This window comes from Tetrao urogallus, assembly GCF_951394365.1.
Source record: "Tetrao urogallus genome assembly, chromosome: 34".
NCBI lineage: Eukaryota > Metazoa > Chordata > Aves > Galliformes > Phasianidae > Tetrao > Tetrao urogallus.
This window is the reverse complement of record NC_136847.1, coordinates 532,956-604,297: the sequence shown is the minus strand read 5'-3', so window position 1 is coordinate 604,297 and position 71,342 is coordinate 532,956. Positions and strand designations below refer to the sequence as shown.

The 71,342-nt window shown below is 49.6% G+C and overlaps 2 protein-coding genes and 1 pseudogene across 3 annotated transcripts; all 3 read left to right on the top strand.

Annotated features, from left to right (window-relative positions):
- Positions 1-37,640: 37,640 nt before the first annotated feature.
- On the top strand, positions 37,641-38,600 carry LOC306956626 (olfactory receptor 14I1-like; the record flags this gene model as incomplete). The annotated part of the gene is made up of 2 exons (XM_079547894.1): positions 37,641-37,934; positions 38,295-38,600. The coding sequence occupies 2 exons, from the start codon at positions 37,641-37,643 to the stop codon at positions 38,598-38,600; spliced, it is 600 nt and encodes a 199-aa protein (XP_079404020.1).
- Positions 38,601-61,625: 23,025 nt separating this feature from the next.
- On the top strand, positions 61,626-63,757 carry LOC306956625 (myelin-oligodendrocyte glycoprotein-like; the record flags this gene model as incomplete). The annotated part of the gene is made up of 4 exons (XM_079547893.1): positions 61,626-61,725; positions 62,062-62,403; positions 62,755-62,948; positions 63,599-63,757. 4 exons carry the CDS (start codon positions 61,626-61,628, stop codon positions 63,755-63,757), a joined length of 795 nt encoding a protein of 264 aa, XP_079404019.1.
- A 662-nt stretch (positions 63,758-64,419) lies between these two features.
- On the top strand, positions 64,420-65,149 carry LOC306956624 (olfactory receptor 14J1-like; annotated as a pseudogene). Its single transcript has 2 exons — positions 64,420-64,680; positions 64,898-65,149. The product of its transcript is annotated as an olfactory receptor 14J1-like (transcript).
- Positions 65,150-71,342: the final 6,193 nt, after the last annotated feature.

The following is a 71,342-nucleotide window of genomic DNA, read 5'->3' as shown; positions in this document are numbered from 1 at the left end:
AAGGTTCTGACCAAAGAATGCTCCTGAATTGGAACAAAGGACTCTGGGAAAGTGCTTACAGCTGACTTAGCTTGTTTTGCAAGAAGCTGACCTTGCAGGTTTACACTGTTTTGCAAGAAGCTGAACTTGTTTTGCAGGAAGTTGCTCTGCTGTGCCTCTGTATCCTATGCTGGCCACGCAGCTGCAGTGTGCGAGTAAAAAAACCCTGCAGACACTGGGAGAGAATAAAAAGAGGAGGGAGGTTGCGGTGGATCCCAGGAGGACAAGTGCACCTTGAAACGGGGGATGCACCATGGGCAATACCTAGTGAAACCACCGCAGGCATGTTCCATCTTATCCTCCTGCTCAGCACTGCGTCCATCTATAGGTCGGTAAGTCATTTTTACCTGCTTGGGGAACTTCTGCTTGCTGCATACAGAGTTATCTAAGTGTATGAATGTGTGCGTGTGTCAAATAAAACTTATGATTCTCAGAGCTGCCATGAGTGCATACTTGTTCGTCTTCACTCCTGAGACATCTTCTTGAATCCAAACCAACCCAGAAATAAATTAGCATCATCATCCAGCCTGGGTGGCATATGATAGACTCCCACAGTGATAACTACTTTATTTCCTTGTCCCTTAATCTGCACCCACCACATTATTGCTAAATGTAAGCTCCATTCCATCCAGCCCACCAGTACATACGGCCTGTAACCTGCCCTGCATCTCTGGCGTGGAGAGCCCAGAGCCATCCATCACACACAGCACACCCGTCACAGGACCGTTCCCACCACCTCTCACTCATGCTGATGATGCTGCAGCACACAGGGCCTCCAACTTCGAATGCCAATGTGAAAAACCAACAACACCTAACAGCCTTGCACATGGGCACCTGGGGGGCTGGTTGTTCCCTTGGGAGCTCTGTCAGTGGCTGCACTATTGCAGTGAGTGCAGAGGTGGCATGAGACTCAAAGGGCATAGCTTTCTGCTGGGTGGATGCAACTACTGGTTAAACTGGCCAGGACAAAGCCTGTTCATTCCCTTCCACGTGAACATCCCCCCTGAGAATGGAGATCCCTCTTCCCTCATGCCCACCATCCCACCACCATAAGGGAAACAAAGCATTTTGGCATCTGAACTGCTCCTGTTCCTGCAGCTGGGCACTGCAGTCACAACTCTGCAGGGACTCATGTCTGCAACAGAAGGGTTTTCCCCAGAGCAGAGGGAAAGCAGGGAAGTTCAGGGGGAAGAGGAAAAAAATTGAGTTTTCCTACTCTTCAAGCAACTAAACATGACATGCACAAAAAGATGGGGTGAAACCAGCAATGAAATTTTCTCGGGGGGAAAATATAGAGAGGGATATCTTGCAAAGCAAACGTGCATTCTGGAGCCTGTTGCAATCTGAAAACTTAGTACTGAAGAGATGAGCTGAACGTGCACTCTACATATCGCACTGTGTTTTGCTCCCGCCACCTGCTGAAATCGGGATATTGCATTTAGGAAGAAAAAGCTAAGCTTTCATGTTTATGAGAGCAAATCAAGGCTTGGTATCTGATAGCAAATCTGAGCTGCAGATAAAAACCTTTGGGAAGTAAAGGATAGCAAGTGTGTTCTTCGGAAGGGAGACAGGGCTGTGTGCCAAACATGCCTTCACCCAGAACCAAGCAGTGGGCTGTAATCAGCACCAAAAACAAACCCTTTTTCCACCTTTTCCTCCCCTTTTTCCACACACACATTTTAAGAACATGGAGCCAGATGACAGGGTAAACAAAAGCTCCAGGACAACTCAGCTATGTTCTCCCCCTCCTTACCCTGCAGGTAATTTCCAGTTAATCTCCAAGAGCTGCGTTACTGCTTTCGTCACCCTTTAGTTGACTCATCAGTGCACTCAGAAATTACTGGGTATAACATATGCACACAGACACACAGAACATTTCTACACAGCTGCCTTTCCTTAGGAAACAACATCAAAAAGCTGCAAGCAGGAAGAGTGGAAGAGAAAGCTGGGCATGGTGACTTTCTTCTGCTAGCAAGGAAAGGCCATCTGAAGCTCCTAGGTCTCATGGTTTTACGGTTTTTCTTCATGCATCAGAACACTGCATTCATAGCAGCATGCCATGATGGGAGTCGGAGTGAAGAGATAATGCTCCATTTTCTGAAACGAATGAGCTAGAGCTCCCAAGGGCCAGGAGAAGACACTACACTTCCAGAAGATGTCATTTTGTAATTTTCTGTCTTGCAGGGGGAGAGAAAAAATAAAACAGCAGAGGTCACGGGATCTCTCTCTTTTGCTGCTGGCTGCTAACTGCTACAGCAAAAGATGCAGTTTCAGAAAACACTGTCTTTAGCATTTATTTAATTTCTTAGCTTAAATCCCAATTAAATTATATTTCACCATTATAATTAGTCAACTAAGGTTTCTTCTCCTCAGATCATTTCCAGCATCCTCAAGGTCTGGTCCCTCAAGGGACGGTTTTCCCAGGAGAAACAAGGTGCCAGCTCTGAGTGAAACTCTTCCTGCACCAGAGACACTTGCAGGGCCTCTACCACATGCATGGGGCAATGTTTAATGACGACTGAGCTCTAGATGAAGCTCTTCCTGCAGTGCAGGCATTTCCATGGTCTCTGCCCTGAGTGGATCCCCTGGCAAAAGCTCTTCCCACACATGGGACATTTGTAGCACTTCTTCCATGAGTGCCATCTCCTGTGAGTGAGGAGCTCTGCACTCTGCACAAAGCCCTTCTCACACTCGAGGCATTTCTAACACTTCCAGCCACATGAACTCACTGGTGCAGGCACGGACTGGACTCCACCCAAGTGCAGACACTCTGGTACCTCAGCAGGTTCGAGCTGTGCCCAAAGCTCTTCTTGCAGGCTGCACATCTGTAGGGTTCCTCACGTGGATCCACCGGTGTGTGATGAGCTGCCAGCTGTAGACAGACCTCTTCCTGCAGTCAAGGCGCTCACTGGGACTCTCCTCTTGGGTTGGTTCTCTGGCGTCTACTGAGAGTTGAGCTCCAGATGAAGGTCTTCCCACACTGCCTGCAGACAGGATTTCTTCCTTCCTGGTGACATATTGGCCTAGCTGAGGTTTCCTTTGGGGCCTCACCTGCTGCCCCACAGCAGATGGGTTTCTCCAGGGGAGTTCAGAGGTAACTTCCCAGGCATCATCCTGCACACGGCCCTGGCAGAAACGGGCCACCTGGCAGAGGGTTTCCAGTGGCTGTGACACATCCCACTTTGGACTCTCATTTGCATGTCCACACAATAGCCTGTCTGCAGCTGAAAGAGGGCAATAAGGGTAATTTACATGCAGGTAAGAGGGAATAGATTTAGTTTTGCCCCACAGCTCTTCCTCTACTCAAGGGATTTGTGAGGTTCATCACCACATAAAGCCAGAGGTGGTGACCAGGCTGCTGCTCTGGCTGAAGCACTTCCCACATCTTGGGCACTGCAGGCTGTGTCTGCTGTGAGGATATGCCGGTAGGTAATGAGGGTGGAAGTGGAGCTTCAATGAGACAAACAGGGGAGATGAAAGCACTTCCATTTTTCTACACAGTGCCCGTTCAACAACTCTATGTCCCTCCCCAGGGAGAAACTGCAATTTGGTCCTGAATGACACTGGGCCCACAGCTTCCTTTGGAGCAAAGAGTGCTTTTACAAAACCCTGAAAATTATGAAGGGATATTTTCATTCAAAATAAACTTGAGAACAGCTTATTTATTTTCAAAACATATATCAATGATGAAAGCATCAAAATGTTTACGGGAATTGAATGGAAAATCCAAAATTGTAAAGAAGTAACCAGGGAGTCATCTATTAGCCCAAACTGGTGGCACCATGCAGTGCACCAACACAGGAACTGGTTTTCTTCCTCCTGGCTGATGCCTGCTTGCCAGCACTGAATCTGGGGCGTTTATGAGTCTGCTGTGCATACAAATCCCACCTGAAATTCACGCTTCTCAGTATTTCCTTTGATGCTGTTATAGTTATCAATATGGAACTGCATGGTGATTATTCACTTTGACCCTTGTGACACAACTGGAAGCTCTCCTGTAGGTGTGTGTGTGTAACCCTATCCTCTATGCAGGAAATAACCAAGTGTATCCAGCCATTGCCAGTCTTGTTTCATCACTGCTAAATCACTACAGCATATCAGAATTACATCAATAAATACAGACCTGCTTCTGCCTTAGGAGTGTATATTACAGGGAGGATTATCTGTGACAAAGGGGCAAAGCCATTGGGGGCCATACAAGGATGAGAGTGGAGAGGTGTTATCTGCAAAGTTCCAGGTTTGGAAGTTGCATATGAAGCAAAGGAGAACAGAAGTAAACAGCAGCGGAGAACAGGAACTAAAGCAGAGGAGAATAAAGCTAAAGAATCGCAAACAAATCTCCCAAGGAGGAGAAATCAATTTCGGGGGGAAAAAAAAAAAAAAAAAGCCTTACATCTGGGTATTCATAAAGACACTGTTCATCAACAGCTTCCTGATATGATCTCCAGTTTAATTGTAGCAATCCAGAAATGAGGTAACAGGGAAGGAAAGTATTTCAGCTCCTGTACTGTTAGGGTCAGCATGGAAAAGAAAACAGCTTCCCAGATCCCCCATGTACCTCCAGAGAAATGGCAAGGCCTGAACTCAGAACAAAGAGCCCAGAAGGCATCGGCCACACCTGTCCCAGGAAAATGCAGATCCGTGAATAAGTTCTGACAGCACAAATGCTTACATTCATCCCAATTGGTCTTTAAGGATATCTGGCAAAGTCCTTTCCATAAATAATAAAGCACAAACGTCAGGGCCAGCTCTACTCCCTTCTGGGAAGCTGAGCATGCAGTTCAGGCAGCAAAGAGTTAAGACTACCAGAGGGAACGGAGGAAAATACTGTGTGCCAAAGTGCCGCAGCCTATGTCTGGTTCCCGAGTGAGAAACCCATGCCACACAGTCACTGTGCAACGATAAACTGTCCTGGAAAATGCTCATGTCTGAAATGGATGACCCTGGGGACGTTCCTTCAGCTCAAACGCTGATCCAACCCCCGGAAAACAGGGAGGCTGCAGTGCGTGTACAAACACAGCGAGCCTCAGCGCAGATGGCAGCTGCCAGCAGAGCAGCGTGCTGGAGAACCACCTCTGCTGATGTTCTGTACAGCGCGAATGGCGCACAGCCCGCGGGTAAGGCAGCACGGAAGGGAAGGGGAGAGGAGGGGAGGGGCTAAGGATGGTAGGTGGGATATGGAGCAAAACAAGTTTCAACCATTGATTCTCTTCCCCTTCTCCCCCCAGCCGAGAAACAGGGAGGCAGCTGCGCCCCTGCTTCGTGCAGCTGCTATCTACTGTGAGTTAAAAGAGCAGCTGCCCATCTGAAGTGCCTCTACACCAACGCGTGCAGTTTGGAAAACAAACAGGAGGAGGTGGAAGCTACTGAGCAGCTTGAAAAGCATGACGTGGTTGCCACCGAAACCTGGTGGGATGATTCCCACAGTCATAGTGCGGCTATTGATGGCTACAAGCCATTCAGAAGGGACAGGCTGTGAAAGCGGGGTGGAGGTGTTGCTGTGTACACCTGGAATGGAAGAGAATGTGAAGAGCTGGCCCTAAAGAACAATCCTGAACTAGTCAGGATTAGCCTATGGCTAACCGTAGTTAGAGACCAAGGCAGCAAAGGAAGCCTTGTGATTGGTGTCTACTATAAGCCACCAGATCAATCAGAGCCTGTTAATGAGGCTTTCTAGCTCCAGCTACAGGAGGCGTTGTGATCACAATTGCTTGTCCTGCTAGGGGACTTCAACCACTCAGACTGGAAAAGTAGCACAGCAAGCCGTAGGTAATCTGGGAGGCTCCTGGAATGCACTGAGGATGACTTCCTGAGTCAAGTATCCACCATGGGGAATGCAATAGTCGACCCGTTGCTCACCAAAGTACATGAACTGACTGGTGACATCAAGATTGGAGGCTGCCTGGGCTGTAGCAACCATGCTATGGTTGAGTTCATGCTTCGGATGGCCACGAGACAGGTGAAGAGTAAAACTAGGAAGCTAAACTTTAGGAAAGCTAGCTTCCAGCTCTTCAGGGAGTTAATCCAAAACACCCTGGGAAACTGTCCTCACGGGCAAGAGTGCAGGGCAGATCTGTCCGGTCTTTAAGGAGGCTTTCTTCAGGGCTCAAGAGCTCTCCATCCCCCAATTTTGGCAAGTCAGGAGAGGAAGGCAAGAGACCAGTGTGGCTGAAATGGGACCTGCTGGTCAAACTGAAGAGCAAGAAGAAAATGCACAGGCAGTGGAAACACTGACACGTACTGTGGGAAGAGTATAAGGAAGCTGCCATCCTGTATAGGCATGGGGTCAGGAAAGCCGAGGCCCGGTTTGAACTGAACGTGGCTGGGGATGCCAACAAGAACAAGAAAGGCTTCCACAGGTGCCTCAGCCAGAAAAAGGAAGTCCAGGAGGACATACCAACCTAGTGAGAGACACAGGCAGGCTGGTAACAACAGACAAGAAGAAGGCTGAGGTACTCAACAACCTTTTTCCTCAGACTTCTCTGGTAACTGTCCACTGCACAGCCCTCGGACATTTGGTTGGGTAGGAGGGGATCCGGGAAGCAACGTCCCTCCCACTGTAAGCAAAGATCAGGTTCGTGACCACCTGAGGAGCCTGAACATGCAGAAGTCTATGGGTCCTGATGAGATGCACCGCAAAGTCCTGAGGGAACTGGCTGATGTGGTTGCCACGCCACTCTCTATGAAATTACAAAAGTTGCAGCAATCAGCTGTAAGTCCCTGGTGACTGGAAAAAAGGAAACGTCACACCTATTTCTAAAAAGGGTAACAGAGATTACCTTGGGAACTACGGACCCATCAGTCTCACCTCTGTGCCGGGGAAGATCATGAAGCAGATCCTCCTGGAAGCAGTGCTAAGGCACAAGGAAAGCAGGGAGGCGGTAGGGGAGAACCAGCACGGCTTCACTAAGGGCAAATCCTGTTTGGCCAAAATAGCAGCCTTCGACAGTGGTGTCACTGCAGCAATGGGCCAGGGAAGAGCTACCGATGTCACTTATCTGGACTTCAGCAAGGCCTCTGACACAGTACCCCACAACTTCCTTCTCTCCAAATTGAAGAGAGAGGGATTTCACGGGCAGACAGTTGTGTGGATGAAGAACTGGTTGCAGGATCGAATCCAGAGCTGTGGTCACTGGCTCAATGTCTGGACACAGACCAGTGATGAGTTGTGCCCCACTGGGGTCGGACCTGGGGCTGATATTCCTCAGTATATATCTTCCTCAGTGACATCAACAGTGGGGTCGAGTGTCCCCTCAGCAAGTTTGCAGGTAGCACCATGCTGTGGTGTGCAGTGACACATCAGAGGAACAGGATGGCTTCCAGAGGGACCAAGGCAGACTTGAGCAGTGGGCCCAGGTGAACCTCACGAGGTTCAGCAACTCCAGTGCAAGGCTCTGCACCTGGGTCAAGGCAGCCCCCATTACCTATACAAGCAGGGGGATTCAAGGATTGAGAGCAGCCCTTCCAAAAAGGACCTGGCGGTACTGGTGGAGCCCAAAAAGCCAACTGTGTCCTGGGCTGCATCAAAAGAAGTGTGGCCAGCAGGGTGAGGGAAGTGATCCTGCACCTCCACTCTGCGGTGATGAGGACACACCTGGAGTACTGCGCCCAGATGTGGAACCCTCTGTACAGGAGGGAGATGGAACTGTTGGAGTGTGTCCACAGAAGGGCCACAAAAATGATTCACAGAGTGGAACACCTCTCCTTGGAGGACAGGCTGAGAGAGCTGGGGCTGTGCAGCCTGGAGAAGAGACGGCTGTGAGATGGCCTGAGAGTGGCCTTTCAATACCTCAAGGGGAGCTACAGGAAAGAAGGGACAGGCTCTCCAGCAGGGTCTGTATTAATAGAACAAGGGGAAATGGCTTCAAGCTCAGGGAAGGTAGGTTCAGGTTAGGAATAATGATGTCCGATTTAGCTGCAGTTAAAGAAACTGAACAGTGATAGACGAGAAATGGGAAAGGGAGTTTTATTGGAGGTCTGAGTGGAGAATCAAGTTGAGGAAATACAACAAGAACAGCCTGTGCCAACTGGGGGATCTTTTGATTGACTGGAAGCACGCCTAAAGAGGACTGCTACCCAGGAAAGAGCTGCAGAAAAACTGTTAGGAAATGGTACGGCCATCCAACAGGAGGTGCAGAGAAATACCTGGTTCACTGAAGAACAGTGAATGCAGCCCCAGCACACAAACACAGCGAGCCTCAGCGCAGATGGCAGCTGCCAGCAGAGCAGCGTGCTGGAGAACCACCTCTGCTGATGTTCTGTACAGCGGGAATGGCGCACAGCCCACAGGTAAGGCAGCACCGAGACGATCCTCTGCTCTTCCTCTGCAGCACCGCACGGGACGGCAAATGGAAATGCCGTGCCCACACTGCCACAGGGCGAAGCAAGAAAGGGTGACATGCTCTGCACCGCTCGTCCTCACCTGCTCTGCTGGGAAGTCAGCCGTTCTCCTCTTTTCCATTGGTAAGAAAACAAATTCACCACCTTCCTTAAGCACTACTTGGTGTCTATTTTTATATATAAATAAATATGTATGGGCTACTATTGCTCACGTGCCGACCGGTGCCTTCTCGGCCAGGCAGCCCTGTTCATTCTGGGCACTGCTCTTTGTTCTCCAGACTGGGGGATGTTTGCTGGATCTGAGGGTGGAGTACTTGAGGTACCCGCTTTCCTTCACTGTTCTGTCCCTTTCTAGGCTAACACCACGCAAGCAATACCCTTCCCTTTTTACAACAAAATCCATTTTCTTTTGCCAGATCCCTTATCCACCCTGCAACAGCTGTGGGAGACTGCAAAGCTCCCCAGCACGGGTCTATCCTTTCCAAGTCAGGCACGTGTTACAGCTCCCTTACCTGGGAAAGGGGAAGGGGGGTGAAGGGAAAAAGGCAGACAGATGGGCTTAGATGAAAAGAAATACAATTACAAGGAGCTAAGGGAAAGAAACTAATTTATTATATATGATAGCGGGACACAAGATAATACAGTATAGCTGGAATTGAAGCAAATAAATAAAATTATTTTCCGAAACCAAAGTCCGTACTCTAATGCAGTAGGCGAGATGGACAGCAGCACAGAAAGCAAAGAGGCAGTCTTGTGACTCACAGTTTTATCTTTCCCACCGACCAGAAAATGAAAACCAAATAATGAAGGCTTCTGCGAGTTGTAGTTCATCCTTCCCTTCAGAGACCAGGTACCCAGATCTATTGACAATTCACACAGCTTGAGAGTTAGCACTTAGCTTCCAGTACACTGAACGATGTTATAGTGTGGAATACCGATCAGAAAAATCATAAAAGCATTACACACTCCTGTGTGGGTCTGTTGGTGGCGGTTGAGGTGGGAACTGTTTTTGAAGCACTTGCCGCACTGAGGACACTTATAAGGTCTCTCTCCTGTATGGCTGCGCTCATGATATTTCAGATCACCATTGCTTTTGTAACTTTTCCCACACTCAGCACACTTGTAGGGTCTCTCTCCAGTGTGGATGCGCTGGTGGACAATGAGGTCAGAACTGCTTTTGAAGCTTTTCCCACAGTCAGAGCACTTGTAGGGTCTCTCTCCTGTGTGGATACGTTGGTGGCGGATAAGGTGGGAACGTATTTTGAAGCTCTTCTCGCACTCAGTACAATTATAGGGTCTCTCTTCTGTATGCATACGCTGGTGACGAAAGAGGTTGGAACTGCTTTGGAAGCTCTTTCCGCACTCAGAGCACTTAAAGGATCTTTCTTTTGTGTGGATGCGCAGGTGGTACTTCAATCCAGTTCTGCTCATGAAGCTTTTCTCACACTCAGGACACTTATAGGGTCTTTCTCCTGTGTGCACGCGCTGGTGCTTGATAAGTTCAGATCTCCATTTGTAGCTTTTTCCACAATCTGAGCACTTCAACCGGCACTTCCCAGAGTGTATGCGCTGGTGATTAACAAGGTTGGAATACCTTTTGAAGCTTTTCCCACACTCAGTGCATGGATTCTGCTTTTTCTTCTGGCACACAGTCTTGCTCCCGTGGTCTTCAGGCTGCTTTTGACCTGTGCTGAAGTGCAGCAGGTTCCTTGTCTCTTCCGTATGCTTTCCCAGTGGCTCCTTGTAGTGCTCTGCTTGCTCAAAGCCCACCTGGACACCTCCTTCGATATCTTCCACAGAGGTGCTACCCCACTGCCTTTTGCCCATACCACTTTCCTGCAGATCTTCCATTATATATGTGATCCCATCCTCTCCTGGATGACAAAGGAAATCCATAAATAGCACACGGTGTCCCAAACATTTCCCCATCATAGACGGCGTTTATAGCCCCAACCTCCTCCTTCCCTCCACCACCTCACCTGGGCTGAGGTCTCCTGGCACAGCCTCAGGGCTACGCACATCTGGGATCCAGGGATCTTCCCCTCCTTCAAGCTGAGAGATCAGCATGGGTTTGGGGACTGGAAGTGGAGCTTCAATGAGAGAAACAGGGGAGATGAGAGCATTTCATTGATTCTGGCAGAGCTGTGTGTCCAACAACTCCACTCTGTGTACCTCCCCACAAGGAAACCACAATTATGGCCTAAAGGACACTGGGCCAACACATACCAGCTTCCTTTGGAGCCTACCATGCTTGTACAACACAAAAAAAATTGTGCAGTAGTACTTCCTTTATGTTTTCTTTTAGAACGGTGTGTTTCTTTTCAAGTTGCTTCAAGTTGCTCAATGCCCAAGACATCGGAAAGTTTCATGGGAACTGAACAGAAAATCATAAGTTCTAAAGGAGAAACAAGGGACTCGTTTGGATTCCGGAGCTGGTGCCATCATGTAACACAGAAACATGAGCTGTTTGCAGGTTCTCCCCCTCCTGGCTGATGCCAGTTTGCCAGCACTGACTCAGGGTTTTTATCAGATTGCACAGCACACTAAACTCTCCTGAAACTCATGCCTGTGTCTTTTTGTTTTATTGCTCTTATTTTGATGTTAGTCAATATATAACTGCATGGTGATTATTCTAAGCCCGGCCTGCAGAGGCTCATTCTGTACCAGCCAAAGGTGCCCTAACGAAGAGGAATCATAGAATCACAAGGTCGGAAATGACCTAGAAGACCATCTAGTCCAACCGTCTACTCACCACCATTGCCATCACAAGAACTAAAAAAGGAAAGGCAGCAAAGCCCTCACCCAGCGAGGCCACGCACTGGTACGTCTCCAGCATCACGTCCCGGTACAGCGCTCGCTGCGCAGGGTCCAGCAGCGCCCACTCCTCCCTGCTGAAATACACGGCCACCTCCGCAAAGCTCACGGGCTCCTGCAAGCAAAGAGGCTCCTTGCTGGGAACAGCCAAGGCCCAGGGAAGCAGCTCACACAGGACACAAACTCCCGTCCCAGCCGCTTCTCTGGCCCCAGCACACACACGCTGGCTGAGGCCACCTCCCTCTCCCCCTGCATTCACATCCCTCGCCCCTCAGCCTCTCCTGCCTGCTTCCCCCAGCCCCTACCTGAGATGCATGTGCTGTGGCCATCTGCTGCTCTCCTGCAGCCGAGATGATCATGGCTGGAAGGCAGAGTTGAACTGGAGCCTGCAGGGACAAGAGAAGTGGCAGGGGAGCTGTGAGGGAACGCAGCAGTCCCTGTCCCAGCCCAGCCCTCCACAGCCCATCTGCAGGGCACTGCCTGGGGGATGGCACGGCAGGCCTTGCACAGGAACACAAGCAGCAACAGCACTGGTAACGCTCTGGCTAAAAGATGAACCATCTCAAAGCTGTCTCAAACTGTGGGGCAGAAAGAACTGTCGGCTGACGCTCAGTTCAACTGCTGAGGGCACACGGACTGTGTGCCTAAGACAAAGCATGGCAAGGACTCTGTCATCTTACCCCTAAACAGGGAGCAGCCCAAGTGCCCTTCAAGCTCTCCTGCACAGCAATGGGCTGCACAGTGGGATCTCCCCTCAAATAGGGGTGTCTCTCAAGGTCACGCCTACACACCTGCACCTTGATGCCAAGACTCCTTCCTGACAGAGATATTCTGGAAGAGACTCATGGTTACTTTGGAGCTATCAGAGCTCCTCTGAGGTTATGTCTTAGAGAGACATGATTCCTTCCACAAAAACCCTTGACCAAGCCTGGGATGAGGACTGGATCCAGCCACTTGCTGGCTCCTCACATCTGTGATTTGAACAGTTGAGATAGGAGGAGAACTACTCTGAGCCTCATGACTCAACAGGAAGTTCTCCTGTAGGTGTGTGTGTGTAACCCTATCCTCTATGCAGGAAATAACCAAGTGTATCCAGCCATTGCCAGTCTTGTTTCATCACTGCTAAATCACTACAGCATATCAGAATTACATCAATAAATACAGACCTGCTTCTGCCTTAGGAGTGTATATTATAGAGAGTGACAAAGGGGCAAAGCCGTTGGGGGCCATACAAGGATGAGAGTGGAGAGGTGTTATCTGCAAAGTTCCAGGTTTGGAAGTTGCATATGAAGCAAAGGAGAACAGAAGTAAACAGCAGCGGAGAACAGGAACTAAAGCAAAGGAGAATAAAGCTAAAGAATCGCAAACAAATCTCCCAAGGAGGAGAAATCAATTTCGGGGAAAAAAAAAAAAAAAAAAAAAGCCTTACATCTGGGTATTCATAAAGACACTGTTCATCAACAGCCTCCTGATATGATCTCCAGTTTAATTGTAGCAATCCAGAAATGAGGTAACAGGGAAGGAAAGTATTTCAGCTCCTGTACTGTCAGGGTCAGCATGGAAAAGAAAACAGCTTCCCAGATCCCCCATGTACCTCCAGAGAAATGGCAAGGCCTGAACTCAGAACAAAGAGCCCAGAAGGCATTGGCCACACCTGTCCCAGGAAAATGGAGATCCGCGAATAAGTTCTGACAGCACAAATGCTTACAGTCATCCCAATTGGTCTTTAATGATATCTGGCAAAATTCTTTCCATAAATAATAAAGCACAAACGTCAGGGCCAGCTCTACTCCCTTCTGGGAAGCTGAGCATGCAGTTCAGGCAGCAAAGAGTTAAGACTACCAGAGGGAACGGAGGAAAATACTGTGTGCCAAAGTGCCGCAGCCTATGCCTGGTTCCCGAGTGAGAAACCCATGCCACACAGTCACTGTGCAACGATAAACTGTCCTGGAAAATGCTCATGTCTGAAATGGATGACCCTGGGGACGTTCCTTCAGCTCAAACGCTGATCCAACCCCCGGGAAACAGGGAGGCTGCAGTGCGTGTACAAACACAGCGAGCCTCAGCGCAGATGGCAGCTGCCAGCAGAGCAGCGTGCTGGAGAACCACCTCTGCTGATGTTCCGTACAGCGCAAATGGCGCACTGCGCCGAGACGATCCTCTGCTCTTCCTCCACAGCACCGCGCGGGACGGCAAATGGAAACGCCGCGCCCACGCTGCCACGGGGCGAGGCAGGAAAGGGTGACGCGCTCCTCCCGCTCGGGCTCACCTGCTCTGCTGGGAAGAGTCGGCCGTTCTCCTGCCGGCGGCTCCGACGGCTCCGTCTGTGCCCAGAGCTGCCCGCAGGGCTGAGCGCCGTCCCGGGATGTGCCGGGAGCAGCAGCCCGGGAGGTGACACAGCGCCAACGTCGCCGCTCGGAGAGACCAACAGCGCCGGAGAGGACAGGAGGGGAGGGGAAGGGAGGGAAAGGGAGGTGAGGGAAGGAGGACACAGAGCAGCGGAGCCCAGCGAAGGCCGAGTCCCGTCCCGCCGGAACGCAGCCGTCCGTGGCCGTGAGGGAAGAGGAGTTCCGGACTCAGCCGGGCTGCAACGACTGCCTGCGCCGGGCCGCTGGGCGGAGCCGCCGCCGTGACGGCGCGGGGCAGGGGGCGGCCGCAGGACGGGCTGGGCTGGGCTGGGCTGCGTGCGTGCCGCGCTGTGCGGGGCGGGCGCTGCTGCCGTCTGGGTCAGCGAGCCCGAGGGTGGCAGCGGGAGGCTTTCTGTCGCGAAGGCAGGATTCCCTTTGCCGACTTATATATCGGTTCTTAAACGAACGTACGAATCGCTGTTGCTGAGGAAGCCGACCCGTATCACCAGCACAGCGAGTTTGCTGGGCCAGACGGGCCGCAGCCAGGGGAGCAGCGGTTCCCAGGCGTGTTGCAGCCCGGGTTGTATATCGAGGGGCACAGGAAGGGGTTGGAGCTGGGACAGCGAGGAAGTGAGCAGAGGAGCTCAGCGTGCTGTGCTGCCCGGCTGGCTCTCTGTAACACAGCCCTGCTGAGACTGCGCTTCTCCCCCTGGGCCACGGAAGACAGGAGATGACCTCACTCTGCAGCTCTGCACGCATGGATTTATGTAAGCTTTCAACTCCCCGATGCTTCCTTTTGAGTGTCTGAATGTGAAGCCTCCAAGGGCGGAATTTCCGCTCCTCTCCGTTCCCCGTCAGCCCGCAGTTTCCCTTCGTGGACCCGGCAGGCAACATCTGCCTCTAGCGGCCCTTGCAGCGTTACGTTTTCTACGCTTAGCGCTGGGCTGATGGCTCACCTGGGGTTGTGCAAACCCGTCCCAAGGCTTTTGTTCAGGCTGTCCGGGCAGCTGCCTTTAGCGCACAGCTGCAGGCCCTGAGCACAGCAAGCATCTGCTCCAACCCCGGCACTGGGCTGTGTAATAGACGCTGAAAAGTTGACAGCCTGTGGGCTGACTGTAGCACAAGCTGAGAACGCGCCCGAGCAGCACGTCAGTAAAGTGCAGCCCAGGCTGCCTCGTGCAAAGGGCGCACGGTGCTGAGAACGTCCCCTGGAAGCGAGCGCGGTGTGCGTGCGGAGCTGAATGGGAAGCGTCGCCCCCTGGTGGGGGAGGAGGGAGATGCAGCCGCGAGCCTTCAGGCCCTGTGCTGTCAGGCGGGCAGAGGCTGAAATGGTGGCAGCAGAAAGTTCAGCTCTGCCCAGCAGGGAGAAGAGCTGCAAGGCGAGGGGAGGAACTTTTGCAAGGTGTTTCTGCCTCTGTCTGGCTGGCAGCTGGGGCTGGCAACAGCTATGCTGTGCATTTCAGTTCTAAGAGAGAAGGAGGAATGTATTTATTGATATAATGTTGTTATCATGTAGTGATCAAATAGTGCCTTTACAAGCCTGTTGTAAGCTCGTGGTTGTTTATTGCACAGAGGGCAGGGTTAAACACACACATAGAGGAGGCCCTCCCGCTGAGTCCCGAGGCTCAGAACATGCTCAGTTTTGCCCCAGCTGTTGAAGCAGGGCTCTGCTATCAGTTCTTTCAGTCCCCTTTTTGAGACAGATCTATGGTGGTTAATCTGTTTTAACCAGAGCAACCTGTTGTGTTGTGCATTGCCTTCCTGTGCAGGGCGTTGTGAGCGAGGCCAGGCTGAAGAAGGGAGCTGAGGGAAGAAGCTGGAGGTGGGGGGAAGAGGGAGGAGGGGTGAGCAGGATGTGTCTCTCCTCATCCACCCTGCAGTCACTCATGTTTGCATCAGCCATAGCAGGTGTGAAAGGCAGTTACACTGGTACAATCCCAGTGACATTCACTTCCATTTGTATATTTATGTGTGCTTCATTTCTGTGCATGACCATGGATGAGAGATCTGAGTTTTTGTTGTTAGAATTCGTAGTCATACTCACTACATACTGAACACAGGCAACGAGTGCGTATGGTGAGATTTCCTGTCCTGACGTTAACAAAAGTGGTGTTATTCCAGTATCTATCCAAGTAGCATCATGAGTACAGCATTTCCAGTTGCCATCCCAGGGCTGCTGGGAAAAGTAGGAAATCGTCTTGGTTGGGAATACTAAACAGGTCATGCCATTACTGGGAAGGATGATGCTTAATTGTTCTGTTCAGCATTGCTACTATTCAAGAAGTTGTCTACATGGTTCAGTTAAAATTACCAGCACAGCGTTGGTAGGTGGTGGTCTGACTGTCACAGGCTGGCTTGGCTGCAATGGTGTCACATTCTCTTCTCAGGAGGTGAAAAAATCATCTCCGTTTGGTTGGATGTTTTGTTGATTTATTTCTGTGTTTGTTTTAAGTAGCCATACTATCCTCCTTCCACTTTTGCATTTCCTTTCCCGAGGAATGTGAGCCATTATCACTTTCAGGTAACATCAGCAGTAGATGGATTCAAGAACTAAATCAGTCATCTTCAGTGTACCTTTCCCATCCCCTTTCTGAGGGCTTAGTCGATTTAATCAAGGCCATGGGTACTTCCACTCCTGAGAAGATGTACGGACATCTCCCAGAGGATTGAATCCCTTTGCCAGCAGGTGTTCCCCTCACTGTCTGTAGAGGTGATTCTCCAGCACGCTGCTCTGCTGGCAGCTACAGTCTGCGCTGAGGCTTGCTGTGTTTGTGTGCTGGGGCTGCATTCACTGTTCTTCAGTGATCCAGGTATTTCTCTGCACCTCCTGTTGGATGGCCGTACCATTTTCTAACAGTTTTCTGCAGCTCTTTCCTGGGTAGCAGTCCTCTTTAGGCGTGCTTCCAGTCAACCGAAAGATCCCCCGGTGTCATGAAGTTGACTAGATCAATCTATGTCCGTGACAGGGGCGACAGGCCTCTGCCCTCCCCCTCCACGCCAGTCCCACAAAAAATGGGAAGGAAGGAAGGGAGGAAAAGAACAGCAACAATCTATGGAGGAAAACTTATTTTACTATAATATTGGAATACAAGATAACACAATATAATACAATTTAATTGAAATTGAAATTAATAAATCAGACAAGATGAGAGAGAGAGTTCCTGGGACCGAGTCAAACCTGAAAAGCTTGGAACGGCTAGGAAAGCACCCTCCAGCACCCACTGCAAGGCAGCAAGAGAGCGCCACCCCCACCCAGAAGGGCCAGATCCTGTGACTTCTGTAATGTACGGGCATAGGTACCTGGAATTGGGGCAGTGACACTTAAATGCCCTGTACACTACATGATGTTTTGATGTGGAATACTGAAACCCAAAAACAAAAAACTTAGAACCATGACATTCCACCCCTTATTCTACATCGTTACATTATGCTTAAAATATATATACATATATACAAACAAACAAAAAATGATTAAGATGCATTACACACACATGACACATAAAATTAGTAACTGCACTCCCCCGGCATCAAGTTTCCCCGTGGTACACATTGGACATCCCCATTCTTCTGCATTACCCACCAAGTGGATCCTGGTCCCTGGGCAAAAAAACTGTACCATGGAGAGGTTTGCCCTTTCCAGAAGCTGGAAGAACACAAACTGCCTTTCCTAACATGTTCTTTACATGTACAACGGGGACTTTATATCCTTCTACTGTATGTGGGAAACTGGATTGGTTAGGACCATCACGATTGATAGATCCTCTGGTATTGACTAACCAGGTGGCTTCTGCCAAATGCTTCTCCCAGTGCTTAAATGTTCCGCCACCCAGTGCTTTTAGCATCATTTTTAACAATCCATTGTATCGTTCAATTTTACCAGAGGCTGGTGCATGATAGGGAATATGGTAAATCCACTCAATGCCATGATCTTTGGCCCAAGTATTTACAAGAGAATTTTTGAAATGAGTCCCATTATCTGACTCAATTCTTTCTGGGGTGCCATGTCGCCACAGGACTTGTTTCTCGAGACCCAGTATGGTGTTTCGGGCGGTAGCATGGGGTACTGCATATGTTTCCAGCCACCCAGTGGTTGCCTCCACCATAGTAAGCACATAATGCTTACCATTGCGAGATCATGGCAAGGTGATATAATCAACCTGCCATGCCTCCCCATATTTGTACTTTTGCCATCGCCCTTCCTCCCAGAGAGGTTTCATCCTCTTGGCTTGTTTGATGATAGCACATGTTTCACAGTTATGAATAACCTGTGCAATAGCATCCGTAGTTAAGTCCACCCCTCGGTCTCTAGCCCATTTGTATGTTGCATCTCTCCTTTGATGACCTGAGGTCTCATGGGCCCACCGAGCCAGAAATAATTCACCCTTGTTCTGCCAGTCCAGGTCTATTTGAGCCACTTCAATTCTGGCAGCTCGGTCTACCTGATGGTTATTTTGCTGTTCTTCAGTAGCCCGACTCTTGGGCACATGAGCATCTACATGGCGCACCTTCACAACAACATTCTTTGTTCGGGCAGCAATGTCTTTCCTCAGCTCAGCAGCCCAACTAGGTTTACCCCTTCTTTGCCAGTTATTTTGCTCCCACTGCTGTAACCACCCCCATAAGGCATTTGCTACCATCCATGAGTCAGTGTAAAGATAGAGCATTGGCCACCTCTCCCGTTCAGCAACACCTAAGGCCAGTTGGACAGCCTTTACCTCTGCAAATTGGCTTGATTCGCCTTTCCCTTCAGTGGCCTCTGCAACTTGTCGTGTGGGGCTCCACACAGCAGATTTCCATCTGCGATGCTTCCCCACAGTACGACACGATCCATCTGTGAACAGGGCATATTTCTTTTCGTTCTCTGGTAGTTCATTGTATGGTGGGGCCTCTTTAGCACGTGACACTTCTTCTCCTGGTGGTGTTCCAAACTTTTTACCTTCAGGCCAGTCCATGATGACCTCTAGGATTCCTGGACGGCTGAGGTTCCCCATCCGTGCTCGTTGTGTAATCAGCGCAATCCACTTGCTCCAAGTGGCATCAGTAGCATGATGGGTGGAGGGAACCTTTCCTTTAAACATCCAGTTCAGCACTGGCAGTCGAGGTGCCAGATGGAGCTGTGTTTCAGTACCGACTACTTTGGAAGCAGCCCGAACCCCCTCATAAGCGGCTAAGATCTCCTTCTCAGTTGGAGTGTAGCCCTCTTCCGATCCCCTGTAGGCTCGACTCCAGAATCCCAGGGGTCGGCTCGGGTCTCTCCCGAGGCTCTTTGCCACAAACTCCAAGTGGGATCGTTCTCTCCAGCAACACTATAGAGGATGTTCTTTATACCCTGTCCCATCTGTACTGGCCCTAGGGCCACGGCATGGGTTATCTCCTGTTTAATCTGTTCAAAAGCCTGCTGCTGCTCAGGGCCCCATGTAAACTCATTTCTCATTCGCGTCACATAATAAAGTGGACTTACAATGAGGCTGTAGTTTGGAACATGCATTCTCCAAAAGCCCACTGCACCCAGAAAAGATTGTGTCTCTCTTTTGCTAGTGGGTGGAGATATAGCAGTGATTTTGTCCATCACATCTGTCGAGATGTGACAACAGCCATCTTGCCACTTTATACCTAGGAACTGAATCTCCTGGGCAGGTCCTTTCACTTTGCTTCGCTTAATAGCGAAACCAGCACTCAGAAGAATTTGGATTATTTGCTCTCCTTTCGTGAAGACTTCTTCTGCTGTATCGCCCCACACAATGATGTCATCAATGTACTGCAGGTGCTCAGGAGCACTGCCCTGTTCCAATACAGTTTGGATCAACCCATGGCAAATGGTCGGGCTGTGTTTCCACCCCTGGGGCAAACGGTTCCAGGTATACTGAATGCCCCTCCAGGTGAAAGCAAACTGTGGCTTGCATTCTTTGGCCAAAGGAATGGAAAAGAAGGCATTAGCAATGTCAATGGTGGCATACCATTTGGCCGCTTTTGACTCCAGTTCATACTGGAGTTCTAACATGTCCGGCACAGCAGCACTCAGTGGGGGTGTGACTTCATTCAGGCCACGGTAGTCCACCGTCAGCCTCCATTCTCCACTGGCTTTACGCACTGGCCATATGGGGCTGTTAAAAGGCGAGTGAGTTTTGCTGATCACTCCCTGGCTCTCTAGTTGACGAATCAACTTATGAATGGGGAGCAAAGAATCCCTGTTGGTGCGGTACTGCCACCTGTGCACCGTTTTTGTAGCAATCTGTACCTGTTGCTCTTTTACTCGCAGCAGCCCCACAACAGACGGATCTTCTGACAGGCCAGGCAAAACAGACAGCTGCTTAATGTTGTCTGTGTCCACAGCAGCTATTCCAAAGGCCCATCGATACCCCTTAGGATCCTTGAAATGCCCCCTTCTGAGATAATCAATACCTAGTATACATGGAGCCCCTGGGCCCGTCACAATAGGATGTTTTTGCCAGTCCTTACCAGTGAGGCTTATCTCAGCCTCCAACACAGTCAATTCTTGAGAGCCCCCGGTCACTCCAGAAATATGGATTGATTCTGTCCCTTCATGACTCGAGGGCATCAGAGTGCACTGTGCACCAGTGTCCACCAGTGCCTTACATTTCAGTGGTTCTGATGTGCCAGGCCATCGAATCCACACAGTCCAATGTACTCTATTATCCCTTTCCCCCCCCTTACTGAGGGCAGGGCCCCTTTATTCATTACCTGTGGTAACTGGAGCAACTGCACTGGTGGTTGATCTGCCTTGTAATTCTCTCACCCGTGCTCGTAGTACAGCAGTAGGTTCACGGTGCCACTTCCTCATGTCTTCTCCATGGTCACGTAAGTAATACCGTAAGAGAATTCGCGGTGTATTATCCCTTACTTGAGCTGGAGAGCGTCTGCCTATAACAGCTGAGATTTTTGATGGTGCACGTGAGAAAGAAGGTTCATCGTCTTTAGTTAGGTGGGCTCACATAAATTTCATCATCTCCTTCATCTCCTTCATTAGACTCTTTTGATTATCCTGATCTTCATCAAGCGTCTCTGATACTGCTACAGGTTTGTCATGACTGATCAGTTGAGACACTTGCTCTTGCACTTCATTCAGTTATCACAGAATCACAGAATCACAGAATTGTAGGGGTTGGAAGGGACCTCCAGAGATCATTGAGTCCAACCCCCCTGCCAAAGCAGGTTCCCTACACCAGGTCGCACAGGTCGGCATCCAGGCAGGTCTTGAACATCTCCAGAGAAGGAGACTCCACCACCTCCCTGGGCAGCCTGTTCCAGTGCTCCATCACCCTCACTGTAAAGAAGTTCTTGTGCATGTTTGTGCGGAACTTCCTATGCTGCAGTTTCCAGCCGTTTCCCCTTGTCCTGTCTCCACTCACCACTGAAAACAGTCTGGCCTCGCCATTCTGCCCCCCACACCTTAGATATTTATAGACCTGGATCAGGTCCCCTCTCAGTCTTCTCTTCTCAAGGCTGAACAGACCCAGTTCACTCAGCCTTTCCTCATAGGAGAGATGCTCCAGGCCCTTCACCATCTTTGTGGCCCTCCGCTGGACTCTTTCCAAGAGATCCCTGTCTTTTTTGTACTGGGGAGCCCAGAACGGGACGCAGTATTCCAGATGAGGCCTCACCAGGGCAGAGTAGAGGGGGAGGATCACCTCCCTCGACCTGCTGGCCACGCTCTTTTTAATGCACCCCAGTAAGCCATTGGCCTTTTTGGCTACAAGGGCACACTGCTGGCTCATGGCCAACCTGTCATCCACCAGGACACTCAGGTCCCTTTCCGCAGAGCTCCCCTCCAGCAGGTCATCCCCCAACCTGTACTGGTGCATGCAATTATTCCTCCCCAAGTTGGTCCGTCATTTTTGAGATAGCTGCAACAGCAGCATGAGTGGGGGGTAGCAACTGTTCATAGTTTTGGAGCGTAAGAATTAATTAATAAACTAAGGGTGTTCTCTGTTGTTCGTTGTATCTGTCACACTGACATTAGTGTAGCGGTATATTTGTCCGGTGCTGTTGTCACAAGTTTCTGCCATACCTCAGGTGTCATCCTCACTTTTTCAGGGTTGCGGTCTTGGCGTGGGTGGTTAGGAACAAAGTTAAGGTCATACAACATTTCCACCACGCCTATTTCCCTCAAATACTGGATACCCTTTTCCACTGTATCCCATTTTTTCATTGCAATCTTTAAACCGTTTTTGAAGGGATACTTTTCCTTTACGGCTATTAACACTCGTTCCCAGAGGGTGGTAGCCTCATCCGAACATCGACTAATTCCTCTATCAATAGCTGGATCTCTGGCAATGGCACCTAGTTGGCGAGCTTCATTACCATCTAGAAACAAGCTATTGGCCCCACTGTCCCAACAGCGAACCAACCAGGAAACAAGAGTTTCATTCGGGGGCCATGTAAACTCCTTTCTTGAACCTTGGATTTCAGTCATCTTTAGAGATGGACGAGTAGTAATAGAGACTTCATCACTCTCTTCTGCATGTCTCCTAGTTTTTCCTTTTGCCTTTCGCGATGGTGGTGGTTCTCAGGAGGGCCGCTCACCTGGATCTTCCTCCACCTCCGCCTCCTCCTCTTCTTCTCTTTTTCGTTCAAGACGCAAAGACACTCGTTTCCATTTCTTGCCCTCCACAGGAGCAACTGGTATTGTTACTGGTGTCTCCTGTAATTGGTTAGATTTGACTTGGAGATTTTCCCCTTTGGCTTGAACCTCAGCTCGGAAACTCTCTCTCTCCAGAATGGTATTATATAGGGCACGGTAAGCACAAGCCAAACCCCAAATAAGTTGTACCTCCTTAGATTTATGTAAGCCGCATTGTCCCTGACTCAAATACTGGCTTAGTTTCTCAGGATCCCACAGGTGTTCAAGAGTAAAATCTCATGACATCGCGGGTCCCCATGCTTCTAAGACCTTTCCTAAACCTCTCCATATTCCCTGCCAGTCATCATTCTCTGGTTTTGGAAGAGACTCCTTCCTCTTATTATTCACAATTATTAACACAATTATGAATACAATCAGAGAACTTAATGACATGCACACCAACATGACTATTAATTCAAGATTCGAAAAACGTTTGAAAAACCGAGAAGAAAACCCGGAGAGTGGTCTGAACATTGTGTTGTTTGTAAAATTAGCTATTCCATTAGGGATGTAGTTGTTTGTGAAATTAGCCATTCCTTCTGGGATGTAGATGTCAAAATTCAAATCATACCACATTGCATATAGGTAATATATAGGTGTCTCCATCAGTGCCATTAGGTAGTTATATATGAATGCAATTCCACAACACACAAGTGTGAGATGGATTATTGGCCAGTAGGTTGTGAGTAACACCATTGCTTTAAGTCCTTTACCCAGCACCCCCACGATAACGAGTGGGTTCATTGCTGGTGCCTGCTAAAAAAGGGTTAATGAATTGAAGCTAACAAGAGGAGGGGAAACAAAAAAGGAAAAAAGGCACTACCCAGACTAAGTAGTGCTCAAAGTTTACAAATATCCCAGAACACTGGCAGTACGCCTAATCTTTCAAGGTCAGGTTTTCCAGCACAGAAACCTGAACTACTGATAATGCTCCTTAACGAAGCTCTCTAAGAGCAGAGAGAAAAAAGAGATTTGTTCTAAAAGCTAAAAAGCAGCGAGCCCCACGTTGGGCGCCAAAAATCTGTCACGGAGTTGACCAGATCAATCTATGTCCGTGACAGGGGCGACAGGCCTCCCCCCCCACCCCAGTCCCACAGAAATGGGAAGGAAGGAAGGGAGGAAAAGAACAGCGGCAACAATCTATGGAGGAAAACTTATTTACTATAATATCGGAATACAAGATAACACAATATATACAATTTAATTGAAATTGAGATGAATAAATCAGACAAGATGAGAGAGAGAGTTCCCGGGACCGAGTCAAACCTGCAAAGCTTGGAACGGCTAGGAAAGCACCTCCAGCACCCACTGCAATGCAGCAAGAGAGCGCCCCCCCACCCAGAAGGGCCAGATTCTGTGACTGCTGTAATGCACAGGGATAGGTACTTGGAATTGGGGCATTAACACTTTAATACTGAAACCCAAAAAACAAAAAACATAGAACCATGACACCCGGTTGGTACAGGCTGTCCTTGTTGTATTTCGTCATCTTGCTTCTCCACTCAGACCTCCAATAAAACTCCCTTTCCCCTTTCTCATCTATCAGTGTTGTGTTTTTTTAACTGCAGCTAAGCTAGACACTAAGCACTAATTCTGCTGCCTCTGTTTGCTGAACAGAGAGGCAGTGCCTTCAATTACAGTGTTCTTGGTGCAATTTCACATCTGTTTGGAATCAAACTATAAAGGTTCAGGATGTGTGGCATAAAGGATTGTAGGTGACACAGGGAGGTCTTTGTTTATTTTGTGAATAAACATTATCTTCAGAACTTCTACACTGTAGCGCAGCAGAAATATTGCGAATATCAGTCGTTTTTCATCCAGGATAGAACCATCTCCTTTGCTTCATATGTTACTTCCAAACCTGACATTATGCTGATAACACCATTCTTTTTCATCCTTTTACTGCCCCTAATGACATCTGCTTACTTCTCAACTACAATAGTTGTCATGAGAGCATTCATAGAAGAATTTGGGATGTGCCCCATGTCTCTTGTAATCAGTTTGTGTCCCTTCTTGCCGTTCTGCAGACTTTGCCAACTTGTCACAGATGGATCCAAACACAATATACACTCCTAAGGGAAAAGCAGATGGGGACCCAGGCAGTAAATACCCCCACCATAACGACAGAGCAAGTCCAAGACCGCCTCACGAGACTGAATGCTTGGAAGTCTATGGGGCCAGATGGCGTGCATCCCAGGATTCAGAAGGAGCTGGCTGAGGTGGTTGCCGAGCCACTCTCCATCATATTTGAAAAGTTGTGTCTGTCAGGTGAGGTCCCAGATGACTGGAGGAAGGGTCACGTCACTCCTATTTATAAGAAAGGGAGCAAGGAGGACCTGGGGAACTACAGGCCGGTGAGTCTCACTTCTGTACCTGGGAAGATCATGGAATGATGTGCTTGATCACATGAGGAATGTGTGTGTGATCTGAGACAGCCAGCACGGCTTCACCAGGGGAAGGTCATGCTTAACCAATCTGGTGGCCTTCTATGATGGAGTGACAGCATTGGTGGACAAAGGAAAGGTGACTGATGTCATTTACCAGGACTTGAGCAAGACCTTTGACATGGTCCCCCACCACATCCTTACCTCCAAGTTGGAGGGATGGGGAATTGATGGGTGGACCACCCAATGGGTAAGGAACTGGTGGAAAGGCTGCAGACAGAGGGTGGTGATTAATGATGCTATGTCAAGGTGGAGGCCCATAAAGAATGGTGTCCCCCAGGGGTTGTCTTGGGACCGGTGCTCTTTAACATCTTTATCAATGACATAGACGATGGAATTGGATGGATTGGAATTGGATGCACCCTCAGCAAGTTTGCTGACAACACCCAGCTGAGTTGTGCGGTTGACACAGTGGAAGGAAGGGATGCCATTCAGAGGGACCTCAACAGACTTGAAAGGTAGGCCTGGGTGAACCTAATGAGGTTCAACAAGGTTTGGCACATGGGCCAAAGGAATTGCATGCATTTATACAGACTGGAAGGTGCGGTCCTTGAGAGCAGCCCTGCAGAGAAGGACCTGGGGTACCTGGGGAAGAAAAATTGAATGTGAGCCAGCAGTGTGCTCTTGTAGTTCGGAAAGCAAATGGGATCCTGGGCTCCATCAAAAGAGGGGCGGCCAGCAGGACGTGTAGGTGATTGCCCCCTCTACTCTGCCTTTGTGAGGCCCCATCTGCAGAACTGTGGCCAGGTCTGGAGCCCCCAGTACAAGAAAGACAGAGAGCTGTTGGAGGGGGTCCAGATGAGAGCCACAGAGATTATCAGGGGGCTGGAGCACCTCCACTACAAATACAGGCTGAAGGATGTTGAGGACTGGCTTGAGAAACAAGGCCATGTTTCAAGGACATGATAATGGTGTAGAGGAATTTGGGTAAACAACTTGTTGCAAGTTGTATGAAAAAGCCATTGTGAGGGGTAGGCACAGTGGGGAATTTCGTGTTGTCACGGTTACAGGAGGATGTGAATAACCAATAAGAATGCGACAAATGTACCTAAAGTTATATATTCTATTGCTCTGCCATTAAACGTTGGACTTAGCTGCTAACTCGTATCGAGTCGTCTCTAAGTAATTGCCCCAGGTCCCGCTCCCGCAGAGGGAGCTGAACTTATTCAGCCTGGAGAAAAGAAGGCTGCAGGGTGACCTCATTGCAGTCTTTCCGTACCTAAAGGGAGCCTACAAACAGGAGGGGAATCAACTCTTTAGAAGGGTAGATAACAGCAGGACAAGGGGAAATGGTTTTAAGTTGAGGGAGGGAAGATTTAGGTGGGATGTCAGGGGGAAGCTCTTTACTATGAGAGTGGCAAGGTGCTGGAACAGAGAGGTTAAGGATACCCTGTCCCTAGAGGTGTTCAAGGGTAGGTTGGATGGGACCCTGGGCAACCTGGTCTAGTATTAAATGTGGAGATTGGTGGCCCTGGATGTGGTAGGGGGGTTGGAGATTCAAGACCCCTGAGCTCCCTTTCAACCCATTCGATGTGATTCTATTACTATATATATTGATACAATACAGATAGGTTGTAGTGATCTAATAGTGACATAACAAGTTTGGAAATGGCTGGATACACTTGGTTATTTAGTGCATAGAGGATAGGGTTACACAGACACATACAGGAGGCCCTCCCACTGTGTCACGAGGCTCAGAGTAGTTCCCCTCCTATCTCAACTCTTCAAACCACAGATGTAAGGAGCCTGCAAGTGGCTGGATCCAGTCCTCATCCCTGGCTTGGTCAAGGGTTTTTGTGGAAGGACTTGTGTGTGCACAGTCCCTCTAAGACACAACTTTAGAGCTAAGCTCACAGTGTTCCAAAGTAAGCATGAGTCTCTTACGGAAGATCTGTATCAAGAATGAGTCTTGACATCATGCTGTGTTGGATCTCTGTGCTAGTGTGACCTTGAGAGACATCCCTATTTGAGGGGAGATCCCATTGTGCAGCTCATTGCTGTGCAGGAGAGCTGAAAGGGCACCTGGGCTGCTCCCTGTTTTGAGGTAAGATGACAGAGTCCTTGCCATGCTTTGTCTTAGGCACACAGTCCGTGTGCCCTCAGCAGTTGAACTGAGTGTCAGCCGACAGTTCTTTCCGCCCCACAGTTTGAGACAGCTTTGAGATGGTTCATCTTTTAGCCAGAGCGTTACCAGTGCTGTTACTGATTGTGCTCCTGTGCAAGGCCTGCTGTGCCATCCCCCAGGCAGTGCCCTGCAGATGGGCTGTGGAGGGCTGGGCTGGGACAGGGACTGCTGCGTTCCCTCACAGCTCCCCTGCCATTTCTCTTGTCCCTGCAGGCTCCAGTTCAACTCCACCTTCCAGCCATGATCATCTCGGCTGCAGGAGAGCAGCAGATGGCCACAGCACATCCATCTCAGGTAGGGGCTGGGGGAAGCAGGCAGGAGAGGCCGAGGGGCGAGGGATGTGAATGCAGGGGGAGAGGGAGGTGGCCTCAGCCAGCGTGTGTGTGCTGGGGCCAGAGAAGCGGCTGGGACGGGAGTTTGTGTCCTGTGTGAGCTGCTTCCCTGGGCCTTGGCTGTTCCCAGCAAGGAGCCTCTTTGCTTGCAGGAGCCCGTGAGCTTTGCGGAGGCGGCCGTGTATTTCAGCAGGGAGGAGTGGGCGCTGCTGGACCCTGCGCAGCGAGCGCTGTACCGGGACGTGATGCTGGAGACGTACCAGTGCGTGGCCTCGCTGGGTGAGGGCTTTGCTTCCTTTCCTCCTCGTTAGGGCACCTTTGGCTGTGCAGAAGGAGCCTCTGCAGGCCGGGCCTAGAATAATCGCCATGCAGTTACATATTGATAACTGCAACAGCAACAGAGGAAATACTGAGAAGCGTGAGTTTCCGAAGGGCTTAGTATGCACTGTCAGTGCTTGCAAGCAGGCATCAGCCAGGAGGGGGTGAACCAGCTCCCTGCAGACAGCCCTTCTGTTGTGTTGCATGGTGCCAGCAGCTCCTGCAGCCAGACTACTCAAGGGTAACTTCTTAGGAATTAATTGTCTCTTTATTCCATTCCCATAAATATTTTCGAAACGTTCGGCATAGAGCAGTTTGAAAAATATGAAAGGAAATTCTATAAAATTATAATTCTATAAATGTCATTCTGGCCTTAATTGTACTTTCACTGTAGGGTGGGCCTGAGAGTGGAGTTGATGGACAAGCATCTGTGCCAGAGTCAGGGAAACTCTCTTATCTCCATATTTTTGTCATTGAAGCTCCGCTTCCAGCCCCCAGACCCGTGCTGATCTCCCTGCTTGAAGGAGGGGAAGACCCCTGGATCCCAGATGTGTGTAGCCTTGAGGCCGTTCCACGAGACCTCAGCCCAGGTGAGGTGGTGGAGGGAACGAGGTGGCTGGGGCTGAAGGAGACATCTCTGTGTTTAATTTTGGGCATTGTGTGCTATTTCTGGATTTCCTGTCATCCAGCAGGAACTGGGATTACAGATATATTGCAGGATCTGCAGGAAAGTGGTGTGGTCAAATGGCATTGGAGTAGCATCTCTGTGGAAGAAATCAGAAGGGATGTCCCAAGGAGGCCTGGAGCAAGGTCAGAGTGAGCACATCATGGAGCCACTGGGAAATCATCTGGGAAAGACATCAAGGAAGCCACTGGACTTCAGTGTAGGTCAAAATCAGCCTGAAGACTGCAGGAGCATGGGTGTGTGGAAAAAGAAGAATCAGTGCGCTGAGTGTGGGAAAAGCTTTAAAATAAATTCCAGCATTGTTAACCACCAGTACATACACTCAACACTCAACAGCCCGTACAAGTGCTCTGATTGTGGAAAGTGCTTTAAATGGAGATCCCACCTAACCCGCCACCTGCGCCTCCATACAGGAGAGAGACCCTTTAAGTGTTCTGAGTGTGGGAAGAGTTTCAAAAGAACTTCTGAATTGAACCAGCACAAGCGCATCCACACAGGAGAGAGACCCTACAAGTGCTCTGAGTGTGGGAAGGGCTTGCAAAGAAGTTCTGATTTGATGCACCATGAACGCATCCACACAGGGGAGAGACCCTACAAGTGTCCTGAGTGTGGGAAGAGCTTCAAAAGCAGTACTGAATTGAAACAGCACCAGCGCATCCACACAGGAGAGAGACCCTAGAAGTGTCAAGAGTGCGGGAAGAGCTTCAAAAGAAGTTATGAATTGAAGCTACACCTGCGCATCCACACAGGAGAGAGACCCTATAAATGTCATCAATGTGGAAAGAACTTTAAAAGCAGTTCACTGTTGAAGCGCCACCAGCGCATCCACACAGGAGAGAGCCCCTATAAGTGTCTTGAGTGTGAGAAGAGCTTCAAACACAGATCTAATCTCAACACCCACAAGCACATCCACAGCGCACACAGGCTTAAGAAGCATCTCAAGATGCGGGGAACCTTCAAAAGCAGTTTCAGCCTCGTTAACTACCAGCACAGCCACACAGGAAACAGAGTCTGCAGAGCCCCAAGGGTGGGAAGAGCTTCAGCCAGAGCCCCAGCCTGGTCAGCACCTGTGGCTTTGTGTGGTGAAGAACCTTACAAATCCCTTGAGTAGAGGAAGAGCTCTGCAGCTAAAATAAATCCCCTTTCTCCTCCTTTGCGTGGGAATGACCCCTATTGCTCTCATTAAGCTGCAGTCAAGGTATTGTGTGGACACTCTAAGGAGAGTCCAGAGTGGGACGTGTCACAGCCACTGGAAACCCTCTGAGGCACATTTCTGCCAGGGCTGTGTGCAGGGAGATGCCTTGGAATTCACTTCTGATCTCCCCTGCAGAAACTCAACTGCTGTGGGAGCAGGTGAGGACCCAATGTAAATCTCAGCTGGGTTGATATGTCACCAGGACGGAAGAAGTTCTGTTTGCAAGCAGTGTGGGAAGAGCTTCATCTGGAGCTCAATCCTCAGTAGATCCCAGAGAGCCAACCAAGGGGAAAGTCTCTGTGAGTGCTGTCCAGAGCTGGGAGCACATCACAAACCAGTGGGTCCATGTGAGGAACCCTACGGATGTGCAGCCTGCAAGAAGAGCTTTGGGCACAGCTCGAACCTGCTGAGGTACCAGAGTGTCTGCACTTGGGTGGAGTCCAATCCGTGCCTGCACCAGTGAGTTCATGTGGCAGGAAGCCTTAGAAATGCCTCGAGTGTGAGAAGGGCTTTGTGCAGAGTGCAGAGCTCCTCACTCACAGGGGATGGCACTCATGGAAGAAGTGCTACAAATGTCCCATGTGTGGGCAGAGCTTTTGCCAGGGGATCCACTCAGGGCAGAGACCATGGAAATGCCTGCACTGCAGGAAAATCTTCATCCAGAGCTTGATCCCCATTGAACATTGCCCAGTCCACATGAGATGGTGGCCCTGCAAATGTCTCTGGTGCAGGAAAAGTTTGTGTCTGGGCTGGCACCTCATTTTTCACAGGAAAACTGCTAGCGGAGAGACCTTGAGAATTCTGGCAAGCCCAAGGATGACGCCCAGATGCTTTTCCTCACACAGGAGGAGTTTGCAAAGGAGATGGCATCACTGGCACCCTCTGCAGAAGGGACTTAACCCAGGAGCTTCAGATGGTCTCTCTTGCTACCCAAAGCAGTTCTCTCACCATGCCCACTTTCCTCTTCTGCTCTTCCCGACAGCAGCTTTTTGATGCCATTTCCTAAGGAGAAGCGGCTGTGCAGGGATGTTCTGTGTGTCTGTGTGCATGTGTTGCTCTCAGTAATTTGTGAGTGCTCTGATGAACCTGAGGGAAGGGTCAGGAGAGCAGTAACGTGGCTCTTGGGGGTTTTCTGAAAATCATCTGTAGAGGAATGAGAAGGGGGTGAATAAAGTAACTGAGTTGTACTGAAGCTTTCTTCACTGTAGTTTTGGTTTTTTGTTCTTAAAATAAATGTCAGCATGTGGAATGAGGAGGGGAATGGTGCAATCAGGATTTGGTTTTGGTGCCAACTCCAGCCCACTGCTTGCTTCTGGAGAAGGCATTTCTTTCACACAACACTATCATCCTTCCTGCACCTTGTGCTGCACCTTGGTTCTACTGCTCTTCTTGACTGCTTTAATCAAGAGCTCAGTGCAACTGTGTGACACCAAGCCTTGTTTGTCTCCAATAAATCTACGAAAAGCTGAGCTTGTTCTTCCTAAATGCACCATCCCATGTTTCAGGAGGTGGAGAGAGCAGAAGGCAGTGCAAAGCTACAGGGTGCACAAGCAGCTCATCCCCACAGCACAGAGATATCAGAGTGCTCTCCAGTGTGTGCTTGCCTTGCAAGTGATACCTTCTGAGCTTGAACGTTTTTCTTTTGACCTTGGGAAGGTATTTTGAGATCTCCTTCACTTTTGCTGAGCTCAGCTAAAGCTGCTGTGCTTTGAATATGGCTTGCAGGATGTGGAGATTGATTTTGGTAAGCTAGTGAAGCTGTTTTTCCACTTTTTCCCTGGGAGAAAAAAAAAAAAATACTGTTGATTTCCCCCCATGTTTTGTCACACATTGTTTTTAGTTGCATTTAGAGTTACTCAAGATTTTTTTCTCTGACTCTGAACTTCCCATCTTTTCCTCTGCTCTGGGGAAAGTGCTTCTGTTGTGGACATGAGTCCTTGCAGAGTTGTGACTGCAGCGCCCCATCTGCAGGAACAGGAGCATTTCAGATGCCACAATGGTTTGTTTTAGTTGTGGTAAAATCGTGGGCATGGAGGTGGGGGATTTCCATTCTCAGGGTGGATGTTCACTTGGGAGGTTTTGTCTTGGTGAATTCTACCAGTAGTTGCATCCACCCCACAGAAAGCTGTGCCCTCTGTGTCATAGGTCACCTCTGCCTCATGGAATCAACACAGGCACAGACAGAGCTCCCAAGGGAACAACCAGCCCATGTGCAAGGCTGTTACGTGTTACTGGTTTTTCACATTGGCATCCAAAGTTGGAGGCCCTGTGTGCTGCAGCATCATCAGCATGAGTGAGAGGTGGTGGGAACGGTCCTGTGACGGGTGTGCTGTGTGTGATGGATGGCTCTGGGCTCTGCAGGCTGGAGATGCAGGGCAGGTGAGACGGGATGGGATTGGTGGTGATACTGGCACTGGTGGGCTGGATGGAAAGAATCTTACAGTTAGTAATGACATGGTTGAAAGCCTCTGGGTATGGATTAAGGGACAAGGAACTAAAGTGGATGTCACTGTGGGAGTCCACTATAAGCCATTCAGCCTGGATGATGATACCAATGAATTATTCTTTATTCTTTTATGAAATATCTCAAGAAGAGCCTCTCTTGTACTAGTGGGTCACTGGATTCCCAGAAATGTAGGGGTTGTAGAACAAAGCCAATGAGTTCTGTGGTTTTCATGGCCAACTGATTATATACAACTGTTGAAGTCATGTGGGAGATACTCACACATCCACCCAGGAGCAGAAGTACTCTCTGGCTTGCTTAGGGGACTCAGTATCAGTCAGTGGGCAAAATGCAGTGTGAGGGAGATCATTTTGCTTCTCTAATCTTCCTACTGCTGATGTTATCTACAGTGACAATGTCTCACATTCTTTGAGTGAGGAAATGCAAAACTGTGCAGTCAGAACTCATGCCCGAGAAGCATGTTGAGAAAGCAGGGCAGGGGGCCAGACAGATCACTGCATCAATATCAGTGCCAGCAAAAAATGATGGAGAGTCTTAGTAATTGGGGGCTCCTGGCTGGGGAGAACTGAGGCTGCCATTTGTTGCCTGGCTGAAGGGGCAGCGTTGTGATCAAGGCTTTGGGTATTCTGATCTTGCACAGGCTTTTGAGAAACTGGGTATGTGGGCTCTTGATGGACTCCGACCGAGCAAGTGAGGCACACCTGTGCTGGGGAGCATGCTGTCTGCATTGATTACCAGGGCTTTAAACTAGGTCTGAAGAGGCAAGGGAGGGAAATTCATTGTGGCAGAGAAGGGCTGAGGGATGTTGTTGATTGCAGAGAAAACCTCTGAGCTGTCCCACAGGATCATACAGGGACTACTCAGAGAAGGTCATGTTGCCAGTACCTCATCCAAAATCTTCCTGTGTCCCTCCAAGTGTAAATGCACCTGCTGCTTCCCTGAAGTGCCAGTAGACCAGTGTGCATAGCATGGGAAATTAACAGGATGAGCTGGAGATCTGTGTACAGTTGCAGGGCCATGATCTCACTGCAGTCACGGAGATGTGGTGAGACAGCTCACATGATTAGAATGCTGTCATGGAGGGCTGTGTCCTTTTCAAGAAAGACAGGCTGGGGAAGCAAGGTGGAGGAGTTGCCCTTTATGTGAGACAACTAGAATGGATTGAGGTGCACCCATGAGTGGGTGAAGAACGTGTGGAGTGCTTGTGGGTGAGAATTAAGAGCAGGGCTGGTATGGCCGACACTGTTGTGGGGTGTACTACAGTCACCAGATCAGGAGGATGAAGTCGATGAGGCCTTCTTCATGCAGCTGGAAGTAGCCTTGCAATCCCATGCACTGGTTCTCATAGGGGACTTGAATCATCCACTATCCGTCCAATATCTGCTGGGTAAACAACATGCTCAGGCACACAAAACCCAGATGGTTTCTGCAATGTGCTGAAGATAATTTTGTCACGCAGGTGTTGGAGGAGTCAGCAAGGGATGGGGTGATTTTGGACCTTGTTCTTTCCAGCAGGCATGGGCTTGTTAGGGATGAGAAGTTTGGGGGAAGCTTGCGATGCTGATCATGAGATGGTGGTGTTCAAGATCTTGGGTGGAAGAAGTAAGGCAAAAAGTGGGATTGCTGCCCTGGACTTTCAGAGAGCCCACTTCAACAATTTCTGGGACCTACTTGGAGGTATCTCATGGGCTGGAGTGCTTGAAGGTAAAAGGGCCCTTGAGATCTGGCCAACATTTAAACAGCACTTCTTCCAAGCTTAGGATTAGTGCATCCCTAGGAGTAGGAAATTAGGGAAGGGATTCAGGAGACCTGCATGAATGAGCAAGGAGTTCATGGATAAGATCAAAGGGAAGAAGGTTTAGGAAAAGTGGAAAAAAGGGCCTGTCCCCTTGGGGGGGAGTACAGGTGTGTTGTCAGAGCCTGCAGAGAAGCAACATAGAAGGCTAAAGTTCATGCTGAGCTGAAGCTAGTGAAGGACATAAAGGATAATAAGCAGGGTGATCTTCCTACTCATTTCAATTTCTCTTTCCTTTTTCTCCTTTTCTCTGAGAGCTGTAAAGTAATTCAAGCCTTCTGTGATTTCCTTATATAGCATACAGCTTAGACAGATACAATTGTGAGAGGGTCGATGCATAAAGGATTACCATTTTGTGGAAATCTCCCGAAGGACTACAAGAGGAACATGGCTGGAAAAGGACCTTAGAAGTGATTCTTTCTGCACAAACTGACAGGTCAGCCCTCCCCTACAATGGTAGTGCTATGGTGCCAGAGACACCCAGCAGGACTCTGTGATCAATTTGTGCTGTTGTGTCACAAGGAACAACTAGTGAGATTGCAGAACCATCAGAGTAAGGAAATGCCAGGGTGAGTGCCAGTGCAGGAGTTGAGGTGAGTGTCTGCAGCCTGCAGGGAAAAGGAGGCAAGTGTAGGACTGCATAGAACAGCCTCTGGTGGAGATGGCCAACAGCACTGGCAAGGCTGGAGGGCCCTGGGAGAAAACCAAGTTCTTTGTCCTCTTGGCTGTGGCACTTGTGTCTGCTCTTGAGGCTCAAGAGGGCACATGTTGTCATTGTGCCACTGAGGCTTCCTTGCCTTCTTCCAGTCCTGTAGGGAGTAGTAGTAGCAGGCCAGTAGTTGTCATATCATTTTTCCTCACAGAACACTACACATGGACATAGGACAGGTGTACTCTTCTTGGACAGGTACACTCTTCTTTGCGTAAGGAACTGGCTAGAGGGCCGTGCCCAATGGCAGTGGTTAATGGAGCTAAGTCCAACTGGCGACCCGTTACAAGTGGTGTCCCCAAGGAGTTGGTACTGGGGCCCATCTTGTTTAATATCTTTATTGATGGCCTTGATGAAGGCACTGAGTGTTCCCTCAGTAAGTCTGCAGATGACACCAAGGTGGGAGGCGGTGTTGATCTGCCTGAGGGTAGGGAGGCCCTGCAGAGGGATCTGGATAAGCTGGATCACTGGGCTGAGGGGAATGGGATGAGGTTTAACAAGGCCAAGTGCCGGGTCCTGCACTTTGGCCACAATAACTCCAGGCAGCACTGCAGGCTTGGGGCTGAGTGTCTGAATGACTGTGAAGAGGAAAGGGACCTGAGGGAGTTGGTTAATGCTTGGCTGAACATGAGCCAACAGTGTGCCCAGGTGGCCAAGAAGTCCAGCATCCTGGTCTGCATTAGAAACAGTGTGGCCAGCAGGAGCAGGGAGGTGATCATCCCCTCTACTCAGCACTGGTGAGGCTGCACCTCGAATACTGTGTTCAGTTTTGGGCCCCTCGCTACAAGAAAGACATTGATACCCTGGAGCGTGTCCAGAGAAGGGCAGCAAAATTGGTGAGGGGTCTGGAGCACAAGTCTTATGAGGAGCGGCTGAGGGAGCTGGGATTGTTTAGTCTGGAGAAGAGGAGGCTCAGAGGAGACCTTATTGTACTCTCAAACTTCCTGAAGAGAGGTTGAGAGGAGGAGGGTTTTGGCACCTTTGTCTCTCAGAGAGTGGTCAGACAATGGAATGGCTGCCCAGGGAGTGTTGGAGTTGCTGACCCTGGCAGTGTTCAAGAGGCATCTGGATGAGGAGCTGAGATATGGCTTAGGGGTTTGTGGTAGCAATGGTAATGGGAGGATGGTTGGACTGGATGATCTTGCAGGTCGTTTCCAACCTTGTGATTAAATGATTCTATGATTCACATCCCACTGAATGTGGGAGAGCTTTGGGACATCAGTGAGGGACAGGACCACCCTTCCCAGAGGCAGCAGCTATGGCCCTACCCTTCTGCTGCATCAGACAAACGAAGGGCTTGCCTCAACTCAAAGCACCTGCACAGGGCCTTTGCCTGCCGGGAATCACGACCTCCAATTATCTGCTCTAACATGGATGTGGGGAGGCTTTGTTGGTAATGGCTCCACAGGGACTAATTAACACTCCAACACTCTCCAACATTTCTGGACAGCGTTTTGACTGCACCTTCATCTTTTGGTTACAGCAGGCTTTTCTCAGTACCTGAAGTTCGTGGACACCACATTCGCTGTGGGACTCATTACAGTGCAGAAAGATCTAACAAGGCATTTCCCTCAAGTCTTCAAGACTTGAACTGTTCATTAGGGAGGTCTCAGTGTTGCAGACAAAGCTTTCTAGGAGCACTGTCCAAAAAAGGAGTTGTCATATTTAAGGGTATTTTTTATTACAGCAGACACAGAGATGTCAGTGAGTGCAGCACAACCCCTGTGACACAGATGGCAGCTCTGTCAGGGAGAGGGAGGTACAGCCAGCATGGGGATAGCATTGTGGGGATGCAAGAGGGAAATGTAGACAGTGAGAGCTGATAAGGGGATAGTGACTGCACCAGACAAAGATGGGAATTAATGTAGATGGAGGAGAAAGAAGCCTGTGGAAGAGGAGGGATGCTTGTGCCCAAATGTGTGGTCAGTGCTTGTCTAGCTTTGTGTATGGGAGGCATGGGAGGGAGTTGACTGCCTTCAGGACCTAGGGCTGCAACTTCAGGATAAGATGCCTCAACTGATTCAGCTGAATCCCGTTCCCATGGAAGTGAAAAGGACTGTCCTGCAGAGCCAGGTAGTTGCAGGGAGATGTGTGGGGGGAAGGAAGGAGCCCCCCAGCAGCACAGGGGCCTTCTGCTGCTAGAGGTGCTGGGGGCTCACAGCTGCACTGCACACTCAGGGCATTGCAGAGGGGACTTTTTAAGAAGCAGGACCAAACATGGGACTTTCTGCCCTGTGTTCATTTTCCTACCCTTAGGGCAGGGATGACTGCAGAAATGGGAGAGGAGCTGTCTATGTTGACACATCACTGAGACTGCTGTACTGCTGTAGCTTTGGAGTTGAGTAGGATTGTGAGCAGTATCCTCATGTTCCATCAGCCTTTCCTCACTCAGTGGACAGAACGAGCGTCAGCTTTGTTGATCCCATTCAGGCTTTCTGATATGTCTGTTTATACCTGCAAAGACAAGCATGCACACGGATACTGCCCTGCAAATAGGCAGTTTCCTGACAGGCAAAGATGGGTGCACTGACTTTTGGGTGGTGAGTGTGAGTGCAGAAAGGAATAGAAGGAAAAGACATGAGACATGGAAATGGCAGGGAGGGAAGACAATCTCTAGGCAGCTGGGATGTGATCAGGCAATGAGAGGAAAGAAAAAACAGACATGTTGTCTGCAGAGACAACTCAAGAGACAACCACATAGCATCCCTTCCATGCAAGCCCCTGCATCCTCTCCCACCCAGAAATACCTCTGCCTTCATGGGAGTGGTGTCCAAGCATGAACTCCCTACTCTGCAGCCAGAGCTCCAGCAGAGCAGGGCTGCATCTCTCCAGGCATGAGCTCCTTTCCTTCTGCAGTACATGGGGCTGAGAGCAGCTGCCTGGGGCTGTGGACAGCAAAGGCTGTGAGGCTAGGGAATGAGCTGACATTCTTTTGATGAGATGCCATCATTAGGACACTTGGCTGTCTCTCTAAGACAGATGTCTTTCCAAGCTGTGAGCTGCCCTGCAGGATGCAAATCTTTCCCATAGCATCTCTGTGTTACCTGAAAGCCCAGGGAGATTAAGTGGGGAGATGCCAAGAGAGATGTCACATTCTAAAAGTAAATCCAAGCACTCCGGCCTCTTTGCAATTACCCACGTGGGTGGGTCAGGATTGCTTTCTCAAGAGCCCACGGGCAGAAGACTCTCCTCTTCCTTACATATTCCAATTCATGAAAATGATCTCAAATCATGGATCTGAACAATCACTTCCTTCAGAGAAAGAAAATGTATTGGATTATATGACAGGAGGAAGGTCACCAAGGAATGGGGCAGGGTTTTGCCAAGAGAAGTCTCACCTAACTTGCCTTTTGTTTCTCCTTTGATGATTACCCATGTCCAGGAGCAGCAGATGCCCAACAGCAGCTCCATCAGCGAGTTCCTCCTCCTGGCGTTGGCAGACACGCGGCAGCTGCAGCTCCTGCACTTCTGGCTCTTGCTGGGCATCTACCTGGCTGCCCTCCTGGGCAACGGCCTCATCAGCACAGCAGTAGCCTGTGACCACCGCCTGCACACCCCCATGTACTTCTTCCTCCTCAACCTCGCCCTCCTCGACCTGGGCTGCATCTCCACCACTGTCCCCAAAGCCATGGCCAATGTCCTCTGGGACACCAGGGCCATCTCCTACACTGCATGTGCTGCCCAGGTCTTTCTGTTTTCATTCTTATTTTCAGCCGAATTTTACCTTCTCACTGTCATGTCCTATGACCGCTATGTTGCCATCTGCAAGCCTCTGCATTACGGGACCCTCATGGGCAGCACAGCTTGTGCCAGCATGGCAGCAGCTGCCTGGGGCACTGGGCTTCTCAATTCTCTGCTGCACACTGCCAATACATTTTCACTGCCACTGTGCCGAGGCAACGCTGTGGACCAGTTCTTCTGTGAAATTCCTCACATTCTCAAGCTCTCTTGTTCGTACCCTTACCTCAGGAATCTCAGTCTTATGACATTCAGTGCATTTTTATTTTTTGGGTGTTTTGTTTTCATTCTGCTTTCTTACGTGCAGATCTTCAGGGCTGTGCTGAGGATGCCCTCTGTGCACGGACGGCACAAAGCCTTTTCCACGTGCCTCCCTCACCTGGCCGTGGTGTCTCTCTTCATCAGCACTGGCTTCTTTACCTACCTGAAGCCCCAGTCCATCTCCTCCCCAGCAATGGATGTGGCGGTGGCAATTCTGTACTCAGTGGTGCCTCCAGCAGTGAACCCCCTCATCTACAGCGTGAGGAACCAGGCACTGAAGGATGCCATTTGGAAACTGTTACTGTGGATGTTTCCTGGTAATCATGATGATTCCATCTCTCTCCCCAGGTGACTTCTAATGTGTCCCATTCTAAGCTTGTGCTTTGTTGTTTTCCATTAGTATGTTTTTTTCTTTAACACATCTTCAATATTTTCAAACTACTTGTGCTTCTTCTGTTCCCTTCCAATACTTTCAATCGTCTCTTCTTTTCCTACCTTGATTCTATGGAACTCGAGATTTCAGCATATGCCTCATTGCATCTGCGATGAAATAACAGCAAACAGTACATGAGCAGAGGATCTCCATTGTGGAAAAGCACATTCAGTTGGGAGTCCTGATGGATCAAGATCAGAATTTGTGAATGCCTCATCTCTGGAGGCATTCAAGGCCAGTCTTGGCGTGTTCCTGGGCAGTCTGGTCTTGTGGTTGGCAACCCTGCCCAAAGAAGGAGGGTTGGAACTAGATGATTTTTCTGATCTTGCCAACCAAAGCCATTCTGTGGCACCATAATTCAGTGGATATAACTTGGACTTAGTAAAACTTATTTTTACAGAACTGTGCCTTTTGCTTTCCTTTGCTGTCAATTAACCATCCATCTGTGTCCTCACGTAGTTTTTCTCCATGGGAGGAAGCTGCAAACTGGTGACTAGTGCTACCTCTAACCCATTTACTAAACCTTTAATCTTAATTCTAACCCCCAACCCTAACTCCTAACCCATAACTCAAACTCCTAATATTAAAGTCTAACCTTAGCGTTTTCTTGTCCTAAACTTTAACCAAAGCCTGAACCCTTCCCCCTAAACACCAGTTCTTCTCACATCCCTCAACCTAACACTAATTCAAGTGCTAGCACTTCACCTAACACTAAATCTAATCATCAGTGCTAGCCCCGGCCTGAACTCTAATCTTAAACCTAACTCTAACAGTGAACCCTATCCCTGACCCTCTGGTTGGCAGCTGGTATCAGGTGGGGTAAATCAGGCTGCTGCTCTTCCAAGTCAGTTCCCAAGACAGATGGAATTCTCAGCATGAGTAGGACTCGGCATGCTTTACAAACAAATGTTTTGTAAGAGGCTGTTCATCAAGGCCCTGCCATAGAGAAGTCATCTCACCATAAACTGGAGAATTCAGGAAGATCCTAACAAGCACTGGAAGATCCAGGAAGGCTTCTGAAGTGCGAGTGGTCTGGGATGCAGCAGTTGGCAGTACGTAAGTATGGGAAGCAGGATTGGGGGATATCTGTGAGAAGTAAAGTGATGTCTGAAGGCCTTAGTAAGTCACTCCAACTGTATGTGAGCCCAGAAATTGAGAGAAATATGCATCTAGAAGAGAACAAGTATGAAGACAATTAGCCTGGGAACATGGCATGAAGAAGGCCCCTGCTGTGCCAACCAGGAGAAAATGACAAGTTTCTATCTGGTGTGCATGGCTCTGCATGTGGGATGTGGAGTATTTGCTGCGGGCAGTGGTTGTGCTCAGCCATGCCCCATCAGCTAGCTGACCTTATTCTCCTCTCTTGTCCCTCCCACATTTCAGTGGACTTCCAGAAGCATTCATGACTGTGGAGGAAGCCTAATTCTCCTGCAGTGTTGGCTCATTGCTGCAATGGTAGAGGGAAGAGTTCGTGTGACACAGGGAAGTATAGGCCAGTGCTTGGCAATGCTGCTGAATGAAGCACAGCTGAATCAACCTCTGATTCAATGTGTCACGCAAAAGTCAAAACGTGTAGAAAAAAATCTCCGTGTAATAAATTTATAATAAGTTACTCTGCTGAATTTTGAGTGTTGTCTGTAAATGCTCATGATTTATTTTTCATCAGCCAAGGACATGTACCAGTAAGATAATAACTTTTATGTTTTATCTCAACATGGATTTATACAACCATTATTAAAAAAAAAAAAATCACTTGTAAGTGACATTTAGAGATCATTTAGTCCAACTGCCTGACCATTTCAGGACTAACAAAAAGTGAAAGCATGTTATGTAGGGCTTTATCCAGATGTCCCTTGAGCACCAGTGGTCATGGGTCAAGAAACATTAACGGAAGCTTTTTACAGTGTCTATTTTGAATGTAGTAAGTTGGAAGATGAAAGAGAAGCAGAGGGATTTTTTGTCCTGACTCGAGAAAGTGACTGATGTAGGGGCTGCATAGGTAGAGAATGAGGAGGATCAAAAACTGGCTGAATGGCCGGACCAGTCAGAGTGGTGGTCAGTGGTAGAAGGTTTTGCTGGAGGCCAGCAGCTGCAGGTGTGCTGCAGGAGTTAATAACGGGCCTTAATCCTACTTGAGTTTTCATTCATAGTCAGAACTGTGAGACAGTGGAGTTCAGGATGCTGATTGGAAGAACCATGCCAAGAAGTAGGAAAACAGCCCAGTAGCAGGAAATGTGACTCTGACACTTCAGGAAGCCACTTGGAGGTACCCTTTGGGTCAGAGCACTGGAAGATTAGGGGGTCCAAGGCAGGTGGTTAACATTCAAGCATCACTTCCTTTGATTCCTCTACGCTTGAGATCAGTGCATCCCTCTGCGTTAAAAGTCAGACAAAGCTGAACAGGGACCAGCATGCATGAGCAAGGAATTCATAGATAATCGCAAAGGCAGGAAGAAAGTCTATGAAATGTGAAAAAGGGCATGGGCACTTGGGAAGAATAATGGAATGCTGCCAGGGCCTGCAGGGATGCAATGAGGAAAGCTAAGGCAATTTATAATTATTGCATCTGTAATTCATTGATTATACATGCAGACAGAGAACTGCTTGGGAGAGTGTAGTGGAGGGCATTAAAGATGATTGAGACCGGAGCATCACCCATATGAGGAAAGGCAGAAAGACCTGGGCCTGTTCGGCATGCTGTAGGGAAGGCTAAGAGGGAATCTTAGTAATGCTTGTGAAGATCCGTAGGGGATATCAACTGGGGCAGAGTACGAGGGGAGAACTGTCTTCTGCCCGAGTGAAGACAATCCTCTGAGCCCTGCCAGTCAGCCAGATATCAATCCATCTCATTCTCCACTCACCTAGCCCTCACTTCCTCAGCTCATCTGCTATAATGGTTTGGGAAACAGTGTCATTCAGCCTGATGTTACTCTATTTCCTATAGGACTTTGAGGCCATCCCATCAGTCAGTGGTTCACTGTTTCTGTGATTATGCCCTGCTACATCAGCTGTATGCCAAACATTTTGTCGACAAGGCTACTGTGAGAATCTTTTGCAGAAGCTTTATTGGGCTTCTCTTGGTTGACTAAAGGAGTAAATCTGTCATCAAAGCAAATTAAGTTTATCCACAGGACTCTCCTCTCCTGAACCCATGTTGGCTGTTACCAATAAGTGTGTTGGCTTTGCAGTGTTTCTCAGAAACTCCCAGAATGATCTCCTCCATAATTTTGCAGGTTCCACAGTGAGACCGGCAGGCCTGTAATTCCCAAGGTCTTCTTTCTTGCTCTTCTTGGAAACTGGGATGTTTACCAGCTTCCAGTCAACTGGGATCTGTCAAGATTCCTAAGATCCTTGGATAAATGCCACAGGCCATACAACTGGAGCAGAAAATTCAAAACAGGTTGAATAGTCAGGTCCTCCCCCATAGGCTTATCTCACTCCATGTGTCCATTCACCATCACTTTCACACAAACTCCAGAAGAAAATCTCTGCTCCAAGGAGCTGGACTTCCACCCCACTTGCAATGAATTGGAGAGGAAAAAAGTTTTAAATTCAGAAAGCAACTAAACATGATATGTGATAAAACGTTAGGCAATAATTCATGGAGTAAAAGAGGAAAACCTACTTCACTCTTTATTTCTTCTACTTTTTCTACCCAGTGCAAACCAGCACAGTGGTTCTGAGAATACGGTGATGTAAGATGAGAACACAAAATAGTGAGAATGCTTTTTGGGGGAACCTATAAGGAAAGAGGAAACACGTGACTGATGCCACAGGACAGCAATTATTGGATGCAATTAAGAAGTAAATCATCCCAGCTCTTGGCTGGGCTGCTACCTCCCGTTGCTGGGGATCTCCAGGCCTCCCCGCTGCTTGCTTCCTCCCCACATATTTTCCCTTGGAGCTGCGAGTTCCTGCAACTCCCAGGGCCCTCCTCTCCTGCACCAGACCAGGCCCCTGCTCCCTGGGATGGAAGAAGCAGCGCTCCTTGGTACTGCAATCATCATCTCCTTGCAGCTTGCTGGGGGGTCAGGGAGCCTTCAGACACACTCAGTGCTTTACTTCCTACCCACTGCATTCCAAGCACAGCAGGTTTATCTGAGCACAGCAAATGTGAAGGCCCTGCTGCAGGAGGTCTTGGACACACCCTTCCCAGCTCAAAATAAAAACCTTGAAGTTCAAAAGGGATCACAAGCAAGGCAAACATGCACTGGAGAGCAGTCTGATATCTCTGTGCTGTGGAGATAAGCTGCTTGTGCACCGTGTGGGTTTGCACAGCCTTCTGCTCCTACCACCTCCTGAAACTTGGGAGGGTGCATTTAGGAAGAACAAGCTCAGCTTTTTCTAGTTTTATTGGAGAAGGCACATTACTGCTCTCCTGACCCTTCTCTCAGATTCATCAGTGCACTCACAAATTACTGAGAGCAACACATGCACACAGACACACAAAACATCCCTGCACAGCCACTTCTCCTTAGGAAACAGCATCAAAAAGCTGCTGGCAGGAAGAGCAGAAGAGGAAAGTGGGCATGGTGAGAGAACAGCTTAGGGCAGCAAGGAAAAGCCATCTGCAACTCCTGGGTTAAGTCCCTTCTGCACAGGTTGCCAGTGGTGCCATCTCTGTTGCAAGGTCTTTCTGAGTCGGGAGATGTATCTGGGTCTCCCTCAACCTTGGACTCGTCAGCATCCTCAAGGTGTCTCTCCTGGGGGTTTTCCCAGGAGAAATGAAGTGCCAGCTGTGATAGAAACTCTTCCTGCACTAGAAATATTTGCAGGACCACTTTACCATGTGGACTAGGCAATGTTTAATGAGAATCGAGCTCTGGATGAAGCTCTTGCTGCAATGTAGGCATTTCTAAGGTCTCTGGCCTGAGTGTATCCCCTCGCAAAAGCTCTTCCCACACATGGGACATTTGTAGCACTTTCTGCCACAGGTGAGGAGCTCTGTGCTCTGCACAAAGCTCTTCTCAGACTTGAGGCATTTCTAAGGCTTCCAGCCACGTGAACTCACTGGTGCAGGCACAGATTGGACTCCACCCAAGTGCAGACACTCTGGTACCTCAGCAGGTTCGAGCTGTGCCCAAAGCTCTTCTTGCTGGCTGCACATCCGTAGGGTTCCTCATGAAGATCTACTGCTGTGTGATGAGCTCCCAGCTCTGGATGGATCTTGACCTGCAGTCAAGGCACTCACAGGGAATCTTCCCTCCTTGGTTCTCTGGGGTCTGCTGAGTGTTGAGCTCCAGATGAAGCTCTTCCCACACTCCCTGCAGACAGGATTTCTTCCTTCCTGGTGACATATTGACCCAGCTGAGGTTTCCTTTGGGTCCTCACCTGCTCCCACAGCATTTGAGTTTCTACAGGGGAGATCAGAGGTGAATTCCAAGGCATCTCCCTGCACACAGCCCTGGCAGAAACATGCCATCTGGTAGAGGGTTTCCAGTGGCTGTGACACGTCCCACTCTGGACTCTCCTTAGAGTGTCCACACAATACCTTGACTGCAGCTTAATGAGAGCAATAGGGGTCATTCCCAAAGAAGGAGAAAGGGGATTCAGTTTGGCCACAGAGCTCTTACATTGCTCAAGGGATTTGTAAGGTTCTTCACCACACGAAACCACAGGTGGAGACCAGGCTGGCTGAAGCTCAGCCCATGGCTGGGGCACTGCATGCTCTGTATCTTGTGTGGCTGTGCTGGTAGGTAATGAAGCTGGAACTGCCTCTGAAGGTTCCCAGAGTCTTGGAAAGCTTCTAAAGCCTGTGTGTGCTGTGGATGTGCTTGTGTGTGTTGAGATTAGATCTGCTTTTAAAGCTCTTCTCACAGTCAGGACACTTGAAGGGTCTCTCCCCTGTGTGGATGCGCTGGTGGTTCTTCAATTCACAACTCCTTCTGAAGCTCTTCCCACACTGATGACACTTATAGGGTCTCTCTCCTGTGTGGATGCGCTGGTGCAGCTTCAATTCAGAACTGCTTTTGAAGCTTTTTGCACACTCAGGACACTTATAGGGTCTCTCCCCTGTGTGGATGTGCTTATGCAGCTTCACTGCAGAACTGCTTTTGAAGTTCTTCCCACACTCAGGACACTGAAAGGGTCTCTCCTCTGTGTGGATGCGGTGGTGGCGCTTCAATTCACAACTCCTTTGGAAGCTCTTCCCACAGTGACGGCACCAAAATAGTTTCTCTCCTGTGTGTGTGCGTTGGTGGTAGGTGAGGTGGGAACTAATTTTGAAGCTCTTCCCACACTCAGAGCACCTGTAGGGTCTCTCTCCTGTATGGACACGCTGGTGGATAATGAGAAGGGATCTCCATTTGAAGCTCTTCCCACAGCCAGAGCACTTGTATGGCCCCATTGCTGAGCGCATGTACTGGTGGTTAATGATGCTGCAATGTAATTTAAAGCTATTTCCACACTCAGTGCATGGATTCTGCTTTTTCTTCTGGCACACATCCTTGCTCCTGGGTTCTTCAGGCTCCTTTTGACCTATGTTGAAGTCCAGTGGGCTCCTTCCTGTCTTTTGCAGACCCTTTCCCAGTGGCTCCATGATGTGCTCACCCTGACTTTGCTCCAGGCCTCCTTGGACATCCCTTCTGATTTCTTCCACACAGACACCACCCCACCACCTTTCAGCCACACCACTTTCCTGCAGGTCCTCCAGTATATCTGCAATCCCAGTTCCTGCTGGATGACAGGAAATCCACAAAGAGCACACAGTGCCCAAAATAAAACACAGACAGAGATGGCTCTTCCAGACCCAACCTCCTCCTTCCCTCCACACCAACTCACCGGTGCGTACGTCTGGGATCCAGGGCTCTTCCCCTCCTTCAAGCAGGGAGATCAGCACGGGTTTGGGGGCTGGAAGTGGAGTTTTAATGAGAGAAATAGGAGAGATGAGAGCATTTCCATCATTCAGGCACAGTGCCTGTTCAACAACTCCACTCTGTGTCCCTCCCCAGGAAGAAACCACACTTTGGGCCTGAATGACACTATGCCCACAGCTACATTTTGAGCAAAATATGCATTTACATCTCTGAAAAGGGATATTTTCTTTAAAATTAACTTGAGAACAGTTTGTTTATTTTCTGACAATAGTTCAATGACCAAGGCATCAAAATGTCTATGGCAACAGAACGCAAAATCCAAAATTGTAAAGGAGTAAGCAGGGAGTCATCTGTTAGCTGGAGCTGGTGGCACCATGCAGCGCACCAACACAAGGGCTGGTTCTCTCCCTCCTGGCTGATGCCTGCTTGCCAGCACTGACTCTGGGGTGTTTATGAGTCTGCTGTGCATTCTAATCCAACTTTAAACTCACGCTTCTCAGTATTTCCTTTGTTGCTGTTGTTGTTAACAATATGTAACTACATGGCAATTTTACTAGCTCCAGCCTGCAGAGGCTCATTCTGCACAGCCAAAGGTGCCTAACGAGGAGGAAAGGCAGCAAAGCCCTCACCCAGCGAGGCCACGCACTGGTACGTCTCCAGCATCACGTCCCGGTACAGCGCTCGCTGCGCAGGGTCCAGCAGCGCCCACTCCTCCCTGCTGAAATACACGGCCACCTCCGCAAAGTTCACGGGCTCCTGCAAGCAAAGAGGCTCCTTGCTGGGAACAACCAAGGCCCAGGGAAGCAGCTCGCATAAGGACACAAACTCCCGTCCCAGCCACTTCTCTGGCCCCAGCACACACACGCTGGCTGAGGCCACCTCCCTCTCCCCTGCATTCACATCCCTCGGCCTCTCCTGCCTGCTTCCCCCAGCCCCTACCTGAGATGCATGTGCTGTGGCCATCTGCTGCTCTCCTGCAGCTGAGATGATCACGGCTGGAAGGCAGAGTTGAACTGGAGCCTGCAGGGACAAGAGAAATGGCAGGGGAGCTGTGAGGGAACACACCAGTCCCTGTCCCAGCCCAGCCCATCTGCAGGGCACTGCCTGGGGGATGGCACAGCAGGCCTTGCACAGGAACACAAGCAGCAACAGCACTGGTAACGCTCTGCCTAAAGCTGATTACAAATCACAAAGCTGACTCCAACTGGGTGGCACAAAGAACTGACACCCGGTTCAACAGCTGAGGGTACATGGACTGTGTGCCTAAAGACAATGCACAGAAATGAGTCAGTCATCTTACCCCTAAACAAGGCGCAGCCTAAGCAGCCCTTGAGGTCGCATGCACAGCAATGTGATACACAGGATTTCCACTCAAGCAGTAATGTCTCTTGAGGACACACCTGCACAGAGAGTTGTTGCAGCTTGATGTCAAGACACCTTGCTGATGGAGATCTTCTGTAAGAGACTCATGGTTAGTTTGGAGCTTTGTGAGCTTCTCTAAGGTTATTTCTTAATTATGTACATATGATCTCTTCCACATCTCCTGATCAAGTCTGGGATTAGCAGTGGATCAAACTGCACTGCGGTTCCTTACCTTCGTGGTTTGAGAAATTTAGAAAGGATGGGGGAGTCCTCTGAGACTCATGACTCACTGAGACAGTGTCAATCCAACTCAGTTCTGGGAACCTGAGTGTTCAGTTTAGGCAGCAGCACCAATGGAAATGGAACCAAATGTTGTGTGTCAAACTGCCAAAGCCACTGTCTGGCTCCCAGGTGAGAAATGTATGTCAAACACTCACTCTGCAATCATAAATTGTCGAAAAACATTGTTCCCAACCCCCAGAGAAACAGGGAGGCTGCTGTGTGTGCACTTCATGCAGCTGCTGACCACTGCAAATCCAAAACTATCGACGTTCCCCAATACTCCTTCTCTGCTGCAGCATGGGGTAGAAGTTCTGATGTTATAGCATATTTGGAGAAAATAAAAGACCTCTCATTCTCACCCATAATCCTTTAGCCACACATATGGAACTTTTACAGTTTACTTCCTTGAGATAATGTAAAAGGAGAACTGGCTTCAATAGATGAAGAAAAAGCTGAGGTATGGAATGAGTTCTTTGCCTCAGTCTCCACTGGCAGCCAGGATTCTAATATTTATCACTTCCCTGAGCCCTGCACCCCTTAACCTCTAGGTGGGGACCCAGGCAGTAAAACCCCCCTGCTGTAATGGCAGAGCAGTGTGAGACCACCTCATGAGACTGAATGCATGCAAGTCTATGGGGCCAGATGGCATGCATCCCACGATTCAGAAGGAGCTGGCTGAGGTGGCTGCCAAGCAGCTCTCCATCCTATTTGAAAAGTCGTGGCAGTCAGGTGAAGTCCCAGATGACTGGAGGAAAGGTGAAGTTACTCCCATTCATAAGAAAAGGAGCAAGGAGGACCCAGGGAACTACAGGCCAGCGAGTCTCAGTTCCGTAACTGGGAAGATCACAGAACACATCTGTCCCTGGGAAGATCCTCCTGGATGACATGCTTGATCACAAGAGAAATGAGCGTGTGATGCAAGACAGCCAGCACGGCTTTACCAGGGGAAGGTCATGCTTTACCAACCTCATGGCCTTCTATGATGGAGTGACAGCATTGGTGGACAAAGGCAATGTGACCGATGTCATTTATCTGGACTTGAGCAAGGCCTTCGACATGGTCCCCCACCACATCCTTACCTCCAAGTTGGAGGGATGAGGATTTGATGGGTAGACCACCTGATGGATAAGGAAATGGTGGAAAGGCCACGGACAGAGCGTGGTGGTTAATGGTGCTATGTTTGGGTGGAGGCCAGTAACCAGCCTCCCTCTCTACTCTGCCCTCGTGAAGCCCCATCTGCAGAACTGTGCCCAAAGAGCTGTTGGAGAGAGTTCAGAGGAGGATCACAAAGATGATCCGGGGACTGGAGCACATTCCCTATGAAGACAGGCCGAGGGAGCTGGGCTTGTTCAGCATGGAGAAAAGAAGCTGCAGGGTGGCCTCATTGCAGCCTTCCAGGTCCAAAGGGAGCCTACAAACAGGAGGGGAGTCAACTCTCTGAAAAAGTAGATAACAACAGGACAAGAGGAAATGTTTTTAGGTTGAGGAAGAAAAGATTTAGGTTGGATGTCAGGGGGAAGTTCTTTACAGAGAGAGTGGTGAGGTGCCGGAACAGCTGCGCAGAAAGGCTATGGATGCCCCGTCCATCCCTGGAGGTGTTCAAGGCCAGGTTGGATGGGGCCTTGGGCAGCCTGCTTTGGAGTTAAATGTGGAGGTTGGTGGCCCTGACAGCAGCAGAGGGATTGGAGCTTCAAGATCCCTGAGCTCTCTTCCAACCTGGGCCAGTCTGTGATCCTCTGCTCTTCCTCCACAGCACCACGCGGGACGGCAAATGGAAACACCGTGCCCACGCTGCCATGGGGCGAGGCAGGAAAGGGTGATGTGCTCTGCCCCGCTCGGGCTCACCTGCTCTGCTGGGAAGAGTCGGCCGTTCTCCTGCCGGCGGCTCCGACGGCTCCGTCTGTGCCCAGAGCTGCCCGCAGGGCTGAGCGCCGTCCCGGGATGTGCCGGGAGCAGCAGCCCGGGAGGTGACACAGCGCCAACGTCGCCGCTCGGAGAGACCAACAGCGCCGGAGAGGACAGGAGGGGAGGGGAAGGGAGGGAAAGGGAGGTGAGGGAAGGAGGACACAGAGCAGCGGAGCCCAGCGAAGGCCGAGTCCCGTCCCGCCGGAACGCAGCCGTCCGTGGCCGTGAGGGAAGAGGAGTTCCGGACTCAGCCGGGCTGCAACGACTGCCTGCGCCGGGCCGCTGGGCGGAGCCGCCGCCGTGACGGCGCGGGGCAGGGGGCGGCCGCAGGACGGGCTGGGCTGGGCTGGGCTGCGTGCGTGCCGCGCTGTGCGGGGCGGGCGCTGCTGCCGTCTGGGTCAGCGAGCCCGAGGGTGGCAGCGGGAGGCTTTCTGTCGCGAAGGCAGGATTCCCTTTGCCGACTTATATATCGGTTCTTAAACGAACGTACGAATCGCTGTTGCTGAGGAAGCCGACTCGTGTCACCAGCACAGCGGGTTTGCTGGGCCAGACGGGCCGCAGCGAGGGGAGCAGCGGCTGGGAGCTGGGACAGCGAGGAAGCGAGCAGAGGAGCTCAGCGTGCTCTGCTGCCCGGTCGGCTCTCTGTAACACAGCCCAGCTTGGACTGCGCTTCTCCCTCTGGGCCACGGGAGACACGAGATGACCTCGCTCCGCAGCTCTGCACGCGTGGATTGATGCTTTAAACTCCCCGATGCTTCCTTTTGAGTGTCTGAATGTGAAGCCTCCAAGGGCGGAATTTCCACTCCCCCGTGAGCCCGCAGTTTCCCTTCGTGGACCCAGCAGGCAACATCTGCCTCTAGCGGCCCTTGCAGCGTTACGTTTTGCACGCTTAGCGCTGGGCTGATTGCTCACCTGGGGTTGTGCAAACCCGTCCCAAGGCTTTTGTTCAAGCTGTCCGGGCAGCTGCCTTTAGCGCACAGCTGCAGGCCCTGAGCACAGCAAGCATCTGCTCCAGCCCCGGCACTGGGCTGTGTAATAGACGCTGAAAAGTTGACAGCCTGTGGGCTGACTGTAGCACAAGCTGAGAACGCGCCCGAGCAGCACGTCAGTAAAGTGCAGCCCAGGCTGCCTCGTGCAAAGGGCGCACGGTGCTGAGAACGTCCCCTGGAAGCGAGCGCGGTGTGCGTGCGGAGCTGAATGGGAAGCGTCGCCCCCTGGTGGGGGAGGAGGGAGATGCAGCCGCGAGCCTTCAGGCCCTGTGCTGTCAGGCGGGCAGAGGCTGAAATGGTGGCAGCAGAAAGTTCAGCTCTGCCCAGCAGGGAGAAGAGCTGCAAGGCGAGGGGAGGAACTTTTGCAAGGTGTTTCTGCCTCTGTCTGGCTGGCAGCTGGGGCTGGCAACAGCTATGCTGTGCATTTCAGTTCTAAGAGAGAAGGAGGAATGTATTTATTGATATAATGTTGTTATCATGTAGTGATCAAATAGTGCCTTTACAAGCCTGTTGTAAGCTCGTGGTTGTTTATTGCACAGAGGGCAGGGTTAAACACACACATAGAGGAGGCCCTCCCGCTGAGTCCCGAGGCTCAGAACATGCTCAGTTTTGCCCCAGCTGTTGAAGCAGGGCTCTGCTATCAGTTCTTTCAGTCCCCTTTTTGAGACAGATCTATGGTGGTTAATCTATTTTAGCCAGAGCAACCTGTTGTGTTGTGCATTGCCTTCCTGTGCAGGGCGTTGTGAGCGAGGCCAGGCTGAAGAAGGGAGCTGAGGGAAGAAGCTGGAGGTGGGGGGAAGAGGGAGGAGGGGTGAGCAGGATGTGTCTCTCCTCATCCACCCTACAGTCACTCATGTTTGCATCAGCTATAGCAGGTGTGAAAGGCAGTTACACTGGTACAATCCCAGTGACATTCACTTCCGTTTGTATATTTATGTGTGCTTCATTTCTGTGCATGACCATGGATGAGAGATCTGAGTTTTTGTTGTTAGAATTTGTGGAGAATGGTGCCTCACTGGAGGCATTAGAACAGGCAGTAGACTCATTAACTGCTCACTTAGAAGAAAAACTGTGGGCTGCGAACCCACAAAAGTGCAAGGACCAGGTTTGTTGGTAAAATTCCTGGATGTAATTTGGTCAGTGCGATAACAGACGAAGTTCAGGTGTTCCCAGGTCCCTACCAGGCCATGGCAGCTGCAGGAATTGGGGGGTATATTGAGATACTGTTGTTCCTTTATACCCCACCTATCGCAGCTGCTGCAGCCTTTGTATCTGCTTACCAACCTCGTGGCCTGCTATGATGGTGTGACAGCTTGGTGGACAAAGGGAATGTGACCGATGTCATTTACTTGGACTTGAGCAAGGCCTTTGACATAGTCCCCCACCACATCCTTACCTCCAAGTTGGAGGGATGTGGAATTGATGGATAGACCACCTGATGGATAAGAAACTGGTTGAAAGGCTGCAAGACAGAGTGTGGTGATTAATGGTGCTATGTCCCAATGGAGGCTGATAATGAGTGGTGTCCCCCAAGGGTCTGTCTTGGGACCGGTGCTCTTTAACATCTTTATTAATGACATAAATGGTGGAATTGAGTGCATCCTCAGCAAGTTTGCTGACGGCACCCATCTGAGTGGTGCGGTTGACACAGTGGAAGGAAGGATGCCATTCAGAGGGACCTCAACAAACTGCCTGGGAGGGGGGGAAGGGGCGGAGGGGGGAAAAGGGAAGTGGAGGAGGAGGAGGGAGAAGAGAGGGGGGGAATGTAGGGGGTGATGTGGAGCCCCACACCCAGCCGTGGAGACCCCATAGACAGAGAAATGGAGCAGACACCACAAAACCATGGACTGGGGACCCCAAAGACAAAAACTGGGGACCCCATAAGGGCAGCGTTGGGTTGGAGACCCCAAAGAACGGCCCAAAGTTCCCCCCACCCCCGAAAAACCCTGTTGGAAATACCCAAATAATTTTTGTCAGAACGGTATCTTTGATAAAAGCAGATTTTATTCGTGATTGCAATGGCGGGCATCCCACAAGCAGGAGTGGGCCTATGGACACAACATGACAGTCTTTATACCTCGTTTTCCCCCCTTACTTCCCCTGTTTTCCCACTGGCTGGGTACTCCAGGTTCACAATCTTATCAGAAGGTTTACATTTGTTAATTACTTGTGAATTTGTTTGTTATCTGGTCTCAGTCCTGTCTCCAGCACAGCTCAACACTCTTCTTGTTCATATTGATATGGTGATTTTCTTCAGAGTCCTCGTTAAACAAAGAATATGGAGGGGAGGTGCCCGATGTTCCTCAATACCTTCTTCAGGCACTCCCTGAGGCATGGAACGAATTGTCCTTGTAATTTGCACAGGATACTCTTGCCTTGTGTGTGACATGTATTTTCAATGCTGGCTACAGGTAAGTTGTTACTAGCTTACATACATGTTTTTAATTATTTAACTTCTCCTCCTTTAATTCTCTATTGCTCAGGTTCTGTCTATCCAGCACCAAAAGCTTTTCCAACATCAAGGGGTTTCTGATTTGTAAAGATATTTATTACATCTAGCTTGCCTTTATCTGAAGGCACAGAAATTTTTCAGATGGCTGGACAGACAGGAGCTTCAGTCTTTGTGCTTATAATTTACTCCATCTACCTAACCTCTATGGATATATATACACACACACACACATATTACTTTGCTTATATACTTAGTATGTGCTGTTGGGGAAGATTTATCTAGGGGATTAACAAGGAAAACTTATCAGAGAAACCCCATAAAGTAGAAGGGCGCCTGAAAAGAACTATTAGTTCTAATAATGGACCCAGATAGTAGCAGAGGTCATGAAATTAACAAAATTCTTATTTTGTTCTGATGCAGAAGCAACATTCAATTCCCACAACCCCAAACCCACACATCAATTGCAAATCCTCCAAAACTGCTGAAAACAAAATGAAATACCGCAAACCCCAAAAGACCCTCCCCAAAGACCCCAAAAATTCAACAAAATACCCCAAACCCCACCAGATCACCCCCAAAATCCAACAAATTGCCCCCAAAACCCAACAAAACACCCCCAAATCCATCAAATCCCCAAATCCCATCAATATACCCCAAAACACACGCACACACAAGAAACCAACCAACCAACCAAACAAACAAACAACAAAAACCTAAAAAGCCCAACAAATCGCCCAAAACCCCATAACCCCCCCTCAAAAAAAGGGGAAATGCCCCAAATCCACCAATTTGGGTTTGGATTTTTGGGGGGTTTCCTTCCCCGCCCCCACCGGACCCAAAAGTCCCATAATTGGCCCCAAAATGCGCCCCGGGCGCCGGGAGCGACGATGGCTGAAAGGAATAGAAAGGAGCCGAAAAGAGCCGGATGGAGCCAAATTCCACCTTTTCTGCCCCAAAAAAGGTGAGAAATCCGCTGCGGGCGCGGCTCCCATTGCTGATTCTTTTACACTTCTTTTCCTTTTTTTATTTTTTCTCTTTTTTTTTCTTTTTTCCCCTTTTTCCTTTTCACCCATTGTCTCCTCTTATCCATTTTCCCATTTTCTCCTTTTTTTTTTTTTTGCGTTTTTTCTTTTTTCCCCCTCAATTTTCCCCTTTTCTTATCAATTTCCTCCATCTTTCCCCATTTTCCCTCTTTTCCTCATTTCTCTCAATTTTCTCTTCATTTTTCCTAATCTTTCCCCAGCTTTCCCCCATTTTCCCTTTTTGTCCTCCTTTTCCCCCATTTTCCCTTATTTTCCCCATTTTTCATTTTTCCCTTTTCCCTCATATTTCCATTTATCCTAAATTTCCCAGTTTTCCCCCCAATTTTCCCAGTTTTTTCCTTTTATTTCCCAAATTTTCCCATTTTTCCAAACTTTTCTGAATTTTTCCTTCCCCCCCAAAAAAATTTTCCCATTTTTTCCCTATTCCCCATTTTTTTCCCTTTCTTTTCCCCTATTTTTTCCTTTTTTTTCCTCTGATTTTCCCCAGTTTTTATTTTTCCCCATTTTTCACCCACATTTTCCATTTTTTCCCCAGATTTCCCACTTTTTTCCTTTTTTCTCCAAATTTTCCCATTTTTCCAAGTTTTCCCAATTTTATCCTTTTTTTCCCCTGAATTTTCCCCACTTTTTTCCATTTTTCCCCAAATTTACTCACTTTTTCCTTATTTCCTCCTTTTTGCCCTTCCCTTTCCCCCATTTTTCATTTTTCTCCCATTTTTCAATTTCCCCAGTTTTCATTTTTCCCCATTTTCCACCCAATTTTCCCAATTTTCCCTCAAAGTTCCCAAATTTCCCAATTTTTCCATTTTTCCCCAAACTCTCCCATTTTCCCCAAATCTTCCAAATTTTTCCCCTTTTCCTCCAAATTTTCCCAATTTTTACCTATTCCTCCCTTTTTTTCACTCCTTTCCCCCATTTTCCCCTATTTTCTCCCATTTTTCAATTTTTCCATTTTTCATTTTTCCTCATTTTTCACCCAAATTTCCCAGTTTTTCCCTCAAAGTTCCCAAATTACCCAAATTTCCCATTTTTTCCCTTTTCCCTCAAATTTTCAAATTTTTCCAAATTGTCCCCATTTTCTCCATTTCTTTTCCTTTCTGCCCGAAGTTTTTTCCTATTTCTCCACTTTTTTCCCCTCCTTTTCCCCTCCTTTTCTCCCATCATTCCCCCATCTTTCTCCAATTTTCCCCTGATTTTTCCCCAAATTTTCTCGTTATTTTCCCCCATTTTCCCCAATGTTCCCATTATTCCCCCTTATTCCCCCGTTATACCCCGTTGTTCCCCCCACCCCCCGCACTCTGGTCGTTCCGCACTCGCGCTCGCTTCGGTTCCGCCCCCCGGCGCTCCGTGCGGACCCTCCCCGCCTCCCAGCTCAAATCCACACCGCGCGGAGCGGAGCGGTGCAGAAATGACGGCGGGACCCGCGGAGGTAACAGCGCTGTACGGGCACGGCAAGGAAACCGCGCGGAGATTTGCGCGGATCGCTGTACTGAAATCTTCGCGGATCGCTGCGCTGCTCCCTGCGCCCCCCCCCCCCCCAGTTTGCGCCCTTTTCCCTTCTTTTCCATTTTCCTTCTCCTCCAATTATTTCCATTTGAAAATTCCCATTTTGGCTTTAATTTCGGGTTTTGTTTCATTTGATCGAAATTTTCATTCATTCTTCCCGAAGTTCCATTTTGTTCCCTTCGTTTCATTTCGTCCCCATTTGACATTTTTGCCTCAATTTTGAGTCCATTTCTTCAAATTTTGACTCATTTTCAAAATTTCAATTTTTTATAAGAAGTTCTGTTTTTGAAAACTTCGGTTTTTGAAAATTTTGATTTTTTTCCCAAAAAAATCGATTACTTTTGGAAATTTCTATTTTCTTTCAAAATTTCGATTTTTTTCCCAGTTTTGATTGCCCCTAATTTCAGTTTTTTAAGATTTTGATTTCATTTTTTATTTCAATATTTTTTATTTTCAATTTCAATTTTCTTCGATTTTTTGAAATTTTCGTTTTTTTCAAGTTTTTGATTTTATTTCTCTAGTTATTGATTTTTAAAAAAAATCATTTCCATATTTTTTTCAATGTTGGTTTTCTTTTTTAAATATCAGTTTTATTCCTTTAATTAATTCTCATTTTTTAAATTCTGACTTTATTTTTAATTTGTTTCATCTTTAATTATTTATTTTCTTTTATTTCCCCTTAATTTTGATTTCAAATTAATTTTAATTGTGCTTATTTTGATTTCATATTCCATGTTTTTTAATTTCTGATTTTTCCATTTTCCTCCATTTCCCCCCAATCTTTCCCAAATTTTCCCCATCTGCCCTCATTTTTTCCCAATTTTTCCAATACTCTGCAATTTCCCCCCATTTCCCCCAAATTTTCCCCATCCCACCATGTTGTCCCAATTTCCCCATTCCCCCCCAATTTTCTCCTACATTTCCCTGAAATTTCCCCATTTGCCCCAGTTTTCACCCATTTTTCCTCTGATTTCCCCAATTTCCCTCAAACTGTCCCCAATTTCACCCCAATTTTCCCCCTATTTTACTCCCACTTTCCCCACATTTCCTCAATTTCCCTCCAATCTCCCTCCACCCCCCTTCACCACCCTGCATTTCCCACAGGTCCCAGAAGCACTGCAGGAAGTGACGGTCATTTCCACCCCCACCGCTCTCCACCCCCCCCCGGGGCACCGCAGCCACCCACAGCTTCCCCCCACAGGTGGGGCCACTGACCCTCCCCCCCCTCTCCAAACCCACAGTCCCATTTGGGGCCCCCATTTCCCCATAGGGATCCCCTCATGTCTTGGGGTGCAAAAAGATGGGAGCAAATGTGAGGGGGGCTGGGGGGCACTGGGGCACGGACCCCCAAAAGATTCTTTCTGGCAGTGGTGGGATTCGAACCCACGCCCCCGCAGGGACTGGAGCCTTAATCCAGCGCCTTAGACCGCTCGGCCACACTACCCCATGGGACACCCCCAAATCCCAATGGGAAACAATGAGGAATCTTCAACCCAGTGGGATCCAAAGGGGTCCTACCACCCAAACCCATCAGCCAATGGGATCCTACAACCCAAACCCATCACCCAATGGGATCCCACCACACAAACCCACCAGCCAATAGAGCTCCACTTCTCCAAGCCCCATTATCCCCACTCAATGAAATCCCACCACCCCAATGGAATCCCATCACCCCAAACCCCATATGGGGGACTGGGAAAAAATGGATGGGTTCCATTGGCAGCACTGGGGTGGGATGTGGGATCAGAGCAGCCCTGACCCATCGCCCCCCACCCATTTAGGGCCACAGGAGCGCAGTGGGGAGCCGTGGGTGCCCGACATGCTCAGCTCGGAGGATGAGGAGCCCACGCGGCCGCTGCTGTGGGTTTGGGTCCGGAGGAGGAGGAGGTGGAGGAGCTTTCCCAACACCGAGATGTCCTCTGGGTCCTCCTGCTCAGGTATGGGGGCACTGAAATGGGGGATGGGTGTAATGGGGGAAAGTGGGTGTGGGAACCGATGAGAACCCATATGGGGATGTGTCCACGTCCCACCAGAACCCCATCCCCTTCCCATAGTTCCCATCCCCTTTCCACGATTCCTTTCCCCTTCCCATAGTTCCCATCCCTTCACCTCTCCTTCTCTTCCCCTATCCGTGGCTCCCATCCCCTTTCTATGGTTCCCATCCTCTTTTTCATCCTTCTCATCCCTTCTCCACAGTTGCCATCCCTTTGTCCTTCATTCCCATCCACTCCCCCAAAATTCCCATTCTGCTCCCATCGTTCCCATCCCATCCCTGTACTTCCCATCCCTTCATCCCTCCTTCCCATCCTGTATCTGTGGTTCCTATCTCCTTTCCATGGTTTCCATCCCTTTACTCCTTATTTCCACCCCCCTTTCCATCCTCCCCATCCATTTCCCATGGTCCCCATCCCATATCTGCAGTTCCCATCCCCTTTCCATCCTTCTCACCCCCTTCCTGCAGTTCCCACCCCTCTGCCCCCCATCCCCACCCCCCATTCCCACCCTGCTCCCCATTTCCTCCCCAATTCCTAACAGACGCCGATGATGGATGGACAACCACAACAACAGAGGGTGCATCCATGGAGGATGATGGTGATGATGGTGACGAGGAAGATGAGGACGAAGATGGGACCAAAATCAAGCCCCGCAGCATTGCATCAGGACGGAGAAGAACTGGCACCTCCTGCACCCAGTGTGGGAAAAGCTTCCGCCATGCTGCGTCGCTCCGACGGCACCGCCGCCTGCACCGCCGCGCGCAGCCGTCCCCATGCACCCGCTGTGGCCGCGTGCTGATGTGCAGCTCCGCCCTGGAGGACCACCAGAAGAAGCACTGCCGACCCCAGGCCCGGCACCGCTACTTCCCCTGCACTGACTGCGGCAAGCAGCTCTCCTCCAATGCCGCGCTCATCACCCACCGCCGCATCCACACCGGGGAGCGGCCCTATGGCTGCCCCGACTGCGGGAAGCGCTTCATGGCCAGTAAGTCACTGGGCAAGCACCGCAAGAGCCACTCGGAGGACGGCTTCTTTACCTGCCCTGACTGTGGCAAGAAGCTGACGTCCAAAGCCACGCTGCTCACCCACCGCCGCATCCACAGCGGGGAGCGGCCCTATGGCTGCCCCGACTGCGGGAAGCGCTTCATGGCCAACAAATCGCTCAGCAAGCACCGCAAGAGCCACATGCTGCCAGGCAGCAATGCCAGCAGTGCTGCAAACACAGCCTACGTGGCACAGCTCCAGATGCACCACAATCATGCACCAGAACTAAATGCTAAATACAGGCAGAGCTCAGCCCTCAGTGCAACACCTGCACAGCAGCACCGGCAGCACAAGGATGTGATGCCCCATCACTGCCTGCAGTGCGGAGCTGCATTCCGGCTGCATTCGGCACTGCTGCTTCACCAGAAAAGCCACACGGTGCCGCGGCCGCACGCCTGCAGTGACTGCGGGAAGGCATTCCGTGAAGCCGCCACGCTGCGCCGGCACCGCCGCATCCACACTGGGGAGAAGCCGTACAGCTGCCAATACTGCGGGAAGAGCTTCCGTGCCAGCTCCACGCTCATCATCCACCAGCGCATCCACACCGGCGAGAAGCCGTACCCGTGCGGCAGCTGCACCAAGCGCTTTGTCTCCAGTTCGTCACTCATGAAGCACCGCCGCACGCACCAGCGCCAAGCACCATGATGGGGTCGGTTGGTTCCCCCTCACCACAGGGCTCTGAGGGGGCTCACAGTCCCCTCCCACAGAGCTCTGCCGTGTCCTGTTGCTGGCCCACAATTTTATGGCTTTCCCAACCAAGCCCAATGAGGATTGGTCTTTTCTTGGGGGGTTGGACTCCACTGGGTGGAGGGTGATGGGGATTGGGGTGATGGGACTCCATTGGGATGGAGGGATTGCACTGGGCAGGGGATGATGGAGTCTAGGATGGTGGGACCCCATTGGGTTGGGGGATGATGGTGTTTGGGGTGGTGGGATTCCATTGGGATGGAGGATGATGAAATTTGGGATGGCAGAATTCCACTGAGCCCACTGAGTCCACTATGTGGACTATGATGGGATTTGGGTCAGTGGGATCCACTGCAATGGAGGTTGACTGGGTTTGGGATGATGCTCATGAAGCACCCCCGCATGCACCAACACCAGGCGCCCTGATGAGCTCACAGCCCTCTCCCCACAGATCTCTGCTGTGTCCCCATTGCTGGCCCACAGTTTTATGGCTTTCCCAACAAAATCCAATGAGGATTGGTCTTTTCTTAGGGGGTTCAACTCCATTGGCTGGAGGGCGATGGGGATTGGGGTGATGGGACACCATTGGGATGGTGGGGTTCTGTGGGATGGAAGATGATGGAGATTGGGATTGTGGGACTCTGTTGGGATGGTGGGGTTCTAGTGGGTGGGGATTGATGAGATTTGGGATGGTGGGACCCCATTGGGTGGGGGATGATGGGGTTTGGGGTGGTGATACCTGTTGTGGTGCAGGATGATGGGTTACCACCAACATTTAGGGTGGTGGTATTCAACTGGAATGGATGTCAATGGGGTTTGGGATGATAGGACCCCACTGTGGTGGAGGATGATTGCGTTTGGGGTGGTGGGACCCCATTGGGTCGAGGGCAATGGGGTTTGTGATGGTGTGATTCCATTGGGATGGAGGATGACGGGGATTGGGATGGTGGAATTCCTTTGGGAGGGGACAGTGGAGTTTGGTGGGCTTTGAGGTTGATGGGGTCTGAGCACAGTGGGAAAGAGAGGGAGAAGTGAGGTGGCGTGGCTGAGCGGGCTAAGGCACTGGATTAAGGCTCCAGTCCCAGCACGGGCATGGGTTTGAATTCCACAAAGTATCTTTTGGGGGGTCGCCAGTGGGAGCACAGCTGGAAGGGGGGAACTTCTGCATCTGGGGTGCCTCCATCCCAGGGGACAGACCTCCCCATTTCAGTTCCCCCTATTACAGCTCTCCTTAATCAGAGGAATAATTCCATTTTCCATGCACTGAGTGCACCGAGTGATTGCCCACCTTCCACAAAAACACTTCCTGGTTCCCAGAGCCCTCCACCATGGGAAGAGGGGATGTGGGGGTGACACAGGGCAAACATTAATTTCTGCATTAATGGTCGGTTACTTTAAAAAATCCCTACTGAACAAAGAAACCATCACACCTTGGGCATAGCTCAGAACAAACTCACCTCTGCCAGCTGCTCCAAGCCATAATCCTGCACCCTCAGGAAATGCTCTGGCAGCTTTACTGGTCCCTGTAACCTATGGGAAGTTGAAGAAATTGGGAGAAGTGTTCATGCAGTGCAGCTCATGGCTTTCTCATGTCCTATGGGTCCACGTTCCTGGTAGATGCAGAGCCCCATCAAGCCCCAGTGGAAAGTCAGCTATGGATTCCACAACCGTTTGCCCCATTGCCAACTGCCCCACGTTGGAGTGACCCCATTACCTCCTCCCCTGGTGGCTGTAACCCTCTGGGCCCCTCCCATTGAATCACAGAATCACTGTGGGGCCTGGGTTGAAAAGCACCTCAAAGATGACATCGTTCCAATCCCCTGCTATGTGCAGGGTCACAACCACCAGTCCAGGATGCCCAGAGCCACATCCTATGGCCTGAAACACCTCCAAGGATGGGGTATCCACAGCCTCCCTGGGCAACTAGAGAGGTCACCACCCTCGGAGTGAGGCCACGAGAACTCATTGTCATGTCACAGTAAGAGAGTGGGACGGATGTGGGTAAAGATGCAAAGCAGACACTTTGGTTGCACACAACACCAGCAGAGGCCCATTTGGGTACCTCCCCTTAAAGGTTAGAAGTGCACAGCGGGGAACACACCGAGCCTTTGTGAGGATGACTGTCGGCCTTCATCCAACAGCCACCAGATGGGGCACAGAGACCCTCCCACGTTTTAATACAGATAACATGCAACCAGTGTCTCAGAAATGCACTATGTACACACTGTTCCTACAGTCCTGTAGCCATCGCTCCCCTCGTGCTGCTCTTTGGGTGCAGCGATTCCCTGAGCTCCCAATGCTCCCAGTGATAAAGCAATTCCTGCTTGACATAACCCACTGCCATCCCACGTTACTGGGTCAGACTTCCCAGCCTCACTTCTCTCCATCCCTGAGGTCTTCGCTTGTCCAACTGAGGGGCAGATGATCACCCCCTGTCTGCACCCCTCCCTGCACTATCTGCAGCACTGAGACCTTAAGATGCACAGCACAACATTTGTGCTTTGTGGGCCCCACTTTGCAGGCATGGAGGATATCAGCTCTCCTCCTTCCACCCACCCTCATCAGAGCCGCTGTGCTGCTGGGGGAGGCAGATGGGATGGCTGCATCGCTCCCCCTCAGCTTCATAGAGTTGCTTTGCTGCAGGTTTTGGCTGCAAATTGGACCCTCTAAGAACAATCCCTCGTTGCGAGACTCCACTGCAAAGCTGATCGGCTCGAGCTCTCTTCTCTTACAGCTTCTGCCCTCATATTCACCACGAGATTTTTCCACATATTCTTTCCAAATCCTCTTCCCCATCTTCTCCATCTCCATCTCCTTCCTCTCTCACCTTTCCCCAACTCCTTCTCCCCTCCCCTTCTCCCACAGATGCAGTTCCTATTGGGCTGCAACCACCCCAGTTTCACCCTCCCCTGGAGGAGCTTCCTTGTTTATCTTGTGGCTCTGCAACTCCTCCATCTGGAATCAGGTAGGGGTCCTGTGTGGCTGCTGTGCCTGGCAGAGGTGTTTCTGTGGGGCAGGGGAGCAGCCATGGGACAGGGAGAACCCAAGACCAGCACCCAGCCCCACTTGAGTTTCCCTTTCTCTTCAGTTCTTTCATGAAATGTGTGATTTTGGGTAGAATTTCTGTCTCTTCACCTCCTCCACATGTTGTGAATGGGCTCCCACCCCCAGGAATCCGTCCCCACTCTCTCTTGCTCCTTCTCCAGTGGTTTTAGATGAGATGGGGCATACACCAACTCACCATGTGCCGTTCCAGGTCCCCACATTAACACAGCCACCATCTCACCATCTCATTGCTCAGACCAGCTCAGGGTGGTGGCACCAAGCCTCCGTGTCACTGCCAACGAGGGACAGGATGTTGTGCTGCGCTACCAGTTGTTCTCTTGCAAAGATGCTCAGAGATCAGACATCAGATGGATCCAGCACCGGTCCTCTGGGCTTGTGCCCCACTACCAAAATGGAGTGTGCCTGCAGCAGATGGTGAAATGTAAAGGGAGGACAGAACCGCTCAGGAATTGTCTCTCTGATGGAAACCTGGATTTGCGCATCACTGCAGTGAGCTCCTCTGATAGCAGCTCATATATCTGCGCTGTGCAAGATGGTGATGGCTATGCGGACGCTGTGGTGAACCTGGAGGTGTCAGGTCAATGGCTGGGGTATCCATGGATGGAGAGCTGAAGGACAGCAACCTTTGAAAGAGGATGGGGCTCAACTGCTCCATGAGATGCTGGAGTTGGAGCGGGCACATGGTTTGATTTGGGGATGGATCTGCATGGATGAGGTGGTTGGGTTGGGTTTCTGTGATGGGTTTCTCCATGTCTCAGCACAAGATGCTGAGCAGCTCCTCCACCTGTGCCAAGTTGGGGATGCTGCCATTGTATGGCACTGCTCCCTGGTTGCTGCTTCATTGGGTTCTGTTGTCTCCCAAGTCTATGTCTTGCTTTTCCACATAGGGGAATGGAAAAGTAACAACTTTCCCTGATTTTTTTTCCAGATCTCTTTTCCCAAATTGTGCATCCCTGGAAGGTGGCTCTGGCTGTGATCATCACACTTCTGGTTGGGTCATCTGTTGTCATTGTTTTTCTCTATAGAAAGCGAAGAGAGCTGAGAGTGGAGGGGATGAAGTGCAGGGAGGTGTTGTGCAGCAACAGGGATGGTCGAGGTGGTGCTGAGTTCTGGTCCATGGAGGTACACAGGAGGAGGAAGGGAGATTTGTCCTGAGATTCCAATATTGCTTGTTAAATAAAATTTTTGGGACCGAAGTGGTCATCGGCCATTTCCCTGAACAAAAAGATTTGGGGTGTAGGAATGGGAGCAGCCATGGAAAGAGAAGATGTTCCCTCTGACCGTGCGTTTCCTTTGCTTCTGTTTTGCAGAAAGAAAAGATGAATGCTGGGTAAGTACTGGAAGGAGCGGTGCTTGAGAGCAGCCCTGCAGAGAAGGATCTGGGGGCCCTGATGGATGAAAAGCTTAACATGAGCCAGCAGTGTGCTCTTACAGCTCTGAAAGCAAATAGGATCCTGGGCTACATGAGAAGAGGGGTGGCCAGCAGGGGACAGGGAGGTGATTGTCCCTCTCTAGCTTCTGTGAGGCCCCATCTGCAGAACTGTGGCCAGGTCTGGAGCCCCCAGTACAAGAAAGACAGAGAGCTGTTGGAGAGGGTCCAGAGGAACTACAGAGTTGATCAGGGGACTGGAGCACCTCTCCTATGAAGACTGGCTGAGGGAGCTGGGCTTGTTCAGCCTGGAGAAAAGAAGGCTGCGGGGTGACCTCATTGCAGCCTTTCAGTGTCATGTGAATCAGAAACCTCACCATGTCTCTTTCCTCCTTCCTCCCAGAGCTGGGCTGAGAGAGAGCAGTTGGACAGTGGCCCTCTGCACAGCCTGGGTTCTTCTCTGGAGCAACCTGTGGGTGCAGCCATCCACCAGCTGAGCAAGGGGCAGCATGGGGCAGGTAGGAACAAGCCCGATGGACAGATCAGCTTGACTCTTCTCTAAGTGACAGTGAGAAGGCTTTACCTCTGAGCGCTGACCTGTCCTTATGCCAGGAAAGTAAACCTGGAGATTTTTTAGTCACAAACTTTAAGGGGAAATCTAAATCCAATTCATAGAAACTTTTTTTTCTCTCATCTTATAGAAAGCAAGATGTAAAGATTATTTTAATCAGTGGGAGACTGCATACAGCAAAGCTTTTTCATCTTATTACTCATAGAGGATTGGAAGAAAGAGCATTCTGCAAATTGATTTGAAGTCAGGCTCTCCCCTACCAAAATGACAAAATGTGTAGAAGTTTGGTTCAGTGCTGATCTCATGAGCATCTCTTTCTCCCTTGCTGAGCGTGGGAGCATGAGTTCAGTGATTCTTTTACTATGGACCCATCTCTGAAGGATAGAAAAGTACGATGAGATGAATACCATCTTTCCTTACCCACAACGATGGACATTGTGTCAATGTCATGTCTCATTGTGATAAAATGGTAATATTCCCAAAAAGCCACTGGACAGAATCTGAATAATTTAAAGCAGGGATCCAAGTGCAGAAAACTTCCCACTTCAAATCTAAGAGGTACTGATGGAAACTTCCATGTCTCCAGAGGCTTAGAGCAGGATTGACTCCTCTGAAATCTTTTCTAAAATCTCCTCTGTGCACCTCTGTTCCTCCTCCTGGCGTTGGCAGACACGCGGCAGCTGCAGCTCCTGCACTTCTGGCTCTTGCTGGGCATCTGCCTGGATGCCCTCCTGGGCAACAGCCTCATCAGCACAGCCGTAGCCTGCGACCACCGCCTGCACACCCCCATGTACTTCTTCCTCCTCAACCTCGCCCTCCTCGACCTCGGCTGCATCTCCACCACTGTCCCCAAAGCCATGGCCAATGTCCTCTGGGACACCAGGGCCATTTCCTATGCAGAATGCACAGCACAGGTCTTTTTTTATTATTCTTTCTTTCTGCAGAGATTTTTCTTCTCACTGTGACCTGTGAACTGTGGACCAGTTCTTCTGTGAAATCTCCCAGATCCTCAAGCTCTCCTGCCCAGAATCAGACTACCTCAGGGAAGCTGGTATTATTTTAGTCTTTGTTTAATCTAGTCTTTGTTTAATCTTTGGTTGTTTTGTATTCATTGTGCTGTCCTACATGCAGATCTTCAGTGCCGTGCTGAGGGTGCCCTCTGAGCAGGGACAGCACAAAGCCTTCTCCACGTGCCTCCCTCACATGTCTGTCTGTTTGTCAGCACTCTCCTGTTTGCCTCTCTGAAGCCACATTCCTTCCCCATCCCTGGACCTGGTGGTGGCAGTTCTGTACTCCATGGTACCTCCCACAGTGAATCCTCTCATCTATGGTGTGAGGAACCAGGAGCTCAGGGATGCCCTGAGGAAACTCCGGCTATATTAGGACAACATTTTGTTAAATGTTGTGTTTATTGCATCCTAAAACTTGCATTTTCTTTTAAATATAGCTATTCTAATTATGTTATTATAGTGAATTATGTATTTTGACCCAGTCATCTCATGTGCCTACAGAACTCGTCTTCCCGTATGCATGAACACAATGAAGATGACAGCAGAAAATCATTTCTCTCAGCTCACTTTTCTTCCCTTCTCCTCTGGAGCTGGAGGAGAAACCCCCTTATGCAGGGGGGATTCAGGGGCCAAGAGCCCATCTACCAAGTTGAGCAGCAGCCCAAATTTCCTTGGCGGCTGCCCCTCACTACTCAGTGGGCTTCTGCACCTGAAGTTCTTTATTATGAGAGTGGTGTAACAGAGCTACAACAGGCTGCCCAGAGAGGTTGTGGATGCTCCATCCCTGGAGGTGTTCAAGGCCAGATTGGATGGGGCCCTGGGCAGCCTGGTCTAGTATCAGACTGGGAGGTTGGTGGCCCTACATGTGGCAGGGAGGTTGGAGATTCATGATCCTTGAGGTCCCTTCCAACCCTTGCCATTCTGTGATTCTGTGATTCTGTGACTCTGTGATTCTTCTCCTCACTGCCTTCAAGTCAGGGCTGCTGCTTTCCTGGGGCCATGACAATGGGCAAGAGCAAGATGTGATTTTTTAATTGCTGCTCTCTTTCCATTTCCATGCTTTCCTATTGTCCCTCTACAGTCCTGGTAGCCCTCAGGTCTCAGATGAATTGACAGCAGTCCTGTTGTCTCTACAGTGGCATCCAGTGGCATCCAGTGGCAGTGAGGTAGCAGGCAGGAATAGGCAATATGCACCATTGTGTCAGAGTTTGTCTCACTGTTCCCACCACAAGACAAGGGGCTGCTTGTTGCAGGTTAGCAACACGACACAGGGTTCTTGTGCAAAAATTCTCCTTTATTTTCTCATGCAAGGTTTTTATTGCCTAACACATTTATTCAGGACATTTCCACTAACAGTCCATTGGCTCAAAAAACAGTTTCAACACAAATCTTCATAACAGCAGTGAGCTTATCTTATGCTGTGAGAAACATGCTCAAGATCAACAATTTCTAGGCAAAGATCCCTGTGATGGGCCTTTTATTCATTATTGCAATACTGGGCGCACACCCCTACTGGCAAGGTAGAAATTGCAGAACCAATTAGTGAAATCCATTCCGTTATATACCCTGAGTCCAATGCAGGTAAAGCCTCTCCTGACACTCAATGGTTGAACATCTCAGGCTCACAATCTTCTGATGCTAGAGCTATGTTATACTTCCATAACTAAATTACACTTCTATAGCTATGGTTACACATCCATAGCTATGGTTACACTTCCATAGCTATGGTTACACTTCCATAGCTACGTTTACGCTTCCATAGCTATGTTTACACTTCCATACAATGTCTGTTACCACCCCATTGTCTTTGGGTATGTTCTAAACTTTTTATAGTGTATGTTCTGGACTTTTTATAGTGATAGGAAGACAATATTTTCACTTGTTCTGTCTCTCCTTTACCCTAGTGCCTGTGCCAGTTCTAGGTCAAACTGCCCCAGTCTCGGCTATATTCAGGAGTTTTCTTTGTAAAAGGTTTCTTACCCTATGCTATTCACAGAAAATACTGAAAACTTCCATTGCAAAAACACAATCTGCCCCTCACAGGCCCGTGGCCATTTTGGGCCCTTATGGACACAAATGAAAGGGGATTGTACTTGCACCATGGTAAAACACATTATCATTATTATGATTATCAATATCATCATTCAACCTGCTGGGTCATTCTGGAATCAAGGTCCATCTGTCCACATGTGGGTCATTCAAGACTCACATATGACACAAAATGAAAGAAAGTACACTCAGTCACATTTGATTGCAAGCATTAAAAACATGACATCTATCAGGTGCTTATCCAGTGTAACTTTACCAAATGATTTCTTGCTTCTCATACTTAGGGATCTGGGGTATTGGTAGTACCATTCATATTGCTCCAATCTGAGGCATTTTCAGCAGTACAGGTTGTTGCAAAATTCTATAAGATCTTTTCCTGGCTTGATATGAACTTCTAGGATGGTTGTATTCACAGATAGACAAATGGCTTTCATGTTGACGCACTTCATCTATTAGTTAATTGGTTAGCAGCATTATACAATTGCAAACACCATGCAGATTCAAGTATTTCTTAAACAAACAAACAAAACTTAACCAACCAGTTGGTGTGTTCAGTGATGTCCTTAGCCTGAGAACAGTAGGGAGTGTGGCATACTCACCAAACCCCTTCCTACTTGGCATAGTCTTAGAATCACAGAATCATAGAATCCTTAGAGTTGGAAGAGACTTCTGAAGGTCATCTAGCCCAACTCCTCTGCAATGCACAGGGTCACCACAGCTCCATCAGGTTGTCCAGGGCCTGATCCAGCCTCACTTGGAAAGGCTCCAGGGACAGGGCATCAACCACATCAGTGGTCCATCAGAGGCACAGTGCCTGTGCCTCGCCACCCTCACCGTAAAATGCGTTTTCCTTATATCTAACCTAAATCTACCCTCTTTGAGCTTGAAGCCATTTCCCCTCATCCTATTGTCAAGATTCTGCTAAAGATTCTGTCCTCTTCTTTCCTGTAGCTCCCCTTTAGGTACTGACAGGCTGCTTTCAGGTTATCTTGCAGCCTTCTCTTCTCCAGGCTGCACAGCCCCACCTCTCTGCCTGTCCTCATAAGAGTGATGTTCCATTCTGTGGATCAGTTTTGTGGCCCTTCTTTGTACGTGCTCCAGCAGGTCCATGTCTCCCCTGCACTGAGGACTCTATATCTAGACACAGTACTCCAGGTGAATTCTCACCAGCACACAGTAGATGAGCAGGATCACCTCTCTCACCCTGCTGGCCACACTTCTTCTGAAGCAACCCAGAGTACGGCTGACTTTCTGGGCTGTGAGGGCACATTTCTGGCTCACGCCCAGCTTCCCATCCATGGCTGCATCAACCACACCTCACAGCTTGGAATTTCATGACTGACAAAAAAAAGTGGAAAGCACAAATGGTGTTAGAAATGCACAGCGTGTCACTTGCCCCATGCCTCAAGGTAACAGCCATGTACCATTCTGTGGTTTTACCTGTGTGACCATGGAGAGTGTATGAGAAAGTGGGATGGAAAAACCACCTCAGCCCTACAAGCATGGGTATGTAAAGTGCAAGGGAACACAATCACAAGAGAAGATCTTTCCGGGAAAATGGTGGCTCCAGTTTCCAGTGAGCAGTTCTCCAGACAGAGAGACAGTCTGATCTTATCTCTGAGGTTGTCAGTGAACCTTCTGGTTTTTACACACAAAAGATGAGTAATGAATACACAAATCAGAACTCGAGGGACCCTGTCTCCAACTACGTAGAGGAAAGGGTCAATTGGGTTTATTGGACTGTATAGATTTGATGGCTTGGCACATCACTACCACAGCAATATGAGGCTCTAGCTGACACTGGTTCACAACTCTAATGCCATCAAGTTATAAAGGGACAAAACCGATTTGTATTTCAGGAGTGACAGGGGAATCCAGGAGTTAACTCTGCTGGAGGCCAAAGTGAGCCTAACTAAATGAATGGCAAAAAAATGTTTGTGATTACTACTGTGACTGGCCCTGAGGCTCCGTACATCCCTGCTACAGATTGCTTCGGGAGAGAGCACTTCAAGGACTCAAAAAGGGTCCTGGTGGGCTTTCAGTACAGCTGCCTTGGAGATGGAGGACATTAAGTAGCTGTATACCTTGTCTGGTCTCTCAGAAGTCCCTTCTGTTGCAGGACTACTAAGACCAGAAAAACAGCAGGTGCTGATCGCTACGACAACGGTATATTGACATCAATATTGCACCAATTGGGTGCAATTCTCATTCATCATCTGATTCACCAACTGCAGAATCAAGGAGTAATCAGCAAGACTCATTTACCCATTTGGTCCTCCATACTCACTAATGTCCTATTTGGACCAAAGTCTAATGGAGAGTGGAGGCTGAGAGGACTATCGTGGCCAGAATGAAGTCATGCCACTGCTAAGCACTGCTGTGCCAGGCATGCTAGAACTCCAATATGAACTGGAGTCAAAGGCAGCCAAGTGGCGTGTCACAACTGACAATGGCAGTGCGTTTTTCCCCACCCATCTGGCAGCAGAGTGCAGGCCATATTTGGCTTTTACTTGGAGGGGCTATATGGAACAGTATTTGGTCATGTGTGTTATACTCAGCCACCCTGAACATGGCTAGGCAATGAAGGGTGTACATGAGACAGAGACCATTTTACTCCCAGGGCAGCTAGGGAGTACAGCTTGGGCTGAAGAGAGAGAGAGACTTAGTTCTCCTTATGGCACATGAATCCATTTTCTCAGCTCAGTATTTCTGAATGATGTTTTGAACAAAATGAGTAGAAAATAGGTTCAATTGAACTCTATGTATGTACCTTTCACTTCACTTAGAGAGATTTCCCACCCAAACAATATCTCCAGATCCAGAATGAGGTACCTCAATCAACTCATCTGAGTAATTTTCTTCTGCTTGGGTGCCTGTGATCCCTGCCTGTCACTGCCCGGGTGTCCTGTCTGTGTTGGGACAAGGGAGGGTGGTTTTTCTACTTAACTCTGTCTCTGACAGGAGCAGTGACACTGCTGGGAAGGAAAGTGCTCTCCCACACAGAGGGAAGGAACATCAAGGACTCCTTCAATATTTTTCCACGTATCATCCTGCGGAGCCCTAGGGACATCTGCTGGGAGTCCAAAGGGATGGAGAAAGGGATCCCTTGATGTGTGCCTCTGCTGCTGAGCTGGGCCGGGCTTCTGGGACACAGGGAGCTGTACAGCTGATGGTACAGGAGCAGCTCCTCTGCACAGTGCAGGACTCCGAAGAGTAGGTCGCGGAGGGTTTGAAGTCCCTGGGCGACGATGGAATCCGTCATTAAGGTATTATATCAAGCCTGTAAAACGTACTGCGGGAAAACCGCCCCTTCTAAGAAGGAGGTGGCCACCATTCTTTCTTTTCTTGAAAAGGAGGGACTTCTTTCTTTTCCTTATGAGATTTATGACTCCAGCAAGTGGGACTCTTTGACATTAGCGCTCGCTCAGAGAGCTATGTCGTCCCAAGGGGCGTCGGTGCTTAAATTTTGGGGTCCAATTCGGGGGGCTTTGAAGGCAGCGAGGGAAGAAAAGACTGCCAAAAACCTTGCCAGAGATCTGCTGGGTTTGGATCCGGGCAGGGGGGGGCGGTGTCACCACGGCCGGGAGACTCTAACCCCTTCAAGGATCTGCCCCAAGACAAGATGGCACCGGAGGCACCGACCATGCCAGAATCATCAACATCGGAAAAGAAGGAGGAAGAGTTGCCATCATCGCCGACGGCTCCGCCCCCGTATCCTCTCCAGTACCCCTCTTTGCATGGCTTTCATCAGGGGAAGGATCCTACACGGGTAGGGGTAGGGGCAAGGGCAGGAGCTGAGGGATTGCTGGCTGCGGCTCCACCCTCAGGGGCCGAGCGATTGATGGTTGCGGCTCCGCCCTCAGGGGCTGAGCGATTGATGGTTGCAGCTCTGCCCCCGCCCCCCGTTCCGCCCTCCCAAACGGCCAGAGTCCCAGCTAAGTTGGGGAAAGGGGCCTTATTTATCGATTGGGGCCGGGTAAGGGAGGAGATGAGAGCAGCGGAGCTCTTGGATGATTATAAGGCATTCCCAGTGGAGATCAGGGGACAGGGACCTGTTTGGATTCCTTTAGATCCAAAGGTGGTAACTTGCCTTGCTGTGACAATAGGGAAGAAGGGTTTACGATCACCTGCTACACTTTCTGCACTGGAGGCAATTATGGCGCTGGGGCCTTTGCTTCCATATGATATAGAGGGCCTCATGCAGGTGATACTCGAGCCAGCTCAGTATATGTTATGGAAGGAAGGGCGGTCGGCACAGCTCAGGGCCGTTGTCGCTGCAGCGACACGTGACCCACGACACCCAGCAAATGATAGGGAACAGGGAGAGGTAACTAATCTGACACAGTTGTTAGGGTATGGGGAAGGGATGATAGGGTCCCCTGAAGGCCAGTTCAGACACCTTCACCCAGGAGAGCTGATGGCGGCCACAGAAGCAGCTCTGACAGCCTTCAGAAGGTTCTCAAGGACAGCTGAACCTTCTGTTCCCTGGGCAGAGGTAGCCCAGGGTCCATCTGAGT